We start from the raw sequence: 69,936 nt of genomic DNA on the forward strand, positions 1-69,936 counted from the left end.
AACTTCCAGTTAATGGGGTGGCAGGGGATAAGAGAATGGGATGGTCAGGCACCAGCTCTAGACACCTTCAGGCTGGAAGTCATGCATGTGGCTTCCACTCATAGTACATTGGTTATAATTCCAAGGGGGCTGGGAAATGAGGGGGAGAAGATGGATAGCCCATGAGCAGTAAGCATTCCTACCAATGTACAGTATCTCATCAAAGTCTCACAAACTTAGAAAATACATCATTATTCCTTTTTACAGAGAAGAAAACAGAAATAATAGGGAAGTTAAGGGACTTGTGCCAAGGTGTCACAGACAGTAAGTGGCAGAGTCAAGATATGAACCCAAACTTCAAAACACACTCAACCTGGAAAACTTCAAAACACGCTCAACCACAATGCTGCACACTCATCACAAAATTCTATGGAAATCCCTCAAATAGCAAAACACCACGCTAATTAATAGGAGAAGCCAAGTTATGCAAATACACAATGGAGCTCCTCCAACGCACCACCTCTTCACCCCAAAGATTCAACCTAAGCAAATACCTGGAACAGAATTCCAGGCAATTTCAGCAAGGGGGAAATGAGTCATTGATGTGGGGTCTGATATCCAGCCTTCAGTCCCCCATGTCAAGATAAAAATCTTCCAAAAACTTCCCCTAAATACCTGAGCAGACCTTCAACTCCTGTCACAGAAAAACCCATTGGTGACATCTTTACACAATGCAAAGATCTTTCTAAAAGAGCAAAGGTAAATGTCATCCATATACCTACAGGAAGAGGTCAGAAGCAGATGCTGTCACATCCAGAGGGATGGCTGAGCGATGGTTCTTCCAACAGGTTAATTCCACCTAGCCTGCAAAACTCAAATCTAGCACCACCTCCTCCAAGGAACCCTCCCCTACCCAGCTTCTCCAGGTTGGGACCCTCTATCTCTGCTCCCACATCACTTCCATGCACACCTCCAGCAGGGCCCTTCCATTGCATGTAATACTTTACTTGTCTGCCTGTCCCATGGACTCTGAGCCACCCACAGGCAACCTCTGCATCTATTTTTCTGTGTCTCTTACCCCGAGGATAGAATATGTGCTCAACAAATGTGGTGTGTGGGGCGCCTGGGTGGCTCAGTCGGTTAAGTGGCTGATTTCAGCTCAGGTCATGATCTCATGGTTCATGAGTTTGAGCCCCACATCAGGCTCTACGCTACAGCTCAGAACTTGGAGCCTGAAGCCTGCTTCTGATTCTGTCTCTTTCTTTGCCCCTCCCCACCCTTCAAAAATAAATAAAATAAACATTAAAAAATAGTATGCTTTAAAAAAAAAAAAGAATAGTATACAAAGCAATTTGTTCCCTTGGGAAATTTAATACACCCCTCCCATGCCCAGCAAACATGTAGCCAAGTATAAAAACTGAAGTTCCAGCCTCACATCTGCTGTAGTACCTTGAAGTGGTTCCATAGTCTCTCTGAACTATTTATGCAGCAGATAATAAGTAAAAACCACCTGATAGATATGTTGTAAAAATTTAGTGGAAAGCAGAGGGTATTCAAACAAATATTCATAGTAGCACTATTCACAATAGCCAAAAGGTGGAAACAACCCAAATGTCAATCAGCTGGTGAGTGGATGTATAAAAACTGGCATATCCATACAGTAGAACACTAATAAGCCATGAAAAGAATGAAATGTTGATGCATATAACAACATGGATGAACCTTGAAAACATCATGCTCAGTGAGAGAAGCCAAACACAAAAGGTCACATACTTTATGATTCCATGTATGAAATGTCCAGGCGAGGCAAATTCAGACAAAGAGCAGATTAGTGGTTGCCAAAGACTGAGCAAGGGAAGAATGAGGAGTGACTGCTAATGGGTATAGGATTTCCTTTTGATGGGATGAAAAAGTTCTGTAATTAGATAGAGATCTTTACAACATTGTGAATGCACCAAATGTCACTGAATTTGTACACTTTCAAATGGTTAAAATGGTGTTATCCTATGTGTATTTAGCCACAGTATTCTTTTTTTATTTCTTATGGGGCATTTCCAACTAATAACCTACCTAGGATTTTTTTTAGTTAAATGGAATAGATAAATTATATACAGTTCCTAGTCCTCACAAGCCCTCAATCCATGGTGGCTGCGTTTGTATTCATAATTCGCAATAATTTGTTCTCCCTATAAAAACAGAATATACTGAGCAAAGGAAAGCACCAATCTAATTTGTTCCCCAAATCTTTACAATAGCGGAATTGATATAAAAGTCCAAAATATTTCACATGGTTTGACTTATTTTTATCATGGTAACATATGCATGACATAAAATTTACCATTTTTACCATTTTACAGTGTACCGTTCAGTGGCATTGAATGCATTCACAAGGTTGTACCACCATCACCACCATCCATTTCCAGAACTTTCCATCACGTAAAGCATGACATCTTGTTACATTCCAGGTGTTTTGATCCACAGCAGAGCTCAGGCAGAATTATCAATTTGGACTTTGTTCAATCGCAGATAAAAAAGGGAGAAAATGGGAGCCGGCCCACAAACTCTGTGATGTTGGTGCTCGCAGCATGACAGGGTTTGGGGTCCTCACGCTGCTGCTGCCCGTCCTGCTGGGCTGGGCCAGCTGCCACCCTGTCCCTGGAAGGAAGAACTTCAACAAGCTGCTGCTGATCTCCTTCGATGGCTTCCGCTGGAACTATGACCAGGATGTGGACACCCCCAACATGGACCGCCTGGCCCAGGAGGGCGTGAAGGCCAAGTACCTCACACCACCCTTCGTGACAATGACGTCCCCGTCTCACTTCACCACCATCTCAGGTAAGCTCCACTCTGCAGCCAATTTGCCAATGCTAGTAGAAGCCCCAGTGTCTGTCATTCCCTGAGATACAGCCCATTCTCAACCAGCTCTTGGGAGACGGAGGCAGTTCATGCAAATGGAAGAAGCACTAGCTAAGAATATTCTGGTTTCTAGAACCCCACTGCTACAGAGCCCCAGTCTGCAGACAGAATCAGGACCACACAGCTGCAGCCTCCCTAGCCCCTGCTCCCTGTTCCCCAGACCCACCCACCCTGCACCTTGCCTTACACACAGTGGCTGGTGATCTTTTCCAAAAGTAAATTATTAGGGGCGCCTGGGTGACTCAGTCATTCAAGCATCTGACTTCAGCTCAAGTCATGATCTCGCAGTTCATGAGTTTGAGCCCCACATGGGTCTCTGTGCTGATGGCTCAGAGCCTAGAGCCTGCTTCAGATTCCCTGTGTGTGTGTGTGTGTGTGTGTGTGTGTGCGCGCCCCTCCCCCACTCATGCTCCGTCTCTCTCTCTCTTTCTCTCTAAGATAAACATTTAAAAAAATAATGATTTGAAAAAACAAAAGTAAATTATTAAAAGAACTTTATAAAAATAGTAAAACATTAAAGTTTAAAGAGCTCAATTAGATTAGAGGATTCCCTGGCTTATTACTGAAGAGTTGGAGGGACACCAATACTCTTTGAAGAGAATTCAAATTTTGTCTCTCTGTGGCCCAGAAAGTCCCCATGACCTGGCCCTTGATCCACTCTCTCCTATCTTCTCTTATTTCTCTTTCCCTTACACGGTTCTTTCCAGATCACAAAGGTCACCTGCCTGTGCCTCCACCCAGTCCCCACCTGTCTTAGTACCTTTGCCCTTGCCAGTCTCCCCAGCTTACCTAGAATGTGTAGCCCAAGAGGAGGACACAACATTAGACAAGAAAAGATACTAACAGATCTCATTACAACTAGGAAAGTCACTGAGAAGGAAGAGAAGAGTTTCTCCAGAAGAGAGCAAGGGCAAATTGACTTGAAATTGGAAACAGGAAAAGGCTCTCTGAGATGGAGCAGTTGAACTGAGAATTGAAAGAGGGTACAGGAGACAAGAGGAAGGAAAAGCATTCAGGCATAGGGAAGAGCATGTTCCAGGTGTCTGTGATAGGAAGGAATGTGGTCATTCCATAATCCCAAATACCAAAATGCAAAGGATTCCATGATAGTAAGAATAACATCAGCTTCCTTTTCTCCAACATGGGCCTGAAGCCAGGCATGTGCTAGATGCTTAGGCTTCAATGTCTCCAAAACAACAATACTGCAAAGCAAGTGTTGTCCTCATTCCACAGATGAGAAAATGAAGGCTCAGAGAGGCCAAATAACTCATCAGTCACTTGGCCAAGAAATGGGCAAGGAAGAAGCCAGGCCTGGAACCAGGGTGTCCCTGGCCACGTGGAACTGGTTCTGCCCAGCTCTGAGCCTGGAATCCACAGACCCCTCTTGTGGGGTATGGAATGGTGCCTGGCAGTATGAGCCTCACCCCTATCCAGAAAACCACTCCCTTGGGGTCCAAGGCAGCTCTGGGAGGCTCTGAAATGATACACAAACTGCTAGTACCTTTTTTGGGGAGAGGGTTTTATCGCTTCCATCAGACTCTCAAAGGGGCCCTTGAATCAGAAACTTAAAAAATAAAGCTGAACAACCACTCAGAGGGAGATTTTCCTACATGTAAACTCTTTGAGAGGCAAGTCATTTGGGAACTATTAGTGCCAGGAAGCAGGAACTAAATAGCCCTTTTCTGGAGAAAGAGAATGCTACTTCCCAGTGGCATTAACTTTGTAACACTTAAAAGACCTCCCATGGGCAGATTCTGGGTCCCTGAACACTGAGAATATGATGGGCACAAAATATTATAAGGCACGCCCACCTTTTATTTATTCCCAGAAGATTCTTGATGAGAAGATATAAACAGTGAGAGCAAATTTTAAAAATTATAAAATTACTGCACCTCCTCGTCTACATTCATTGCCAGTGGGAAATGGAATTGGGTACAGCTTCAACGGAGGGTAATTTGGCAACACCCAATACAATCAGAATTGCACAAATTTTCTTATTTGGCAATTCCACTTGTAGGACTTTATCCAACAGATATATATCTGCTGGGTGGAAAATGATGCATGATGTACATGCAAAGTTATTCATTGCATTGGCATTTGTAACCACAAGAAAACAGAAACAACCTTACTATTCACCCAGAGGGGAATAGCTAAATAAAATACCAGACACCCATTGAATGGCATAGTCTGTTACCTTCAAAAGAAAAATGAGGAAGTTCTTTGTGTCCTGATAGGAAGTTATCTCCAAAATGGATTCAGTGACAAAAGCAAGATGCAAAGAATGTGTGTAGCATGAATATATGTGTTCATATAATATGGATGTGTATATATATGGATACAATTACTTGTAGATGCATAGAGGAAATCTGGATAAATACACAAGAAACTGGTGATATTGGTTCCTCCGAGGGGGGCACAGGGTAGGAGACTGGACTGTACCCCCTGTATAATTTTTAGATCTTGGACCATGTGAAATGTATTGCCTATAAATAACAAAGCATTGTATACAAAATAATCTTTTTAATTCACCCACTGTGGAAAAAACATGTTCCTTTGAACCCTCTTATTTATAACTAGACCTGCCATTTATTGAGCAAGTGAACATTCACTCTGCTTCAACTATGAAACAGGTTTTTCAACATCAGCTCTATTGACATTTGGGACTAGATCATTCTCTGTGCTGGGGTTGGAGGGGCGATATCTGGTGCACTGTGGAATGCTGAGCAGCATCCCTGGTCTGTACACCCACCTGATGTCAGGAGCACCCCTCCTCCCGATATGACAACCTAAAATGTCTCCAGACATTGCCCAATGTCTGCTGTGGGAGCAAATTGGCCCCAGCTGAAAACCCCTGCCTTGAATGGTTGAACCTGCTTATGAATAGGCCAAGCAGGTACCATGATCATCAGATCTTTCAATAATTTTAACGGTGATATGAAGTCAGGACAGTTACCCTCTTTACAGGGCAGAGATATCTGAGGCTCAAACATGTACAAATCTTTTCGGGGGCAGAGGCAGGATTCAAACTCAGTCCTGGATGGTTCCAGACACTGGCTCCTCAATCCCTACCCTCCAGCATGACTACAGCCCATCAGTGTCTTTGATTCTAAGTAATCTTTCCAAACCCTTCTGAATGTTGTCCATCCCCAGAGCTTCCAGGAAACGAGTATATATCCTGAATATGTTGTATTAATGAAACAGAGACCACCCCAGACCCAGCAAAACCCCCAGCATTTGTCTTCATGAGCTGAGCTCAAGCCGACCTCTGTCTGACTCCAGTGTGCACAAGAATTATCCGTAATAGAAAAAATAATGGTTAAAATGTGTGCTGCCAGCACCCAAAGACCTCATCAGATTCTAGGGTACAGACCTGACACAAACTATGATAAAGGGGGCTCTCCTAGCTCAACGACTAATTAACTTGTGTTCTTACGAACACCTCTGGGCAATTTAACACAGAAGAGAGGTGATGAGGAAGAGCCTGTTGCACTGCTTCACATCCTAGCTCCAACACAGGCTCAGGTCCAAGAAGCCATGTGGCCATCTCCCTGAGCTTCCTAGACAGAGTTCAAGGAGCAGGGGCCAGGTGGTCCCAGGCCAGGAGAAGCCATGCCCCAAGCACAAGGACCCATGAGCAAGCTTCCCTAAGACAGCTGACTCAGCTGCCCAAGGTCAGAACCCTGGGCCCCCCAGAGAATCTGCTGCCCAGATATGGGCAGCAGGGCCTCCTCATACCTGGGGGCTGTCAGGTGTGTGGGTATCTCAGCCCTCACCCCAGAACCAGAGTCACATGACCTTCATCAGTTTTCCCTGCTGCTGGTAAAGAAAGTCCTCCTGGAGAGTTTTTAAGGGGGCTTCCAACGTATTCATTCTTCCACTCAACAATTATTTTAGCATCTCTGTTGGGCCTGGCAGTGAGAACAATGGCCAACTATACACATAAGTGACTCCAAGGTCTTGCCACTTCCTAGGACTTGTCCCAAGACACAGGCTCATGTCCCGTCTGTTTCCAGATCCCACAGATCTATTCAGGTGTTGTTTCCTTTTCTCTGAAGCTCTGCCAGGGAGAAAGATGAAGAGCCCCTTTCTTGTGGATCCTTCTGCCTCTGTGTTTCCTTTCACTGACAGCTCGGGGAATCAGACAGAGAGATGTGTTCTCACTTGGCTGTGTCCCCCCCATAAGCCTTTTTCTGCACCACAGCTCCTCTATGGCTACCATAAGGGGCAGAGCTTAAGAGGAATACCCACTTTCCATGCTTTCTCCAATAGCATCCTCTCCTTGAAGCAGGAAGGGCAGAAGTCCTGAGCAAAAGACTCAGGGAAAGAAGATTTCTTGAAAACTGGCTACTTAATTCAAAATATCCTACTTCATCACCTCTACACTCAAAAAAATCTTTACATCTTTACAAAGAATGTAAATTTTTCCTCCAAGTACAGGCTCCCCCAGCACCACCTACAAGATGGGGAAGTAGAGCCCCTGTCTAGGATTTAAGCTCCCAAATGCAAAGCAAGCCTTGGCTCTGGAGGAAACATTCTCCCTCCAGCTCCCCAAAGACGGGCACTGGGTAGGCCTGCACATTAATCAAGCTCATCCCCTCCCCCAGTGAATGGGCCATTACTTCCTCCAACATAGTTTCCTTCTTCCCACCTGGCTTCATAACCCCCACCCCCAAACTCCATGCCACACACACACACACACACACAAACACGCATGCACACACACAGGGGAACTTGGCCACAGGACCTGGAAGTTTCTTAAAATAGAATGATGTATTACTTTTCTGTGGCTGCAGAACAAATTACCACAAACTTAACAGTTTAGAACAACACCCATGTATTATCTCTCAGTATCCATGGGAAAGGAGTCAGCACCAGTGAGCTGGAGCCTCTGCTCAGTGTCTCACAAAGTCACAATCAAGGTGTCAGCTAGGATGGGGTCCCAAGCTCTCATGGCTGTTAGAAGAATCCATTTCCCTGCAACTGTAGAATTCATGGCAACTTGCTCCTTTGAGGCCACAGGAGAGGGTCTCTCTGCTCTAGATCCTATTTTAAGAGCTCACCTAATAAAGTCAGACCCATGCTGGATAATCTCCCTTTTGATTAACTCAAAATGAACTGATGAGGATTCAAAGGATCTGCAAAATCTCAACTTTTCCATGTTCTGTTGGTTAGAAGCAAGCCACAGGTCTTACCTATGTTCAAGGGAAAAGAATTATACCAGGCATATATATCAGGGGACAAGAACCTTGAGAACCATTTTCGAATTCTGCCTAGCACAAACAGGTCCCTGATGGGGCTTAGATAAACATGAGGTGAGCATCAGTCTTTGTGTAAAGGCAAAAGTTAACAGGATCATGCCCCAGAGTGAAGCTCCAGAAAGCCCGCAGAATTATGGCTAACCCCTGAACCCCAAGGGTTGATGTCAGAGGGGCAATAAATGTCCATGGAGGCTGGGCTGTCTAACCATAGTGTGTTACCACATCAGTATTAGACTTTCTGTTGCTTAGGCAAAAATGAGGAGGAGGAGGACAAAGAGGAGGAGGAGAAGAAGTTGGGGGAGAATTATTAATTGAAAGTATTTATAGTCATTTCCTAGGGCTGCCATAACAAAGTACCACAGTTTACTTAACAGTACTGGGCAGTTTAAAGCAACAGAAAATTATGAAGTGCCTGGTTGGCTCAGTTGGTACAACATGTGACTCTCCATCTCAGGATTGTGAGTTCAAGCCCCATGTTGGGTGTAGAGATTGCTTAAAGATTTTTTTTTAATCTTAGAAAAAAAAAACAGAAATTTATTGTTTTACACTTGTGGAGTCCAGAAGTTGGAAATCAAGGTGTTAATGGAGCTGTATGCCCTCTCAAATCCACAGGGAATCCTTCCTGTCTCTTCCTCACTTCTTGTAGTTTGTTGGCAATCTCTGGCATTCATTGGCTTGTAGATGCCACAGTCCCATCCTCCATCCAATCCACAGAATTTTCCCTGTGTCTCTGTTTTCACATAGTCATCTTCTTATAAGGGAACAAGTCATTTGGATTAGGGGCCCACCCCACTGCAGCATGACCTCATCTCTGTAGTGGACCTATTTCCAAATAAGGTCCCATTCTAAGCATCTAAGCTTAGGACTTCAACATCTTTTTTGAGAAACAGTTCAACCGATAACAGTACCGTAAGACATAATTAATTGATAACTACAGGCATTAGTAATCCAGATCCTCATATTATGTCATCACAATGATCTATCTCCCTCCTTTTCCCTCTCCCTCTCTTTTTCTCTGTCTCTCTAAGAGTGACCACAAAATTCCCAAGACTGGCTCTCAATGGACCAATTTACTTCTCAGAACCAATTGCTAAGGCCCGGGGGAGAGTGGAACAATGCTGAACACCCAAGCTGAGACTACGTGTCCACCCCCAGTTTGGGGTTAAGGGGGTGGCAAGCCTCACACAAACCAGGTGGACTGCAAATCAGGGGCTGGTGGGTTCCCAGGGGAAAGTCAAGGACTGTTATCAGAGAAAAGACCAACAGAGGAAGAACTGGCAGGAAGTGCTGAGGTCTACCACGCCAGCCTGGGGCTGACGATGTAGGGATGGGGGTGTACAGTCCAGTGGCCCAGTACTCAGTCCCAAGAAATCACAGCCTCAGCTATGGGGCACCCCGTGGATACAGTACCCACACCTGCAAACAGCCACATCCCAGCATGGTCCCCCCAGTCTCCCTGAACTGTCCCAATTCCCCTCAGATCTCACTGAAATGAAAAGCCATTCTCTGAGGGTTAGAAGCTCATTCTGCTAGTTTAAATCACCCAATTCCTTCTCCCTCTCCAGAAGCCTGTACTTACTGCTCCATCACTGGTAATGACAGTGAACATTTCTGCAATCTCAGTTTTTATTGCAAAGTGATTGAAGACCAGTGAGAATAAGTTATGCTGCTGAAACTAAGGAAATCCCGCCAAGCAAGTTGTGGGTGGATAGGAAGTCTTATGGCAGCAGCATATATTTTCTCCCCCAAGGAACCTACTGAAAATAAGAAGCTATCACCACCATGCTTCAGACAAAGGCTATAGAAAATGTAAGCTGTGATATTATAATTTAACAATTTTAAATCTAGTCAAATAGATATGGATCAGAGGTGAAAGGGGGATGCTCGTAAGGAGATGATGGTGGAGGATAATAACAGTGAGGTTCTCTCTGGTCTTCATTTCCTCCTTTCTTGGAAGGACACTCGATGGTAGGCTCAAGGTCCCTACCAGTCAGAAATTAAGCTTCTCCCAATTCCAGAACCCCACCAGAATAACTCCAAAATCAGAACCACCACTTGTAACCATGTAGACGGTGTACAGCACAATTCTGGGAAGAACTGTTTTCATGAATGCTATGTGGGTGGTGCCCCCTGGAGGTGGGCAGGGCACAATTTGCACAAATGATCAGTTACATTCTATCCCAAAATCAACCTATAAAAGGTAAAAAGTCCTCATAGATGTCGTAACCAGTCATGAATCCACTCTCCTTCTGCCTGAGACAAGAGCAAAAGAAGCATGGCCAAATGTATTTAGATGATCTTTAAGACTAGAGCAGGGTTCTCAATGTCCCACCACTGACATTTTAGGCCAAATCATTCTTTGTCTTTGGGGAGGCTGTCTTGTGTGTTGTAGAATGCTTAGAAGCATCCCTGGCTTCTACTCACTAGATGCTAGCAACATCCCTCCCCTCTCCCAGTTGTGACAACCAAAAATGTCTCCAGACATTGCCAAATGTTCCTTGGGGGGCAAAATCACCCCTACTTGAGAACCCTTGAACTAGAGGTATAATACACAAATCACATATAAATCAGAAGGCCAAAGGTCACCCATGTGACACTCTATCCAGTGAAAAAAAATAGAGTCTGAAAGAGGTAACAGAGGTAGGGAAAGGAAAAGGAAATTAAATCCCTGCTGCTGGTTAACAGTACAAGCCCAGCAGATGTTGTTGGAAACCTAGTTAGAAGATGTAAACCTTTTAATCAGCTCCCATCCTTCTCCCCCAGAAACCACTCTCCACTGAAAAAGTCCTGGAAGTCAACAAAGCCCCAAACACAGATGAAACAAAGCAAAGAAAACCACAGATAGAGACAGAAAAGACGTGTTTCCAACACTAATCATTTCCACAAGGAATGAAAAGTGGAGAAATAAGAAAATATTTCTTATTATTAAGAAAATAAATAAGAAAATAATTGAAAATAAGGAAGGCTGGAAAACCAGGGTATTCCCTAACTTTTCAGTACACTAATTTCTAAAATTATGTAGAAAAAGCAGAGAAAATTGCACAAGGAACCCCCTATACCCATCACCAAACTGTAAGAATTTTTCCACATTTTGCCAATCTTGTTCCATTGTCTCCACTCAGTGGACTTTTCTTTCTTCTTTTCTGCCTGCCTGCCTTTCTTTCTGGAAACTTTTTTTTTAATGTTTATTTTTTGAGAGAGAGAGAGAGAGAGAGAGAGAGAAAGAGAGAGAAAGAGAGAGCGTGCGCGCGCGCTCAAGTGGGGGAGGGGCAAAGGGAGAGGAGGACAAAGGATCTGAAGCGGGCTCTGCACTGACAGCAGTGAGCCCCATGCGGGGCTCAAACTCATAAACCATGAGATCATGACCTGAGCTGAAGTTCGATGCTCAAGGGACTGAGCCACCCAGGCACATCATGGAATCTTTTTTTTTTTAAGTTTATTTATTTATTTTGAGATGGAGCATGAACGATGGAGGGGGGCAGAGAGGGAGGGAGAGAAGAGAATCCCAAGCAGTTTCGGCACTGTCAGCACAGAGCCCAATGCAGGTTATGTGAGATCATGACCCAAGCTGAAGTCAGACACCTAACCGACTGAGCCACCCAGGTGTCCCCTTTCTGGAACCTTGTAAAGCAAATTCCAGACATTATGCCATGTCATCTATAACACATCAGTGTAAATTTCTAACCAAAGAATTTGATTTGGTTTTGTTTTTATATAACCTCCACACCATAATTAACATGAAGAAAGTAGGACTCTTCCAGATGGAGAAAAGATCTAATTGCCACCTTAGAGATTCTCCTATTAGTGCTTCTCAAATTTGAATATGTATATGAATCACCTGGGGATCTGGTTAAAATGCAGATTCCAGTTCAAAGGATCTGAGGTGGGGCCATTCCAAGAAGCTCCCAAGTAATGCTGATGCTTCAGGTCTATGGATTACACATGAGAACGTGTCAGCCCAAAACACCACAACAACTGAGAAAAAAAATCATGACTGCTCTGGATTCCAAGGTCTTGAGTGAGAAAAGCTGGAACCACTTGAGGGTAACAGCACAGGTGTATTAGTTTCCTATGGCTGCTGTAACAAAGTACCATAAGCTGGGTGGCTTAAAGCAACTGAAAGTCCAGAGACCAGAAGCCCAAAATAAAGTATCAGTGGGCCATGCTCCCTCCAGAGATTCAAGGGGAGAATCTTTCCTTCCCACTTTGTCTTCTAGTGGCTACCAGCATTCCTTGATTTGTAGCCACATCATTCCAATATCTGCCTCCATGATCATGTTGTCTCCTTTCTCCTTTTCCGTCTGCGTCCTCTCCTCTTCTGCCTCTTGTAAGGATATTTGTCTTTGGATTTAAAGTCAACATGGATAATCCAGGATCATCTCATGTCAAAATCCTTAATTACAACTATGAAGACCTAGTTTCCAAATAAGGCAACATTCACAGGTTCTGAGAATAAGAATATGGACATATAAATGGGGGGGGGGCGCGGGGGGTGCCAGTGGGCACCATTCAGTCCACTATAGTGGTAAGAGGAGAAAATAAAGTGAGAAAAAAAAATACAGCGGAGAGATCCCATTTCCGTGACAGTGGCTAGTAAGGCAGGTCAAGGGTAGAACTGTGTGTTAATAGAGTTTCCAGATGGAACTCAAGAAGCCGTCTGCTTCCAGCTACTCAAAGAGAGAACATTTCTGCTTTTGACAGCAGATTAAAGGAAGAGGTATAGAGTGTGAAAGACCATTCTCTGTTGGCCTAGTTCCTAAGGAATCGTGCCTCTGCCTTAGGGCCATTCTCAAGTCTTGTTCAAGGATAAAATGATTTATTGATGGCCATAATTAAAAAGCAATGTCAAAAAGAAGCAGCATCAGCATTTTTCATTCGCACTTACACATGAGCAAGAGTGGTTTAGTAAAATGGGCATGCTAGGGTTTTATATTCTCTGTCCAGACAAGGGCTGCCATCATGAGTGCTAGTGTTGGGGACAAGCCTCAGTTCTATAGCAGGAATTGATAAGGTTTTAAATTTTGATTGGTTCACCTGTTCTCATTTCAAGTACTTTAGTTATGGGTCCAGTGTATTATCAATGGGTGGTACCCTGGGTGTGTAAACTTGGGTGAGTGTGGTTTTCAGCATCAGTGGAGGCTGCTTTCCCATCAGTGTCTTGGCTCTGGTTCTGAATGAGCTTGCTAGCTTGAGAAAGGAATGTTGGGTGGATTTAAGGTGGTTAGTTGACCTGATTTGGCAACCATTCTTCCTGACCTCATACTAGCTGGTTAACAAGACATTTTCTTCTTTGGTTTTGGGAATGTGAACTTAATGAATCACAAATCGGGAGGAAAATGAAGATATGCTTATAGTTTATATGGTAGATTAGTTTAAAGGAATTAGTGAATAACACAAGCAGTTTCTCAGCATTAAAGTGTGTCTACACCCAGATGGACTATCTGTAAATATACACTGTTCCACCTGAAAATTAGTAGATAGGAACAGAGCAAATGTTTGGGGGGTGGGGGAGAGGAATGCCCTTATTGAGTTATTAAGTTATGGCATGGTTTATTTTAATCCCACTAAAATATCTTTTTTCCCAAATTGACTTTGGATTAAATCAGGTTCTGCTTCCTACTTGTTCAGAGCATACCTGGCCATCTGCAAATGGGGCAGAAGTAAGAGGGAGTTTTTTCAATAAAACTCAACAAACATTTGTTGAATGCCTACTAAGGGTAAAGCCCTATGCTTTGTGCCAGGATGATACCAAAATAAATGAGCACAGCCCTACTCTTAGGAAGCTTTTAAACTAATGGAGAAAACATATTTATAGATAATCACCTGAAATTCAAGAGGAAATGAGATGGATGCTGAATGCAAAGTATAAGCAGGATGGAATGGCATTAATGCCATGTGTGCCCAGTTCCAATGACACTCCCTGACAGCCAACGGCAATACTGCACAGATACCCATTTCTTGTATGATCTGAAGGCCCATGAAGGTTTGAGCCTTGGCAGATCTAATATAGGTCTAGAGTCTACATCTGGTCTAGTCCTAACCTTAGGAGTGGTTTTCATCCATCACAAGCCAAGGAATAGCCTAAAACACTGGCAAAAACTGAAAAAATTGCAGGTTCTAGGGCAGGGCTTCTGCTCTAGAACAATAAGCCAGTCACAACAATTTTGTTGTTTGTTATTGTTCACAACAATAAGCCTGTCGTGAACCATCTCGACCATTTTGTCATTATAATCAAAAAAGGAAAGATTTTCAGCAGTCTTATCGGGTAGACGCCTGACCCTATCTTAGTTCAAACTATGGAACTAAACTCTCAAGCCATCTAACAATGGCCAAAATAGTGATCTGTCCACAACAACAGAACAGAACAGTGCTCACTTCTTTCCCAAGGCATATCATGTAAGTTTAGGTCATTAACAAATAAGAACTAGGCAAACTTGAGCTACCTAATCCTTGAAGGGAGGTAACTGACAATGGTTACAACTCGAGCAGGGTATTATAAAACCACCACTATCTACTTCTGCCCAAGCAGTGAACTGCTTAGTTTTAATAGTTAAAAATCATGGCAAATACAGCTGACACTTGAACAACATGGGGGTTAGTAGTGGTGAACCCACACACAGTCAAAAGCCCACATAGAACTTTTGAATCCCCAAAAACTTAAAAATTAATAACCTAATATTTACCAGAAGCCTTACTGATAACTTAGTAAATTAACACATATTTTATATGTTATATGTATTATAATCTATATTCTCACAATAAAAGAAAATGTTGTTAAGAAGGTCATAAGGAGGGGCGCCTGGGTGGCTCAGTCGGTGAAACAGCCAACTTCGGCTCAGGTCATGATCTCGCGGTCCGTGAGTTCGAGCCCCGCGTCGGGCTCTGTGCTGACAGCTCAGAGCCTGGAGCCTGTTTCAGATTCTGTGTCTCCCTCTCTCTGACCCTCCCCTGTTCATGCTCTGTCTCTCCCTGTCTCAAAAATAAATAAAACGTTAAAAAAAAATTTTAGGAAGGTCATAAGGAAGAGAAAATACATTTATAGTACTGTACTGTATTTGTCAAAAACAATCTGGCATGTAAATGGACCTGCACAATGCAAGCCCATGTTGCTCAATGATGGACTGCATTTACTCTCACCTGCCACCAGGCTCCAGTGTCACCTCCTCTGTGCAGCCTTCCCTGATACCCTCTTTTCTGTGTTCCCACTGCACTTTGTTCAGCATCTATTGGAGCACTGATCTCCAGCTATGTCAGGGAACAACAGCTGTAAAATACAGAAATCCTTTCACACTAGCTCAAGGGAAAGGAACACCTTGCAAGACTCTAACAGGCAAACTTGGGCAAGGGAACCAAATGAGGGATAATTAGGAAAAATGGAAAATGGAGTTAGCGAAACCAGATCCCACTTTTCTGGCTCTCAGAAACCCAGTGGTCCCTATTTTTTTTATTTATTTTTTTCAACATAATTCATTGTCAAGTTGGCTAACATACAGTGTGTACAGTGTGCTCTTGGTTTTTGGGGATAGATTCTCATGATTCATTACTTACACACAACACCCAGTGCTCATCCCAACAAGTGCCCTCCTCAATGCCCATCCCCTATTTACCCCTCTCCCCTGCCCCCCCATCAACCCTATCCAAAATCTGTAAAGAACTTACCAAATTCAACACCCGAAAAACAAATCACCCAGTGAAGAAATGGGCAGAAGAAATGAATAGACACTTTTCCAAAGAAGACATCCAGAAACCCCGTGCTCCTTCTAATCAGCCCCAGGAACTCTCTTATCTCTACTTCTCTCACTCACAACCAGCTTTCTCTTTTTGCTCATGACCTATCATGGTAGGCTACTGGGAGTCCACCACCAGCTGATTAGTTACTGCATCTCTGCATTTAAGTCTTGAGAGAGAATTGGGTTTCTCGCCAGCCAACTGAATGTAGGGAGGAGACATCACATGGTACAAATATGGTACCTAGACCTGCCTCTCGGCAGGGCCTGTAAGTTGGGGAATCCTAAGAGTGAGTGACTGTGAGCATTGCAGGCACCCCCAGAACATGCTCTCTTATTAACTCTCTCCCCTGGTCCCTAGATTATGAACACCATGGGACAATGGAGGATAGTACTTGGGTCAAAATGTTTGAAGGGGAGGGTTTGGATCAAATGCTGGATTTGATGGTTCTCTAAATTCACCTTGCAAGTATTTGAGAAATAAATAAATGTCAGTTTCTGAGAATCAAGAGAAAGGAGTCGAATCTAGCTGGGTTCATTTCCACACCTGAAATGCTCGGCTGGGAGAATTTACCCGCATCTTGCCATAACTGGTATGGTGTGGGAGTATGCATTGTACCCTGATTAAAGCATAATTAGCAAGCAGCAGGAATCACGCTCTCTGAGAGAGCTCATCCTACTTCCTGTTTAACTTGCATAATTACCCACATCACAGACACTGAAACGACATAGATAATAGACTCTCAGAATGGATAAAGCCAGAGAGGACCTTGGAAATCATTAATCCTCTCATTTTATGAAGGTGGAAAATGAAGCCCAAGGGAAGAACAAGTGCTTTCAAGAGCCAAGACCAAACCCAGGTGTCCCACTCCTGAAAGCAGCCCTGCTTCTGTAGCATCATAGTGCAGTGAGGGCAGCATCACCCAACCCAAGTGAAGCCAGTTCCTTTGCAGCTACTGGAACTCCAGGCATGGCCAACACTGTTGTCTTCACGCAGCTTTCCCAGCCCAGTCCCTGATTGTCTCCAGAGTACAAAATGCAATTTTAGTAAAACTGATTGCTGCTCCCTACAGCTGTTCATTTCTTAGCTTTCCCCCCACCTCCCCATCTTGTTCTGCCCACATTCCAGAACAGGGCCTTAACCATGATAAAAGGCTTGAGCAGCAGGAAGGAGGAACCGAAGGGGCAATGGAAATTCCTGCTGGGTCATTAGTGGTTCCCAGCCACTGGCTGGATTTAGAACATACCTTTAAGTGTCAGGGTCGAAATAACACAAACACCATGAAGACAGTTCCCTTTTTGCAATTACTGGGACTAGCCATGCCACAAAATGGAAGGGTCATGCTCCCTGAACTCATTTTAGATTAGTTGTTTGAAACTTGGGTAACATCTCTTTGAGGGGAAAAGGGATTCTATGATGGGTTCCCAGGCTAGTCTATTTAACTGATACTATAATTGACCTCTTGGTCCCAGAGCCTGGAAACCAGAATCATTAAGGTCCAGGGAGGGGAAGTTTCCATGTCCATGGTGTCCTTTGCTTCCTCCTATCCCTCCTCCAAATCCTCCCAATGTCTCTGAGCCCCCAAGCTTCCCCAGATACTGGAATACTCCAGGTTTTGACAGCTGCCAGCCTTCCCTTTGGTCTTTCAGGGAAGCTGCTATCAACCCAGATTTTGGAGTAATGGGTAATCTGCTAGAACTAATCCACATACATGTGTGAATGACTAACAGTCCCTGAACCAGTGGCTCTGACATGTCAGTTGGCTTATGAAAATGCAAACTCGCAGACCCAACCCTAGATGTGTGGATTGAGCAAGGGCTAGATTGGAGAACAGAGAATTTGTGTTTTTTAACAGTAGTTCAACTGATTCTAATGTTGGTGGTATAGATACCATGGATAAATACTAGAACAGGTGAAGTGGCAGGCATTTATAATTCCATGGTGATTTGCTCTTTACTGGGCAGGAGGAGTCACACAGAACAGAATCCAGGATTTGCAGGTAAAAAAGATAAAGACAAAAGCAAGCTACTACCTGGGTGAATTATCTCTGTGCTTCCATTTCATCTGCTGTGATATGACATGGCTCAGCCATGAGAAAACTTGGACACTACAACAAGGAGAGGATTTGTTGTAGATTTCAAAAAAGGAAAAGTTCTTGTCCGTTTGGTCCCCACCTACCCATAACAAAGTACCCTCACTTGTGGTATTCAACCCCCCTCGTGACATACAGTATCACGGAGAGATTAAAAGCCCAGGTTGTAATGCTCAACACCATAAGTCATTCAGTAAATGCACAGCAAACCCAATGAGATACCCCTGCACATCCACTTGGTTGACCAAAATCAAAAAAAGGAAGAAACAAGTATTGGTGAGGATGCAGAGAATTCGGAACTCCTGGACATCGCTGGTGGAAATGTAAAATTGTACAGCCACTATGGAAAATGGTTTGGCAATTCCTCAAAAAGTTAAACATAGAGTCACCATATGACCCACCAATTCTACTCTGAAGTATATATCCAAAAGAATTGAAAGCAGGGACTCAAACAGATACTTGTACATGAATGTTCATAGCAGCATTATTCGCAGTAGCCAAACAACCTAGAAACAACCTAAATGTCCACTAACTAATAGATAGATAAACACATTATGGTCTATTAATACAACAGAATATTATTCAGCCATTAAAAGGAATGAAGTACAGATACATGCTACAACATGGATGAACCCGGAAAACATGAGACTAAGTAAAAGAAACCAGACACAAAAAGTCACGTATTGTGAGATTTCATTTCTATGAAATGTCCAGAATACCTAAATTTATAGAGACAGAAAGCAGATTAACGGCCAGTAGCAGGTAGGGGAATGGAGAACTGGGGAGTGACTGCTAATGGGTACAGTCTCCTTTTGCAGTGATGAAAACACCTTGGGACTAGAAAGAGGTGATTATTGCACAACATTGTGACTATAATAAGTGCCACTGAATTGTACACTTTAAAATGTTAATGGTTATTTTTATGTTTTGCAAATTTTACCTATTAAAAAAAAGCGGGTGTAACCAAACCTCCTGGGTTCAAAGCCCAGTACTGCTACATGATCTTGAGCAAACTCTGTGCCTGATTCCTGTAAAGGGGAAAATCTCTAAAGGCAGGACAATAAATATGTGCCATGATTTCATCACACAAACCCTACCCACTATTATTCAGGCAAACCAAGGCCAGGCAGGTTAGGGGCTTGTTCAAGTTCACATAACAGGTTCAGAAGTTAACTCAGAGTTGGTACCCAGCTCTTTTTGGACTCTAAGTCCATGCTCTTCCCCTGTTGACTATCCAATTTGATCCCTCACCAGGAACCTTGATACCAAGACCCCAGTCCCTGACAGCAGTGCAACTTTTTCCCAGTGATTCCAAGTATGGTGTACCTACAAGGCAGAAATGATAGAGCAACAACTATTTTTGCTTCTTCCCAGATGAAAGCCTTGGCCATCCTAAGAGGACTTTACCCACCAGCAGCTTGGCAACGACTGAGCCAGTGGAGAATTTTCCCCTCTCGATTCCCGTGACAATCAAGTTTTAGTCACAGAATGTCCTGTCTTGATTTACCTTGGAAATAGGAGAAATCATCACTCTCTTATTGCAATCAGTAGGGTCACCCAGAGGAATCTGTTCCAGAAGGTGGGGGAGTGGACACTCAGCTGTTCCCTGGGTCTTTTGGTTAAGTCTTTAGACTACTCCCCAGTATGCACTCTCCTTTTCCCCCAGTACAGTGTAAGATCACAGGTACTTTCTATATCTGGTTCAATTCTCATGTTTTCAAGAATAATCTAGCTTACTCACATTCCCCAAAATCCACTTTCCTTCTTTAAGTAGAGAGAAATAAGTCTATACCCATCTATGTCTAGAAATCTTTATTGATTCCATTGTTTTCCTCAAACAGCACAGCCAATGGGAGTCCTAGGAAAAAACCCTGGGATATTTGCCAAGAATTAGGCCCACTGGATATTCAATATTGAATCAGACCGTCACAAGCAGAAGATAAGGAATATCACCCCACAGGATATATCTAAATCCCAGGCTCTTGCCTTCTGGACACAGAATAACCTAAGTAACCTGGCCTCCCTAAGCCTTCCCTCCTCGCCCATCAGTTTCCACAGCCCACCCCAGCTTCCTCCAGGACTGTTCCAGGCAGCAGATCCAATCTGGCAGGTGTGAGATTCTATTAGCCCTTTCTTTATGGCTACCAATGTTTGCACCTCCAGAAAACCAAATCTGAAGCCCCAGGGTGGCCACCCAGAGTGACAGTCCCCCAGAAGAAGTAGGCCAACCAGAAGGATATTGGAGGAGGTCTTAAGATCACTTTGACACCATTGGCAGTATCCATTCATTGAACTTATCAGTACCTTCCCTCCTTCATTCCCAAGGTCGCTGGATTGAAGATCATGGAGTCATTCACAACATGATGTTTAACACAGAGACACACTGGAAGTACTCCTTCAAGACCACACAGAATAAGACTGAATGGTGGGACAATGGTGTTCTCCCCCTCTGGATCACAGCCCAGAGACAGGTACTTTCAGAAACCCTGGGTTGGCTTCCAGGGACATCGCATCTCATTCCTAAGCATGTGGGACAGGGGTTAGAAGCTATGACCTCGAGTAAGTGACTTAACTTCTCTAAGCATGTTTCCCTAAATGTGTAATGGGAATAATGATGATGTGCTTATTTAATAGATTTTACATAAGTATTAATTGAAATATGCATTTAGCCATTATTGATGGATAAGTCTCTACGAGGGCAGAGTCTGGCGTAATCACAATTGTACCTCCAGGGCTCACCATAGGGCTCTGTCACATTTTTTTAACCCAGCAGCACTTTCATAAATGTCTGTTTATACACTTGTCTCAGACTTAAGCATAAAAGCCCTTAGGAATGAAGTTGACCATTTAATGAATCTTCAGACCACGGAAAGTTCTTAAGAGAACATTCACTCGAAAGGATTCTGGTAGCCATTTATTATTGCTTCAAAAAGGCAGAAATCAGAGCTCTGTGTTTAAGTCCTAGCCCAAAACCTTTTGTCAGCTTTGTGTTTTCTTAATAAGCTTCCACAGTCATCACTTCAGAGTAGGACCTCCTCCTTGTCTTCCCCAAGACACCAATATTTGCTCCAAAGATCCCCTTGGCACTGGCGCTTCACCTCTATGCTCCAAGGTACACTGGGTGTGTCATGTTGCAAGATGGTGCCATTGCAGCTCAGAATGCAGGCTGCGGACTTGGACACCTGGAGCAGGATCCAGCCAGCTCCACCCTTCTCCAGCTGCATGACCTTGGGCAACAACCTCCTCTGGGTGTGTGATTTGCCCTACCCATAAAATGAAAACTGTCAGAGTCCCTGCTTCTTACGCCCATTGGGAGGGTGAACTGAGATAATGCACATGTCTTGAAAACTAAATGTTCAAAAACTATTAGTCATTAAAGGAAGTTGAATCATCTTAGCACTTCAGCTGGTCACTACAGCTCTAAACCAGAACTAACCAAAGGAACTTTCTTTGATTATGGACATGTTCTACTGTGTACTTTCCAAAATGGAAGCCACCAGCCATGTGTGCTTATTGAGCCCTTGAAATGTGGCTAGTGAGACTGAGGAACCAACTTTTTAACTGCATTTGATTTTAATTAATTTCAACTTAAATCTAAATACCACATGTGGCTAAGGGCTACCATATTGGACAATGTAGCTTCTAGATGAATCACAGGGAGTTGTCAATGACTCTACCTTAGCTTCATTTTTCCCCCTAACTGTTGGGCTCTAGATTCCTTCCTCTTCTGTCACATTTTTTAAACATTTTTTAACATTTATTTAGTATTCAGAAACAAGAGAGACAGCATGAGCATGGGAGGGGCAGAGAGAAGGGGAGACACAGAATCCGAAGCAGGCTCCAGGCTCTGAGCTACCAGCACAGAGCCCGACACAGGGCTTGAACTCACAAACTGCGAGATAATGACCTGAGCTGAAGTCAGACACTTAACCAACTGAGCCACCCAGGCGCCCCTCCTGTCACATTTTTTAACTTTGAGGCAGAGACCACCATGCAAATAAATTCTGTCCTCCCAAGAAAATAAGATTCATAACACTACATGTCTAATACTGATTTAAGTGCTTTACATTTATTAATTTATAACAGCTCTTAGGTGGGTGCTACAATTATGTCCACTTAACAGATAAGTAAACTGTTAAACAGAGCAGTGCCATAACTTCTCAAAGTCACAAAGCTTGCAAAAGGCAAAGCTGAGATTTGAATTCACTCAGGGTTCAGCAACTCTTAACTCTTAACCATAACAGAATATTATTTCCTTGGCCAAAACATTTAGCCATGGATCTGATAGTAAATCTTACTGCTAGGGAGATCTGGGCAGTCTTCATTAATTCACTATTCAACTTGCTATGATATTTGTTCATTGGCATGAGGGTTCTGGTAGCATTCTTTCCTGCAGTTTTTCTTATTCACAGTTCTTGTCTCATTGCCATTTATTTTCAGGACTTCGTTTCCTTCTGCTCAACTCATAATCAGAGTGTTCTTCCTCTTTGCTGAATTCATAAGTGGTTATGCAGAAAAAGGATCTGGTTCAGGGCCAGGCAACTGAAAACACACCATTCATTTAGCAAGTGAAAGTCATGTTGGTGCATCTCTCATTCTACCACTGATATCTCCTGCCATGGGACAGAGCCATTGCCCAGCAGCCTGAAGAGATAGCAGGAAAACCACTGCATTCAAGGCAGACCTGTGGCCCCAGGTCAGCTCCCCAGGAACAGGATTCCAACTGGCCCTAAATGTCATTCAGGAGCCCATATGTTTTGCCAGGCAGGGCTATGGGGGGGGTGGCCTGGCCTGTATCCATCACTGGGAAAATCCATCGTCCTCCTGAGTCTCTTCCAGGCAGGCTTTGTGGAGATTGATGCATTCACCTTTAATAGGACTAAAATGTTTTCCTTCCATGACACTAATGCTGCCAGAGTTCATCAAGATACACAAGCATTGACATGCCTTACACATGATGCCTAAAAGATGGGATTCCTGGCCACCTTTGCGTCCATTAGTCATGGTCCATGAGCATATCCACACTCCATTTAGAGCAAGCTCATATTTTAAATGAACATACCTGATAACTGAACATGATTAATGGCTGAGGTGGTTCACCATGTTCAGAAGTCCTAATCCTCAGAGAAAGGCAGACAGCCATGACTTTAAGATCCAAGAAAACCATAAAAACCTAGGGGCACATTTCACCTCTCTATGGAGGAGCTATAGAGTGTATTAAGGAGTGAAATGGCAGAGGATGATCCGAGTGAGATCCCCATGGCTGCCAAGAGTCTGTATCAGGACCATGGTAGGCTATTACCAGGAGGGGATTCAGAGAGACGGTGGGGAGTTTAGCTATGGTTTTCAATGTAAGCCAAGTCTCCTAGACAATAGCTTCCAAACTTGGAAGAGCTGTGAGCAAGATGGTGCCAGGTACTTCTGCCTAGAGTGTTAATAACAGAATAATTCATCCCAATATTGGCCCAAACCATGTTTTTATAATGCATCATAAAGGCTCAAAGAATAATAATCTGACCTCCAAAAGGGTGTGGGATGGGGAGAAAATAGAACCTTGGCCGTCTGGCTCCTTCTGTTCAGTGACTCCTCTGGAGCACAGAAAAGCAATGAAAACGCTCAGACTTCTGAATTTCACATACATACAGTCCATCTCTTTCCACCCAGTCACTCCCTAGAAGGAGGAACTAACTCCTTTCCCTAAACCGCACACACTTCCCACCAAAGCACAACCATGATAAAATGTTCAAGGGCCTTCCTAAAATATGTGCACCTTGTGACATTCACTCTGTCACCTAAAGGAAGAAATAAAACAAAATACAAAACCAAACTGAAACTTCTGCTCTAATGATTTGTTCTGAAGAGTTTGGTGAGATCTGTACAAGTATTTTTCCCATAGTAAGTACCAACTCTTGTTTTAAAAAAGCAACTTAAGAATAATAGCCACATTGATGCAAAACTACACTAAGGGAGAATAATGAACCTAATAAAACCAGCGATTTTCCAATTGCTATTGCTACTGGAAACACTGATTATGCTAATTAAAGGGTAGAATAGTAAATACCCACTCTTTTGCATCCAATTAAGTGCTCAGATTATTTCTCAGAAGTATTTGTTGAAAATAGCACTTTTGATTATCACGGGTCCCAAATAAACAGAGTCGTGTGTGTGTGTGTTTGTATGTGTGTGTGTGTGTACACACTCAAATACACATTTATCTCCGGAGCTCTTTTCATGGAGTAGTGTAACTCTTAAAATTCCTATGGGACCAAGTAAAAAAAAAAAATCATACAGCTTGGGATATCTTTAAAGAAAGTGTATGTTGAGAACACAGCACAAGAAAACAATTTCAAGTTGGGAACATGTGAGATTTAACACACAAACATCAAGAACACAAATGGATAGGCAAGGCTGCCTAAGTCCCTCATAAAGTCAATGTCAGCTTATTCTAGATAATAAAATAGCCAAACTATGTTGTACAAAACGTTGAAAGTTTTATCCTTCCAGCCAATTCCATACTTCAGAGCAAAGTCAATTTATATGTAAGTTAAACAAAGTACCATCGCTAAAAACTGAGAATTATGAGTAATGCCAATCAGAAATGCAATAAATAAATATTAGAGGATTTGCAAGTTAAAGCAACCATATAAATTCTATTATCAGAAATGAAAATGTGTTGCCTGAAGAGATTACAAATAAGATGCTAGAACCCAAAAAAGGAAGAGCTTCTGTAACTATTTCCATAAGTTAATCAGGAGTGAGACTAGGATGGGTTTTGCACCCACTAAAGGAGATGCAATTCATACATTCATTCAACATGCGTTTAACCAACAATTACCACCTACACTGAACCAGGCCTATTCTAGGTCCCAGGAAAAGAGTGGTCAACAAAATCAACATGGCCCCTCTCCTGGAACTCCCATTCTAAGGGAGGGAAATAGATAGTAAACAAGTAAACAAAGTAAGATAATTTCAGATTGAGTAAAGTGTTTTATAGAAAATAAAACTAGGGCGCCTGGGTGGCGCAGTCGGTTAAGCGTCCGACTTCAGCTCAGGTCATGATCTCGCGGTCCGTGAGTTCAAGCCCCGCGTCGGGCTCTGGGCTGATGGCTCAGAGCCTGGAGCCTGTTTCCGATTCTGTATCTCCCTCTCTCTCTGCCCCTCCCCCATTCATGCTCTGTCTCTCTCTGTCCCAAAAATAAATAAATGTTGAAAAAAAAAAAAAAAAAAAGAAAAGAAAACTAAATCACATAATAGAAAATGAATGCTGGAGGGCAGAGGGCACAATATTTCACCTATAACTATGGATAGCAGAGCTTCTGGAGCCTTGCAAAGAATTTAGTATTAAGAATTCTGCCTTTTTTTTTAAGTAGGCTGCACACCCAGCATGGAGGGAGTCCAATGCAGGCCTTGATCTTATGACCCTGAGATCAAGACCTGAGCTGAGATCAAGAGTCAGACACTTAACTGACTAAGCCACCCAGACACACCTTAAGACTTCTGTCTTACTTCAAATTTCCTAAAAGTAGAGCTTGAGGCAGAGGTTTAGTGCATGTGAGGCATTGAGGGAGAGTTCTCAGGAGATGGGAGTAAGGGAAACTGACAGGGCAGGGTTTGAAAGATAAATGGTCCCCAAAGTTGGATACCAGCTTCAGCGTGATCCCACAGGGAGCTCTGGCGCATGAATTACACCCCCATGTTATCCCAGCCTGAAGCAAGTAAGCCGGTCTTTTGTCCTCCCATTAGTCAATTCCTGGCCATAGGCAGCTGGGATTGAAGGCGCAGTATGGAACAACTTTCCAGGTGAGGCAAGATTTGGCCACTTGGCTAAAGGTAATTTTCCAGAACATGGAGCAGCTGAAGTGAATGTGAGTTCACTGGCCGAGTAAGGGGATCTGGGTAGAAAAACAACAGCATCTCCCACAACTTCCAAATTGCTTTCTTGTTTCTCTCTCTTAAACAGTATATAGGAAGTTTTCATTACTCTCTATTTATACTCTTCTGTTCATTTGTTAATCAAACAGCCACAACCCAGGTGCCATTATCCCCAAAGTCTTCCTGGTCATTTATTCTCCATACCAAATCAACATAGTTACACCAATCTTGGTTCTACTAAAACCAATAAATCTCTTGTGTTTTTCAGAATATTCAAACCTTGGGTGACACAGCAAGTGCCACAATACAGCCTTCAAGTTAATAGCTTTGCTGAGGCAAAGGAAAATACTTGCTCCCCAAATACACAAGTCATTCATTCATTGAACCAAAAATCTATTGAGCCCCTACTATGTGCCATGTCCTGGTTGAGTAGATGCTTTCCAACAACAGGACTTATTTAGTGAGATGTGTTCATCTTGTTGTGAACTCATTAAAGAGCATATATAATTTTTTTTTCCTAACAATTTTCCCAAACTTTGTCAACAGCCACCTTTCTACTGGGGAGATTACTTAAGAATATCTCATAACTTTGCAATCACATGTGTTGTTAAAACAATATATTGAATTATTTCTGGTTCAAAGCTTTCCTCAGCCCTTACTTCTCCTCCCCAGAAGTCCCAAGACTTATCGTTGTCCCAAGTCTCGTTGGCTCTGACTGGGACATGGGCCCACGTCTGAACCAACTGCTGTGGCCAATGGATGCAGTGTCCTCTAATTGGCCAGGCCACAGCCACATCCCACTTCTGGAGCCTGATGTGGAACCAATGCATCCCAAACCAGCCATGAAACAAGGGCAGAGAGGAGATCCTCTAGGGGAAGTCAGCGCTCTCTGAACCAGCAGAAGGATATTGGGTGGTAGGCAGGCAAACTGTCCACTGTACAATTCAGCAAAGCCTTTATGGTGATTTGCTATACTTGGAGGCAAAGAAAAGACTGCCTAGCACATGCCAAAACACAATACCCAACACTTTACCTTAAAGTTATCTGGCTTAATCCTCACAAAAATACCATCAACTTTTTGGCATTTTACATATAGAAACCCTGAAGCATAAGAGGTTAAAGAACACACTCACCATCAGCAACTTTTTCCTCCATTCCAAGGGACTTTTTTTTTTTCATTTTGCCATCTCTAAAGTTGGAGTGCATCTTAAAATCAGTGGAGTGTCATGGTTTAACTGGCAGCATTTTTCTCCCAGTAGCACATAAAATAATAACATGTCTTACAACTAACAGTGTTTTAGATTTGATGAGATCCTGGGGAAGCCAGGATGAATGAAATCCAACCCCATCTGACTCCAAAGCTCACATGTTCTCTATGCCTCTGGACTAGGGCAGAGATGTCAACAAGTCAGGCTTTGCTTATTTTATAAAAGATATAAGATACAGCCCTGATAGAATTTTCTTCTTGTACTTGCAGGGGAGGAAGACAGCATCATTCCACTATCCTGGGGGAGGTGCAAAGTACAAAGGGGAGGCTGTCCAGCGGTCCCTGGTGGAGTCTCACACTCACCCAGACAGCAATGAGACAGAGTGGAGGGAGAACATCGATATTGTCATGAACTGGTTCACTAAGGAAGACTTTGATTTTGTGACTCTGTACTATGGAGAGCCAGATAACGTGGGACACAAATTTGGGCCTGAGACGGAGAACAGAAGGGTGATGATTCAGCAAATTGACAGAACCATCGGGTACCTGGTGGAAGCCATTAAAAGGCACAGCTTGACCAAGCACCTCAATGTCATCATCACATCAGACCATGGCATGACCACAGTAAAAAAGAGCCCAAATGTCACTGAGATCCTCTTGACAAACTACATCAAGTTCAAGGACTTGGTCAAGTTTGATATCGTGGACTATGGTGGCTTTGGGATGATCCTGCCCAAACCAGGGAAAGAGGAAGCTGTTTACCAAGCACTGAAGAATGCACATCCTCACCTCAATGTGTACAAGAAGGAGGAATTCCCAGAACGCTTCCATTTTGCTAAACACAAGCGGGTGCTGCCAATTGTGATGTACGCTGACTCTGGTTATAACATCAATGGGGTGAGTCGATTCTAAAATGAATGAAGTCATCTTGGATCTGGGAGACAGCCTCTAGAGAGAAACGATTCTGAAAAAAAATTAAAACATAAGTTGTAAGCCACTGTTAGTTCTAAGTGTTCCCCACCCTCACCCCATGTCTCACCCAACCAACCCTGTCCCGTGTTACTGCTATGCAGTTATAATGACAAACATCCCTGACCAAAGCTCTGTCCAGCACTGTACTATAAATTTAACATGAGTTGTTTCATTTTTGTCTTCCCATCAACCCAAAGATAGATACTCTTATTTCCCTTGTTTTATTTAATAAGGAATAAGCCAAAGATAGAGAGAAGTGATTCAGGATTAGAAGTATAAGGTTAATGTTTGAATCCAAGCCTGTGTGCTTGCTTGATCATTATGCACAGATCACCAGTAGATTCACCAAAAATAACCATGTGCTGGTTCCCCTTTACACATATCAAGGAGAAGGAGGAGGAGAAGGGAAAGGAGAGGGACAGGGAGGTAGAGGGAGAGGGAGAAGGAGAGGGAGGGGGAGGGGAAGAAGGAGGGTGATGGGAAGGAGAAAGAGAAGGAGGAGGAGGAGGAAGAGGAGGAGGAGGAGGAGGAGGAGGGGAGGGAGAGGAGAAGGAGAAGCCCTGTTCATACACACACACACACACACACACAAATTATACACAAATGGTCACAACAGCATTATTCATAAAAATCAAAAAGTGAAAACAAACCAATTGCCCATCAACTGATGAATGAATAAACAAAATATGATATAACCATACCATGGAATATTATGTTGCCATTAAAAGGAACAAGGTACTGATACATGCTACAACTTGAATGAACCTTGAGAACACTATATTTACTGAAAGAAAGTAGATACGAAAGACTTTGTATGATTCTATTTAAATGAAATGTTCAGCACAAGCAAATCTATAGAAACAGAACACAGATTGGTGATTGTCGGATGGGGAAGGGGGAGAGATGTTGGGAAGAAATGGGGAGTGACTCCTGAAGGGTACAGGGTTTCTTTTTGGGGTGATGAAAATTGATGGTGGTGATAGTTGCACACCTCTGTGAAAAAAATTTAAAATCATTGAATTGTACACTTTAAATGGGCACATTATATGGTAATTATACAAATTATATCTCAAGAAAGCAGTTATGAAAAAATAAGCAAGCCTAAAGAAGAAAATACCAAAATCAATGCTAATTGTGAGATAGATTTAAGGGGGTCTGGTTTTTGTTAACTATCAACCAATAATTCATGGCAGAACAAAATGTAAGTGATGTTTAAACACTGCATGACAGAAGACCATCCCAGAAATAGTTTGAAGAACACTTGTCCTAGGCTATGGACATAAGCCAAACATTATATTTGCAATCTGTTCAGAGTATAATAGGTATAGGAAAATTCATAAGGTTATTGTTTAGCGTTGGTGGAAATAGTCACAGTAAAATGCAACAATTACTTGATATTTTGCAATCCCTCACATGACCCAGAACACTGAGGATGCATGCCCAAAGCTAAGTTCTTGCCAAGGAGAAATTCCATAGCCACTGGCCTCTTTCTAAACCTGGTTCATGATGTAACAAGTTGAGAGTGATGTGAAGGAATTTAACGCAATAGTCACATTCCCAACATAACCAACCAGGTTTGAGGGAATAGGGAAACTTCTGAACTGACCATTAGAAAATCCTTTTGGTCTCAGTGCCTCTCACTGAGTACACTTCTCAGATCCCCATCCACCTGCCTGAATTAATGTGAAGTGGGTGTTACTCTTCTCTCTTCAGGATTTAGGAACTTGCAAAGCACAGGAGGCTATCACCAGAGGCACTATGTTTCAGCTTATTATTGTCAGTATTATCTTCTTGCTGTGTCTAATGGGTATACTTTCTTTATTCTCTTTCTTAAAGATCTTTCATTCCTTGCTCTTCCCTTTGGCACTGCAGAGCAGTGCCCTTCCTTGTCATTTAAATTTTCAAAGGTTTCATGGATCTGACATGCATGACAATAACTAAGGGACAGTTTTCTTTCAGGGGATTGGAGTCTAAAATGGCTTTTTTATTATTATTATTTTTCAGCAACTAATAATATATTTCAACAAAGGAGATCATGGCTTTGATAATGTCTACATGGACATGAAGACCATATTCAGAGCCTTTGGGCCAGATTTCAAAAAGAATCACCTAGCTGAACCTTTTGACAGCATCCACATCTACCCACTCATGTGTAAGCTCCTGGGGGTTACCCCTGAACCCCATAACGGCTCCCTGGCAGTCACCCAGGAAATGCTTGTGCAACATGAGCACAATGAGCAGCAGCAGCCAGGTGAGATACAAGAGCAACCACCAGGAAACTGGCAGTCTGATCTATTCTGTCCTGAGATACAAAAGAATGAAAAAGAGGTTGGGCGGGGGAGTGAGGGGGCCACTGGTAGAATCGAGCAGAATAATCCTGTTTGTCCAACAGCTTCAGCATCTGCAGGCCAAGATAGCAGCAGCTCTTAAACAGGTAGCAAAGGAAACAGGGAATCCCTCCACGTGCTGGTGACATTTCATACAGTGCCTCTGGGGCCAAAGGAAGGCTAAGGCTCTCCGTAGACAGTCAAGCAATAATCCTTCTGATTCTTAGAAATCACATGCAATCTGCCCCCCTGATGTCCCTTGTAGTACAGAAAAGCGTCTTCCTTCAGCAACTCAGCCTTTGCTAGTGCCTGGAAGAAAGCTGCTCACAGTGGAAGAAACCTTACCATTCCACTCATTGCTGAAAAAAGAAGGAAGGAGGTGTTTCTGTAAATGGGGTTGCTAATTCTTAAGACTTCAAAACCTTAAACCTGGGTGATATAAAGGAAGGATGGTATAGTCTCTAAGAATGCAGTTGTTTGCAACCAGTGGCCAGCTTTTCTTCTGCCAGGAGAGACTTAGATGCTGTTCAGTGATTTATCATACTTAAAGCAACTACACTCAATCAAAACAGAGTATAAAGGACACGCTTTTCCCTTCTTCTAAGCCACTGCACACGATTTTCTTGTGAACTTACAGGATGCAGGCCATTTTGTAGGAAACTACTTAAATGAATGACCAACTCAGGAAATTATTGGGATTTTTTTTTTTAAGTTTTAGAGTTTTGCTATAACTATTTGGCCCCTACCCCGTCTCATAGCCCATTGGGAACCTGGGGTACGGTGTCTGACTGCTGTCAGTTATTGATAAGCAGGATGTCCCACCAACTGATTTTCAGCAAATTGGCTTTTAGCAAATTGGTCACTTGGCAAAGTGGTCATTAGGCAAATGGGTCATTTGGCGAATAGGTCATTTAGTAAATCGCCTTTCAACGACTTGCCCTATGAGGTTTCTCTACAGTGAACACTTTCTTGGGTTAAATGTACATTTCATTTCCATAATTAATATTCACCAGAGCTTGGATGAAAAACTTCCCAGAGACCCAGGAGCAGCGAGAACAGCCTCTTAATAATCAGACAATTAAAAAACCATCTTATATTTTATCAGGAGCAGAGACACAGAAGACATTCCCTCTCCAGAAGATAGCGTTTGGCCTCGGGATTGTGACAGGAGTTCTTGCAGTTCTGTGTGTTGCTAGTGTGACATACACGGTCATTCGTCGGAAACAGAAGTGAGTATTCTTTGGGTTTCCCAGGGTTTATCAGTGTACATTATAATAATCCACTTCAACCATTTCCTGCATGCCAGAGGGGATCCAGCACTTTGAGAACCCAGCAACCAGAGCCAGGTTCATGACTTGTAAAGTGAGCAGTCACTCAAGGCCCAGGGCTCAAAAGAGCCCTCAACTTGGTTTAATAATCTACTAGTCTGTCACCGTTTCAGAATTCTTGATTTTTTATTTATTTTATATGAGAGAGAGGGAGAGATAGACAGAGGGTCCCAAGCAGGCTCCATGCTCAGCGCAGAGCCCAATTCAGGGCTCATTCTCACAATCCTGGGATCATGACCTGAGCCAGAATCAAAAGTCAGAAGCTCAACCGACTAAACCACCCAGGCGCCCCAGAATTCTTGATTTTTTTTTAACAAAGACCCTGCATTTTCATTTTGTACTGGGCCTCCAAAATTAAATACCAGTTGCATTAGTTTTCCACAACTGCCATAAAAAAGTACAGCAACGTACCTGGCTTAAAAGAACAGGTACTTATTGTCTCACAGAACTGGAGGGAAAAGTCCAAAATCAAGATGTTAGAAGGTCAAAGGTGCCTCCGAAATTTGTATGGGAGAATCCTTCCTTGCCTCTCTAGCTTCTGGTAGTTGCTGGCAATCATTCGTATTCCTTGGTTTATAGATGCATCGTTCCAGTCTCTGCCTCCATCATCACATGGCCATCTTCGCCGTGTGCCTCTGCCTTTACATGGTGTTCTCTTCTCTGGTGTCCATGACACCACTCATGGGATTTAGGGCCCTCTGTACTCCAGGATGACCTCACCTTAATTATATCTGCAAAGAGTCTATTTCCAAATAAGGTCACCAATACCATAAGGTCCTAAGTACCAGGGGTCAGGACTTCCAACATATTCTCTGGAGGGACACAATCCAACCCATAACACTGGTTCTGCCAGTGTTACAGAGCCTTGGTGCACCTCTTTCTATATCTCAATAGTTATATCATTAGACTGAGCCTCCCATATTCCTTATTATACCCAACCCTGACCATTCTTCTGCTTTAACATAGCTCCTGTCTCAATAGAATGGAGGCCTCCTGAACACTATAAACAGCCTAAGGGAAGTCAGAACTTTACTTAACCTTAACTCCATTACAAAGCCCACATTTAATGTAATTTATATTTGAACTATAAAAATTTCCTATAAGTTGAAACATGACCTATAAAGGTCTCTATGCCCTGAAGCAACATTTTAAAAAGAAATCAATTGGTCCTTTTCTACAGAAACCATCAGCTATAGGAGAGCTAAAGGAAAAACTTCAATGTACTGATTGAACTGCCATGCCCACAGCATAATTTCTAAAAGGCAACTATTCTGTACGGTTAAAATATATTAGATGGTTGTTGTTGTTGACGTTGTTGCTGTTGTTGTTAAAAACCTCCAATCCAGAAGTTGAATCTTTAATATAGCGTGGGCACATACACATCCCCTCTCGCCACTGGCAGGACCATGGGATGGGTCCTAATGCTTCTCTCCATATCAACACTCCCCAGAAGTTTTACTTTTTGTGGTGCCTAATCTTCATTTACACCTGAACACACACCTGTGAGGCCCCTGGGATGTTAACAATCCCTTCACTGTCTTAATTCTTCCAGATTCAGATCTGAGATATGTGGCCTTATGAACTCTGTCCCTCCCTACAGCCCACACACCAAAGTAAAGGTTTCTTCTGTGTGCAAGTCAGTGTCATAGACCACTCGGGGTCCTTTCCGAAACTACATCCCATCTGGCATTAGGAAAGGCTAAAACAGCCTAGATTTATTAATATCTTAGTATAACGTCATACAGTATTACTTATTATGGCACTGACTGTACATGCCCTTTTGCTCCTCAGAAGAAACGCAATTAATAGCTACTTTGTGTGTTAACAAAATAAGCCTAGTATTTATAAGTTTGACCCTTTCCCATTGGTTTTCATTGTCTACTGCAGGCAGAGAGCTGATCAAATGAGCAGAAGTGGACCAATCGGCCTGGCCCAGTTCTGAAGCCTCATTCCCTTAAGACCAAGCCTTGGCCCTGGTTAAGGCTCATCATATCTCAGATGATTCTACCTCAGGAGACCGTGAGGAAGAGGATTTCTGCAACATCAGACCCAGAAACCATTAATTCCGTGTAAAAACACAGCAATAATCACGGCCCACCCTCTTGATTTAAATCAACAGTGTGGAGAGAATAAGACAAACCGTTCCTGTGTCAGATCCTGTGCTCACTTGGTACTGGTGGAAGAACAACAGATATGAGAATAAATGCATTCCATTAGAATTAATTCTTCTCTCTTATTCTCTTAGCTGAGCAGGGCTCAGTGTTTCTCATCTGAAAGGGGTAATAAGATTTAATCTGTCCCCTCATCTACCTTCTGCAAGTATATTTAGCAAATTAGCTCTCAAGACTCTTCCAAATGGAGTTTTATGAGAAATGTGCTAAAGTAAATGTGTTAGACTTTGAACACAGTTCAAACTCCAGAGGCAGCACCGGTGGGTTGCTGTCTATCCTGCCTCTCACTCAAGACATAATAACGTCTAATGGAAATAATAATTTTTTTTTCTTTTCTTCCCCCTCCTCAACCACCCCCAGGAACTTTCTTACTCTTCAGATTCCTTTCCCTACAAAGTCAAAACTCCTGCTGTAAGTCCTCCTAGTTCCGGGAGCTCGCCAGCACGCTTGCTTCCCCCTGAGCCCCTGAAGGGCAGGGACCACACCTGGGTTTCCCTCACCCGGCACACAGTAGGTGCTTAATAAGTGGTGAAAACAAGGCTGGTTGGATTAGGGACGGACCGAGGCCGGGAGAGTGGGGGTTGTGGCCTAGTATTAAAGAGGTCATGGAGAGGACGTGACCGCAGGCTGACCTCGCCAAGCTCCTCGCCCCTTCCCCGCCCTGAATCCACCTCAGCGCACGGGTGGGGCTTCCACCCGGGAGGCGGTTCAGGGTCACCACCCCAGAGCACCGCGCTGTGGAGAGGACGCGGACCACAAAGGGGACTAAACCCCGCCACGGCCTCCATGCGAACGTTTAAGATTCTGACACAGGGGCGCAGCTCATCTTGCAGCGCCCCGGTAGGTAAGGCCTGAGTGTCTAAGTTTCCTCGCCCATTGACTGAGCCACCTACCCTACCCGGAGCGGCGAACTCGCACCTCGACCCGAAGGGGCGGAAAAGGCCTGAGGCTCCTAACCCCGGTCTGGGGACGCGGTCCTGAAACGTGAGGGCCGTCAGGCTCACTCCCTCCCAGCTGTGCAACAGGGAGGGAGCTACGCGTCCGCCAAAAAGTGCCTCGTGAAGACGCGGGAACAGCGAGAATGATTACCTGACCCTTCGCCTGACTGGACGCTACCCACCACAAAGCCGTCGCCTCCCGCCTTGCCCTCACTTGGCGCCAAAGCCCTGACTCCGCCTCTACAGCCCCAGGCCACCCCCATCCGACCCTGGCCCCGCCTCCCACGCGCCCAGTGGCGCCTGGCCCGCCCCCGGCCCGGCCCCGGCCCGGCCCCGCCCCAGCCCCGCCCCAGCCCCGCCCCAAGTCCTCTGGGCCCCGCCCCACTGCCGCTCCGTCTCCCGGGCGACGCCGCGGCCCCGCCCCGCCCCGCCATGGCGCCGGAGGAGAGCACGGAGGCCGTACGCCTGCTGCCAAGTTTCGAGCGCCGCTTCCTGGCGGCGCGCGCGCTGCGCTCCTTCCCCTGGCAGGTGGGTGGTGGGGCGCGCGAAGGGCGGGCGGGGGGCGGCTGGGCAGGGTGGGGGCGGGGCGGGTTCCGGCGCCCACCTCCTTCTCTCCCCCCACGTGATGTTCTCGGCTCTCTCTCGTGTGCAGGGGCGGTACGTCTGGTCCTCGTCCCTGGGGCTTAGCCGGGGGCCACGCGGTCTGGCGGCGGGGAGCAGAAAGAATACCTGCGCGCGCTGGGGAGGCCCAGCCTGCGGTCTGCTCCCTCCACCCCTGGTCCTTCCCGCCCTCAAGTGCCTTTGCCGTCTGAGTCCACGAATTTAAGGAATGCGGCGTTTCTGACCAACTCCCTTTGTCACTTGGGGGTTAGGGTCAGGGACAATTCACGAAAAATTCTATTACTTTGTTTAGTCAGTTGTCATCCTGGCCATTGAGTAACAGTTGCTGCTTCCCATTTAAACAGTCAACGTCCGCAAGACCGCGGGAGACCACGTTGCAATGAGCGCAGTGACCAAGTCACAGACACCACACCTCCCCTCCCCCGCCAGGCCTCGGTGTTCTCATCTGTACCATGAGCATTGTACAAAATCCCCTCAGAAGCAGTTTAAGCCTCTTAGGCCTGTGATGGAAGAGACAGGGAAGTACAAAACAGGCCAGAAGAGAGACGAAAGAAGTCTCACCTCCCCTGCCCTGGAGACCTGCCCTTCTCGCACAGGCAAATGGCCATGGCGGCAGCTTCCTTCTGCCAAAGCAGGGTCTCTAATGATGCTGCCTCCTTCATAATTCATGCGCAGTGAGCTCACTGGGATGACTCAGATTGGGTACATATTCCCCCCCCCCAAGTTTGCCCCATCTTAAGGGGCAGTGGTTAGTCATTTGTGTCTCATTGACCTAACCCATTTAGCATTCTGAGTGGTCTTTCCCGTCAGAAAGGAATATGTACATTTTTTAACCCAAAACGTAAACCTTTGTAACAGCATCCATGGGTCCCAATTCAGTATCGACTATGATTGTTCACATGAAATAAGCACTTACTCTGTACCAGGCCCATGATAAATGCTTACTTAGGCTGGCTCACAACAGCCGTGCAGTGGGTACTATTACTGCCATTCACATTTGACCAGAAAGGTTTGATTAGAAAAAGAAGCAGCGTGCATCAGTGGAGAGACCAGGCCTGGGAGCAAGCATGCCTGCTTTGAATCCTGGCCCAACCCCATACAAGCTGTGTGACCTTGAGCAAGTGACTGCGTCTCTCTTACACCTTAGTTTTCTTATAAAGTGGGGGATATAATGATAGGGCTCTTGTCGGAATTACAGGAGTATGAAGCATCTGAGGCAGTGCCTAGCTCATGGTAGGTGAATGTGTTAGCTAGTATTTTTATTCCATCACCAAATATTTACTGAATGCCTTCCACGACCCAGGCCCCAGGAATCAGCACACATTACAAATGAGGGCCTGCTTGGATGCAGGAGCCAGAGAATAAACAGGTAAATGAATAAGCAACACACCAGGAGATGATAGTGGCTGTAAAGTCAGTAAAACAGGGAACTATATGTATCAAAGTAGAGGAGTCAGAAAGTCCTCCCCCAAGAGGTGATATTTGAGCCAGAACCTGAACGGGTAAAGCAGCCAGCTGTGGCAAGGCCCTGCCGGTGAGAACAAGCTGCTGCAATTGAGGAACGGCAAGGAGGCCAGGGGTGAGGGCACATAAGGTCAGAAAGAGAGGCAAGGGCCAGGCTTATAGGCCTTTTAGAGCATGATAAGTCACTCTGGAGAAATGAAATGGTTTGCCTGGTGTCACACATCAGCCAGGACCAATCTGCCTGCTTCTAAGAGCCTGAGCTCACTGCTGGGTTGGAGTTCCCTGTCAGAGAGGACAGCATAACCTGGCCTGGCCTGTATGTCCATTTTAACTCAGATGTCAAGTCTAAGGTGAGCCCGTCGGTGTTGATGTCATAGCTTCCCCTCATAATTCCTGGTTGACCATTTCAGCCACGGAGCTGGTCTGTGACCCAGGCCAGCCTAAGCATCCAGGGCTAATGCAAACCAACAGTCTGTCTTCTGATGTTCTCTCTTTGACTGATCCAGGTGTAACCCAGGACTTCTCAAGTTCAGGCTTTCAGCCCGCCTGTGGCTTCCACTTCCAATTGGCCCCAGGTCCCTGGGGAGAGATCACTTAGCACTTTGCTAACATGTCCTATTACATGTTTAATGTTCCTGTGAAAATGCCCTTGAGATTTCTCTCTTTCTCCCCCCACTGTCTCTCTCTGAATAGAGCCTAGAAGAGAAATTACGGGACTCATCAGGTCCTGAGCTGCTGCTGGATATTTTGCAGAAGGTGAGAATCAGAATAACCAGGTCGCGTCACCAGCCTCCTGACTTCCCCATGAAGACATGACAGAAGCACAGCAGACGCACTTGTATCCTTTAAAAAAAAAAAAAGACACTGCATTTGGGTGGCACTGCCTCAGACAGCTCTGGCTCTTTTGTTTTCTTAGATGAAGACATCAGAATATACAAAAATCTGCATGAGAGGAGGGAATCTGGGGGATGTTTTTGAAACCATCCACAATGAAAACCAAAGTGACAGCTGTGGGAACATCTTCTAGCATTTGGTAGCTGCTCAAAGACTTTCTTCTTTACATTTAAGGAAAAAATAAGGAGGCGAGTCTTACCCACTCGTGTCTCTTCTAGATGTAGATGTGTCCTGCTTTTCTGAGGTGGGGTTTGAATTCTAAGGTACATCTGGGCGAGAGTAGAGGTGAGGCCACCACACTGCCACGTGGATCAGGTGGAGATCACACTGCATCCTGCCTATCAACCCTCTTAAGGATCATGAACCCTTCTGAAAACCCAAAGCTATGCACCCCCCGCCCCTAGAAAAAACAACCAGAAGAATACATTTTTTGTACAAATTCAGGGAAGCCGTAGACACCCCTCCAACCACCAAGCCCATCCAAGAAGGCTAGGTTAAGAATTCCTCTGAGGTGAGTGAACCAAGATTGTCTGACCACCACTTGAAGAAAATGCAGCCATAGTTAGGGGAAGCTTGCAGGGCCATCCAGTGGTTCAGGACTGCGAGCTCAGAGATTCTGGGGTCCTTTTCAGGCAGCCGACTCTGATTTTCACCCTGAGGCTAAAACCTGACACCAGCCAACTAGAAACCCCCTGAAGGGTTGTGTGGGTATTTTACCTTGGGTAAAATTGTGTTCCTCGAGCCAGCAGATCCCGCGTGACCCAGCCTGGCCTCTCACTGCCTCTGTTGCCCCACTCCTTCCCAAAATGCCAGGCCATGGCCACCTTGGAGCCTGCACAAGCTATCCCCTCTGCCCATGATTTGCTCCCCCTGCTCTTTGCTTCTCTAGACTTCAGCTGAAGTGTCACCCCTTCCCCTCCACCACATCCCAGTCAGAGTCCCCATCTTCCTCTGTCCTGACCATCACAGTCCTCATTCTCAGCCTGGCATGTCATCTCCAGGAGAGCAAAAGCTCTCCCACTATGCATGCTCCCACTATTTAGGCTCTCACCTTTTCCATGGAGCCAGACAATCCCACAATTGTCCCCACTACAAACTAGTTCATGCTGCCTGCCCTGGGAAGGGGTAGCATAGCCCATTCCAGCTGCTATAACAAAATACCATAGTCTGGGTGACTTACAAACAACAGCAATTTATTTCTCACAGTTCTAGAGGCTGGAAAGGCCAAGATCAAGGTGCCTGCAGGTTTGGCGTCTGGTGGGGGCCCACTTCTTGGTTCATAGACAGCTGTGTCCTCACCGTGGAAGGGCCGAGGGAGCTCTCTGGGGTCTTTTTTATAATGACACTAATCTCATTCATAGGGCTTCACCTTCATGACCTAATCACTCCCAAAGGCCCTGCCCTCTGATACTATCACATTGGGGGTGAGGCTTCAACATATGAACTGAGTTTGGGGGGGTGCACACAAAAATTCAGTCTGTAACAGGGTGTTAGCTTGGGTTCATGTGCGCCATGTTCTGCCCAGAATGGTCTGTCAGTCTGTGCCACTGTAGTGGAGAGATTTTTTTTAGGAAAGGACTTAAACCTTATGACTTAACTTTTTCAGATGCATGAGGGTCACCTGAACCCAGAACCCTTGTGTCTGTACACATCTTTTCTGAGGGATCAGATAATGAGGAATGCCCTGTATTCACTTGAAGCTCGTGTGAGTGTTAAGACAGGGTCTTTCCAGCAACCCACTTTGTGTCCTTTGTCACAGACCGTGAAACATCCTCTGTGTGTGAAGCATCCGCCATCAGTGAAGTATGCCCGGTGCTTTCTCTCGGAGCTCATCAGAAAGGTCAGTAATCGGCACTGTCCGTCTGGTAGCCAGACAGCACCTGGGACTTGGCTGGCTCTCCAGAAGTGGACTCTGCTTGGCTTTGCCTGTTGGAGCTCAGATCTATCCCATACCCTTTGCCCGCTCTGCAAACCCCCATATGGCAGTGGACTCCCTGTGTAACTGTTCCCAGCTTGGTTCGGTCAGTGAGAGGCTATGGAAGGCAAGTGGAAGAGATGCCAGGGTATTTCTCTCTTCTGTGGTCCCAGCTCCACCCACCGCCATTCCCCTAGCCCACCAGCCCACAGGGTTTTGACCCGTTCCTACCATTGCCAGTCTCTGGATTACCGCACTGCCCTCTACTGGGGGTTTTAGGTCTTGCAGTACCTTTGTAACTAGTTCCCTTTATCATCTTCTCCTCAGTAACTACCGGATGTGGGCTCTTTTCCTGACTGATACAGGATGGATTTTAAGGATGAGCCCACACTTGCTGGGTTTCACATTAGACTGGACCTCAGAGAGGTGATTCCTTAGTGGTCAGCATCAGACCTCCTGTGTTTGGTCACCAATTGCAAGGGCTGTGTCTCACCCAGGCTTAGCATGTGAAACAATCCCAGCTTCTCCATTACCTCCCCACCTAGTTCTCCCCAACATGTGCATCTAGTCGTGGCCACAGGTCTCCCCAGAACCACCAGGAGAAGCATGCCCACTCTCTGCTGCCCCCATGAGTTGCACAACAGAGGCTTTCCCATTGAGGAAGCCACATCACGCTATGTAGAGTGCCCGTCCTTGTGGCTATTGCCTTAGCTCACTTAAAAGCATCAGTTGTTTGATCCATGTACAACATCATGATAGAAGGGCAGAGCTCTCTGTCACCATCACATGGCAGCTCACACAGTCCCGTTCCTGCTGCCCTAGACTGCCTCACCCTCACCCTCTCTGTACCTCTCTGAGATACCCTCTGCTCCCCTACCAAATGAATTTTTTTATAAGCCAGGTTGCCTATATTAAGTCAACCCATCCCAAATCTCCCATCAAAATTTGGTAAAAATCCTCCAGCCATTTTTTACAAGTCAGAGTAAAAGCAAATACATGGAACGTCTGTTTGGTTCATGAGGGTCAACTTAAACCTCTTGGCTGAAGCTCTTGCTCTGCCCACCCCCAGCACGAAGCTGTCCACACAGAGCCTTTGGACGAGCTGTACGAGGCGTTGGCAGAGGTCCTGATGACCACGGAGCCCACCCAGTGCCACCGGAGCTATCTGCTGGTAGGAGACGGGCACCCTCCCCACAAAGTCCAGACATCTGCCCCTGCACACAGAGTTGAAACTCAGGCTCCAGTCAGTCTCAGATGTGATCAAATCCTGACCCATCAGCTCCTGAGATCTTAGAGGAGGTCAGTTAACCACCCTGAGCCTCCATTTCCCCTTCAGTAAACCAAGCATTTCAACACATAACACTACCTATTTTATGCGCTTAGCTGAGGGTTAAATCAGACAATATACATTATCACATACCTGGTGCTCAGTCCTCAGTAAACACTTGATGGATGGGTGTTATAGGACACCAGTCTCTCTCTGCTGTCCACCGCCACCATCCTTACGGGCCTGGCAAATGCCACAGCTCTCAGACTGGCTTCCAGCTTCTTGGCCGACAAAAATACATTCTGCACAGAACAGTCAAGTCTTGGGTTTTTTTTTTTTTTTTTGGACCTTTTATTATAAAGTAAAACAAAGATATGGGAAGTCACACAAAATAAATGTACACGGACACCTAGGTGGCTCAGTCAGTTGAGGTCTGACATTGGCTCAGGTCATGATCTCACGGCCCATGGGTTTAAGCCCCATTCGGACTCCACTCTTAGCACAGAGCCTGCTTCAGATCCTGTGTCTCCTTCTCTCTGTCCCTCCTCTGCTCAACACTGCCTCTCTCTCTTCCAAAAAGAAATAAACATTTTTTTTTAAATAAAAAATAGGGGCACGTAGGTGCTCAGTCAGTGGGCGTCCGACTTCTTTAGTTCAGGTCATGATCTCACAGCTAATGAGTTCGAGCCCTGTGTTGAGCTCTCTGCTGACAGAGCTGCTTCAGATTCTGTCTTCCTCTCTCTGTGCCCCCCCCCAAATATAAATAAACATTTTTTAAATGTTTTAAATAAAATGAACAAATAAATAATAAAAAAATGAATGTACAGCTTACCAAATTGTTGCAAGGTACCTACCAAGGTAACCACCACTCCAGTCAAGGGACAGAGCCCAAAAGCCCTCCATCACACCTGTCCCCTCCCAGCAAAAGTAGCCACCATGCCTTTGGAGTAGTCACTCTCGTTTTCTCCCGCCATGTGCACCTCCAGACACCAGCATTTAGTCTTCTTGCCCATTAACTAGGTTTGGTTTCAAGTGTCTCTTCATCTGCAGGCCCCCCTGTAGCTCTTTCTTCTCTGGACCTGCCTGTGTCGAACAGGCTTAGAGAGCTTTCCACGGGTTAGCTTTGGTCACATATGCATGGTGCTGTTCAGCTCATTCTTCCATCCTCTGTTTCCCTCTAATTGCTGGCTGGATTCAGAGGCCAGCTCAGACTCGCATCCACTTAATCCCTTTGGCAGGAACACAACATGAGGTTCTAGGAGGCACATCACATCTATTATGATAGCGGTTATGGATGCTCAAAGCTTAGATTCTTTGATTCGTTGGAGGGTACAAAAGGGTGGTTTTCTAATTCTATCATTTTGTTTTCTTTCATTCATTAGTTGGAGAAATTTTATGAGCTATCTCCCATCATCTGCTGCTTGGTTACCCACTGATAGGGCCCACTGAGGACGGGGAGGATACTAGCTTGATTCCTTCCCTGTCAACAAGGTGAATTGGTTTCCTACCATCCCCAGAAGAGATACAATCCATTGAAAATTGTATCTTTATTGAGGCATGAAGTGTTACTGTGGAAAAGCCTGGTAATAATTGTCTTTCCTGTTTATGCCACACGCTCTTTACTCTTGGATGGCCAAAGGACTCTTCCCTTTAAAGTCCAGAATTTTAGTAGAATATATCTTGAAGCTGATTGTTTTGGGTGAGTGATCTCAGATGCATTGTGTACCCCTTCAGTGTTTGTTTCACATCTTTTTGTTTCTTCAGGAATGTTTTGTTGAATTATAGTTTTTTTTAACATTTATTTATTTTTGAGAAGAGAGAGACAAAGCATGAGCGGGGGAGGAGAGAGAAAGAGGGAGACACAGAATCCAAAACAGGCTCCAGGCTCTGAGCTCTCAGCACAGAGCCCAACGTGGGGCTCGAACTCACAGACCGCAGGATCATGATCTGAGCCGAAGTTGGACACTTAACCGACTGAGCCACCCAGGCACCCCTGTTGAATTATAATTTTTAAAGTTTGTTCTTTGCCTTCATTTTCTGTAACAAGTACCTAAAAATGGATGCCTTAAACAACAGAAATTTATCATCTCACAGTTGGAGAGGCCAGAAGTCCAAGATCAGGGCATTGGCCGGGCAGGTTCCTTCTGAGGGCAGAGAGGAAAGGATGTGCTTCCGGTCTGTTTGGTTTGCCAGCGGCTGCGATCTCCTTGTGTCTTCACATCATCTTCTCTCTACGCCTGTATGTGTCCTGATCTCTTCTTACAGAGACACCAGTCCTATTGGGTTAGGGCCCACCTAATGACCTCATCTTAACTTGAGTCTCTCTGTAAATAAGATCTCTTATTTACCCCCTCTTCAAATAAGATCACAGTCTGAGGTCCTAGGGGTTAGGAGTCCCAACACATGAGTTTGGGGGAAGGGTACAGTTCACCCCAAACAATCTCTTACTTTCTTTTTTTTTTTTTTAATGTTTATTTTTGAGAGAGAGAACGAGCAGGGGGGTGGCAGAGAGAGGGGGACAGAAGATCCCGAGAAGGCTCTGCAACGACAGCAGTGAGCCCAATGCAGGGTTCAAACTCACAAACCGTGAGATTACGGCCTAAGCTGAAGTCAGACACTCAACTGGCTGAGCCACCCAGGCACCCCTTAATTTCTTCTTGATATTTAAAATTTTACTTCCTTCACCTCCTATTTTTTGAAGGGGCTTATCTGTTTGTGTGTTTTGTTTCCATTCTCCTGTTCCTTGACGTCTGAAATGTTTTCTGTTGTCATCACACATTTCTGAGTGTTTCTAGTTGCCATGAGGCCTTGCCCCAGGTCCCTCACACCCCTGATGACTGAAGCAGCAAGGTCTCTCCTCCATGGGCCATGGTTTGCAGCTGGCACCCGCATTTCCAGCAAACACTTGTTGGCTCCTGGGGTTCTGTCCTCAGGCCTGTTGCACACCCCATTGCACACACACATGGAGTACATGAGTTTGTGTCTCTTGGTGGTTTGCCCCCCACTTATTGACATTTGGGGTTCACAGAGATGCCTTGTCACCTAGTTTTGTTAAATGTTGTCCATATCTTGCTGCTCTGTGTCCTCTTATGTGGGGATTCAGGAAGGTTCAGAACTACACTCCAGCATCTTCCCAGAATCCTCAGAGTGCTCCCCTAGATTTAAGAGGTAAATCAGAGTATGTCACTTGACCACCCAAACCTGGCAGTGCCTTTCCTTAGCACGCAGACTCAATTCCTAATTCCATGCGTGGCCTTCAAGGCCCTGCGTGCCCCGCCCCAGCCTTTCTCTCTCATTTAGTTCTTCCTGCTCTCCCTGTACTCCAGACCCCTGGCATTCTTTGTCTTCCTTGAACTCAGAAACTTACACGCTGCTGCCTCAGGGCCTTTGCACTCTCTATGCCTGGAATGCTCTCCCCCAGAACCTCACATGCCTCACCTTTCCTTTTTATTCACATCCCAGGTCACGTGATGCCTCAAAAAGGCTGTCCCTGACCAAACTATCTGAAATAGACCCCCAGTCTTCTGTTATTGTGTAATCCTTTTTATTTTCTTCATAGCACTGAAAAACTGTGAAATTACTTCATTTATTATGGTTTTATTCCCTATTGGCACATAAGTTCTGTAAGAACAGGGAACGAGTTTATCTTGTCACATCTGAATCCTCGGCACCATAGTAGATGGTCAGGAAAAATGTGTGGATGAATGAATGAACAAATGAATGCTCACAACACCCCCAGAGACCTGAGTCCCCTATGTGAGTTTTCTGAGCTCAGAGAAAGCCAGAAACCACCCCTGGGTGACTGCATGTTGGAAGCACCATTCTCAAAAGCCCCATATTAAAGAACACGTTTCAGAATTGCATGTTCCATGAAGCACTTACCAGCAAACCACCTGCTCTGGGGGCGATGGGAAAGTTCAAAGGCCAGAGAATTCCCAAGCCCTAAATGTCACACTAAATTGAGGAAGGCCCCACACCCTAAAATTTTTCACATCTAGCTCATGATGCCCAAGAGTTGTGACTCTTTTGTTGTTAATATTATAGATTCCTAGAAATGGCAAACATAGTACAGAGAGGTGCCCTTTCTCCATTTTCCCCCATTGGAAACAGGTGACCCAACTTGTGCAGCATCACAACCAGGACACTGATGTAGACACCATGCCTATGTAGTGGCCCTTGAACCCCCCCCCCCACCCTGGCAGACACTGATCTGTTCTCCCTTTCCATAATCTTGTCCTTTTGAGAACGTTAGGTGAATAGAATCACACCATGTGTGGCCTTCTGAGATTGACCTTCTGTTGTGCAGCGTCACGCCCTCTGGACCCGTCCAGGTTGGCGCAGACAGTGATTGCTCTGAGGCAGGATGTTCCATAGTCTATGTGGCCATCCACCTGTTGTGATGTTTTTCTTTTTACAATCAACTCCTTGTCTCCTGGTAGCTGGATTAATTCTCTCTCCCTCTCTTGGCTCAGCCTTCCGGAGACTCAGTCACGCTCTCGGAGAGCACAGCCATCATTTCCCATGGCACCACCGGCCTGGTCACATGGGATGCTGCACTCTACCTTGCAGAATGGGCCATGCAGAACCCAGCAGCCTTTGCTCACAGGTGCCCTTGGGGTGCGGGGCAGGGCGGCAGGGCAGGTTTTCCCCAGCACGGTCTCAGACACAGGCCCCCTTCTCCCCCCAACCCAGGACTGTCTTAGAGCTCGGCAGCGGAGCTGGCCTTACGGGCCTGGCCATTTGCAAGACATGCCATCCCAGTGCATACATCTTCAGTGACTGTCACAGCTGCGTCCTTGAGCAGCTCCGAGGGAACATCCTTCTCAACGGCCTCTCATTAGAGGCAGACGTCACTGACCCTGCAAGGCACCCAGAACACAACACCTGCAACTCAGAGAGCCCCAGGGTGACGGTGGCCCAGCTGGACTGGGACGTCGTGACGGCCCCTCAGCTCGCTGCCTTCCAGCCAGATGTCGTCATCGCAGCAGGTACTGCCCCCCATCCCCGGGCCACTGGAGCGGCTCCACCCAGCTCTCAGCTCTGGGAAGGGGACAGTGGGTGCTGCCAGGGCAGAGGAGTGATGAGATTTTTAGAAGGGCCATTGTGGGCCTCTAGGGTGACATCAAAGCATAGCTCATGCCCCTTAGGGGCCATAAAGCCACAGCCCTCCCATTTGACACAGTGGACACATGTACTCCTGTGCAAATGGTCCCATCAGATAAATGAGCCCAGCTTTTCTCAGCAAAGCCTGACATGGAAAGAACAGGCCCCAGGGCACCAAACCAGTCTGACCTATTAGCCCGGCTGCAGCCGAGGAGAGAGATTATTATGTCCATCTCTAGAACCAAAACGAAATGGCCAGAGCAGCTGAACACCAGCCCCACTTGTACCACCACCCCATCTTCAGATGTGGGGAAGACATAGCCATGGAAGCCCTGACTTTTCAGGGCTGCGAAGGACAGCGTGATTCTCCCAGGACCATGTCATGGGCATCCAGCCCCGGGCCAGGCCTAGGGTCAGGCCCCAGTGGTGTCTGAGTCAGGCAGAGAGCTCTGAGTGCCCCCCGCCCCTGGGAGCTTCTGTCTGCTCTGCGCACAGCTGTGTTGTCACATGTCTGCATGTCTGTATCCCAGGTCCATGCCCATGTCTTTGGACAGGGTCCTTGAGAGGAGTGTTTGGCCAACGGGCCCCTTGTCCTCCACCAAGCTCACCCAGTCCCCTGTCCAGCTGACAGTGCTGTGCCTCTGGTCCTGGGCTGCGACTCGGAGACCCACAGTGGGCAGAACACAGAGCCTGAGCAGCACCCTCCCATGTAAGCATGCCAACAGGGAGCGAGCTTGTCCCCCACCCCCCCCCCAATACAGCTAACAAAGCAGCAAGGTTTGAGATAAAGTCAAGGTGTGCTTCATTAAGCATCTTCTAAATAGACCACAGGCAGAGAATTGATTTTTTTTAATGTTTATTTTTGAGAGAGAGAGAGAGAGAGAGAGAGCAAGAGCACAAGTGGGGGAGGGGCAAAGAGAGGGGAGACACAGAATCAGGAGTAGGCTACAGCCTCTGAGCTGTCAGCACAGAGCCCAACACAGGGCTCAAACTCCCAAACCACAACATCATGACCTGAGCCGAAGTTGGACGCTCAACCAACTGAGCCGCCCATGCGCCCCTGATTTTTTTAAAAGGAACATCAGTAGATCCTAGGTATGTTCCATTTGTTGCATGGTCTTTCAGCAACTTTCTTTCTCTCCTAAGAGTTTTCCTTTTTACCCACATCATCTTCTTTGTATCCAATAGGGCGAGTCTAAAAAAAACTGCTGGTTTCCAGGCTCCCACCCTGCTGCTGAGGTTAGCACGACCAGGCAAGCTTTGTGGGCACTGAATCCTAGACCAAGCCCCTTTCTGTAACCTGAGGTTTTTCATTGCAGATGTGCTATATTGCCCAGAAACTGTCCTCTCCCTGGTCCGAGTCCTGCAGAGGCTCTCTGCTTGCCTGAAGAACCAGCAGGCTCCTGACGCCTACATTGCCTTCACCGTCCGCAACCCAGAGACATGCCAACTGTTCACTAGCGAGCTGGGTGAGCCCTGGGCCCTGGGAGGGGCTGCTATCTCTGAGAGGCCACCTGGGCCCCACACGGGACTCCGGTGAGGCAGAAATAAGCAAAGTAAAAGAATGAAGCCCTGGAAACAAACCAGAAAGCCCCAGAACACACAACGTGCTGGGCCATCCACCCACCACCCCCACCCCCCTGGGTGGTCTGCAGAGGAGGCAGGGCCGGGGAGCTGTGCTCTGGAAGGAGGCAACTTATGCAACAGTCCCAGAGGTCAGAGACTAGCAGCCCTAGAGCAGGCTTCAGGGACGTGCAGGCCTCTTTCCTGGTAAAATGGAGGGGATGGCGGATGCCAGTGGGTGTCAGGGTAGGGGAGTTCTGTCCACACAGCGGTGAGGTCAGGCTCTGGAGCAGATCCCACCACCTGCTCTGGTGAAGCCGGGCCACTACTCACATCCCTGTCCTCATCAGTATGGTGGGAACATCCCCCTGGGAGGTGACACAGGGACTGGCATGCAGGGAGCACGCGGGAACGTGGTAGCTGCTGCTGTCACTACAGCAAGCATCCAGTAAACGGAAGAAGAGGAGGGAGGCCTCTGCCATTTACACCCTGAACAAGCACTGCTGCGCCCAGGCACTGTCCTCAGACCTGACCTGTCAGGAGGGAGGGGTGTGCTGCCATCCTCTGCTCTCACCCATGGAAACTTTGGGGTGCAGGGGAGCTGTTTCCCCAAGCTCCAGGGTGGAGTCAGGCAGCCGAGTCTCGCTCTCCATTCTCCACCCCACAACCACCGAGCACCGCCCTGCAATCCCCGACACGAGCCAGGCCCAGCCAGGACTTTCCACATATGACCAGGCAGCAGTGCAGGACTGGGTTTGCCCTGATCCACGCCCCCAGGCGCAGCCCCACCGACAGCAGCCTCTGCTGTCACAGCAGACACAGAGACGACCCAAACGCCCACCACGTGTGCTCATGCCCCAGACGGTGCATGTAACCTTGAAAAAGAATGAAGTCCTTCTTCAGACACTATGTGAAAATTATCTACGCTGTAGTTTAAGGGAAGAAAGCAAACTACCAAACACCATATATGTATAAGCCCATTTGTATTTTTAAAAATAATGTTTGTGTTAATGTGCATCTAGGGGATAATCTGAAAAACACGCACCAAGTAACAGTAGTTACACTTGGTGGCAGGATTATAGATACACACACACACACACACACTTTTTGTAAATAACCACTAGGTCCAACATGGGGCTTGAACTCACGACCCCAAGATCAAGAGTCGCATGCTCCACCGACTGAGCCAGCCAGGTACCCTGACACTTCTGTACTTTTATGTCTAAGATTTCATTTTTATAAATAATTATTTTCATTTGTAAAAACCTGATGACAAAATGATTTTTGCCAAGGGCTTCTGAGATATCTGTGCTTATGAAGAGATGAACCCCTTCTGATGCACATCTAGTCTGTGTGAAGAGGCACCAGGCTGAGTGGGCAAGAAACCCAGACAGGTCTGTGACCTTCCAGGGATGCACATGGCCCAGAAGACAGGGGCAACAAACCTGGCTGCTGTGAGCCATTTAAAAACTCAGTTCTTGGTCCATCCCTGAAATGACTCTAGGTGTCTGGTTGGGGCCTGGAAGTCTGTGGTTTGTATATAACCCCTAGGCCTGTCCTGCAGCCCTAACCTGTATCGGGTGGTGTCATGTCCCCAGACCCCACCTTCCTGAGACACATATTCTGTTTCCAGGCATTGCTGGGATCCCATGGGAAGCAGTGCCTCATCACGACCAGAAGCTGTTTCCCTATGAAGAGCACTCAGAGATGGCAATTCTGAAACTAACTCTGTAGGTTTACAAATGGTTGTAAAGATTACCATTAAAATTAAATCACCATCCTGGAAAGAATTTTTATGTGGGAAAGCTGGTAAAATTTCCACTGGACTTGAATGCTTGAAGAATGTTAAATTCAGGGAGCGCCTGGGTGGCTCAGTCAGTTGAGCGTCCGACTTCGGCTCAGGTCATGATCTCACAGTTTGTGAGTTCGAGCCCCACATGAGGCTCTGTGCTAACAGCTCCGAGCCTGGAACCTACTTGGAATTCTGTGTCTCCCTCTCTCTGCTCCTTCCCCACTCCCGTTCTGTGTGTCTCTCTCTCAAAAATAATTAAACATTAAAGAAAAAAAATTTTTTAAGAATGTTAAATTCAGAATCAGGAACCACAAACTGTGTTCTAATAAAATACATTCAAGTGGGTGCCCCTTTCTATCACTAGTTCTGGCTCTTAAGTAAACAAACCTCCATAAATCAAAAATGAATTTTTGGCTCAGAAACAAGCATTTCATTTGGGCAAATAAAAACACAGATCAAGTATGTTTCCCCCCACCGGTGCCTGGACCCACGGTCCATCACGAAGCCAAGCCTGCTGTACATGTGGCACGTCTTATTAAACTCTTACAAGGCAGCCGACTGCAGTGCCTGTCTTCAAGGCAGGAAAGACAATACTAGGGACACAACAGGGCAGATGCTGGGAAAGGCAGACACCATAACAGGCCTAAGAGATGTTGACGATGCCACGTGCAAACAACAGGAAAGTAATAATACTGGGGGGAAAGAAAGACTCAGATCAGGAGGAGAGGAGTGATTGAGAGCCTTGAGGGAAGAAACCAGGGTTAACCAGTTTCTTGGGCCACAAACTGGGTCATAAAAACATTTCATTCCACAGCCGTCATTCCAGCTGCTGTCCACTGGGAGGCACTGCTCTAAAGCATTTGTCAAGGCCAGATAGGCTAGAAGAGGCTAAAAGGAATTGGGCGTCGCTCAGGAGCTCTCAGTATTTGGCCCAAAGGGTCATGTGTCCATAACCAAAGGCAGCACCGTCTGCTTCCAGCTCTCATCCCAACGAAGCTGCTCTGATTCCCGGAGGTTCTGCCGGAACTGGCTTAGTTTGCCAGTAGGATCAGGAAACGCTGAGAAAAGCATCTAGAAGAAAAATAAAGACCAGAACTTACCTCATCACTGCTTCCCACCCCTATCCCAGGTCCCACCAGAGCTGTCCCTCCTCCTTCCCAGCAGCCTGGATTCTGGTCCCACTCCAATCACAGGCAGCCAGGCCAGTGATGCTACTGAAACCCTCTGTCACTGCACTTCAAGAACCACTGTCAGTGTCCTGGAGCCCCCAGCAGGCCTCCTGCTCTGACCCAGCCTCCATGGCAGGCTTGGCTAATTAAATGTTCTCAAAACACAGCTCTGACCCGGAATATCCCCGACCCAGCAAGCCCCTTCCTCATGGGGCACAAGAAAACCCTCACACCCTGGCCCGTGCTCCTTCCCCTTCTCTGCTCCTACTTAACAGTGCAGCCAGGCTGCAGCATTTTCCACCCACTGTGCCCTGCTCAGCCACAGGCCACTCCAGCAATGTTCTGTCCACCAAGAGCACCCACCCTCAGCCTCTGCCCAGCACCGTCCAGCCCACATGCTGGAACTAGGCAGTCTTCAAGCTTTGCTAAACTTTATCAGGAGTCTCCAAACTAAGCCAGTGGACCAAATTTGGCCCCCAGCTGTCTTTGTAAGTACAGTTTTATTGGAACACAGCCACACCCCTTCATTCACAGGCTGTCCGTGGCTGGTTTCATGTTACAGCAGAGACTATGGCAAAGCCTAAAACTTTTTCTATCTGGGCCTTCCCAGAAAGTTTGCTGCCCCTGGTCTCAACTGCCAAGAATGATGATGTATTACTTTTGTAGTAAGTGCCCTTTGAAGACTCCCACCCACCCTCAGGGAAAGTTTGGGAAGCCCCCTTCACGCATCCCTCCTACTCAGAACCAGTCGCTCCCTAGACAGAGCACACGGTCTACCAGCTCTGGCATCATCTGTGTGGTGTAAGCTCCACAAACCCAGAGGGCAGTCAGAGCATGTCCAGACCCCCGAACCCACTGAGGCCCAGCCTCTGAGACCACTGCTCCCGGCCTTAGCTCTCGGATCCAGCCTGGCCGGCCACAGGAGCAAAGAATTGGGGGGCGTGGGTCGGTGCCCTGGCATGGGGGCAGACGTGATTACCTGCAGCTGAGCCGCCAGCTCCTCAGAGCCCTCAAAGACCAGGCCATTTTCATCATGTTTCACAAGCTCGTGTAAGCTGCAGAGGGAATCACAGAACCAAGAGGTGCCTAGAGAAACCCAAACCCTGCAGTGCCCACCCGGCCTCCCACACCACCCTCCCACAGGCCAGGCAGGGGTCAGAACAGTCTGCTTTCAGTGAGTCTCAGATTTAGCGTCTGAATAGAAAAAAGGCCTGCAGGGATACACATTAAAAATCCAAAATGATTCCAAAGAGGAGGTACAGTGAACACACATTTGACCTTTTCTGCTCTATGCTCTTTTCAGTGACTATGTGCTCAGCGAGTTCTCCATGTTTTTCTTAATTGCACAGCAGAGAAACAAGGTGAAAGGCAACCCCACTGGAGGTAGACTTGGCATATTAAGGATGACTTTGCTGGGTCACCAGGGAGTTGATGCCAATGTGCCCAGAGCTCAGGGTCTAACAGAGGCTATTTCCCATTCAGAGCCTGGCTCCTGAGCTGGTGGTGGAGCTACTATTTCTCTCATACTGAACCTCTTGTAACACCGCTCTCTCCAAACACACATCTTCACCAGGAAAAGTGGTGACAGAGAATTACACTCATTTAATGGATTCCAATTCAACTGTATGAGCTCAGAAAGAGAGAAATAAAACCAGGTCAACTGTGCGGTCAATACCAGCGACCCGTCTATCCATGAGCAAAGGCCCCCTAAGTAGAGAAGACACATGTTTTCTGTCAGACATCAGCGCTCCGTGGAAGCCAACCCCTTCAGTAGGGTGCAGCCCGCCCACAGAAACTCCAAGGGCCCTCCCCCCAGAGGACCACCTGGCAATGCTGCACAATCTTCCAGGGCCATTCCTTGAGCAATTTTGACCTCACTGGCAACACCCCCCCTCCACCCCCACAGCTGATTTGAGAACTGAACCCCGGGAAGATTCAGTTTCTGCTCCTACCACTGGAAGTTCACGGCACACACGGGCAGACAGCACCCGAACATGTCCACCACCTTCATGGGCAGGTCCAGGCCGCTGGAGGATTTGTGCAAGCACACACCCAGGTCTGCCGACCCTGCGAGGTGGGGGCAAAGGGAGTGGTCAGAGCACCACCCATGCACCCATGGAACACAAACCCTGAAAGGACTGTGGATCGACACCCCAAGTGGGGAATGGAACGTGGGTAATAATGCCACAGGCTGGAGAAGGCCAAGTACACAGCAGACCTCCCCAACTGCCACTCCCAGCCACTCGGCCCTGTTTGAAAACTACCTGCCTGTCACGAGTAGTTTTCTTTAGTCAGACCCCCTTTGTCTACTTAACCACAATTTCTTTAAAAAGAACCTGTAGCAATTATTGCTTTAAGGGGTTCAGAGTTTCCGCTTGGGATGATGAAAACAGTTTGGAAATAGGGCAATGAATGTACAACACTGAACATAATTAATGTCACCAAGTTGTACATATACTTTCAAATGGGAAAATCGTTAAAATAGCAAATTTTTATCGTATGTTTTATCACAGTAAGGAGAGGGGGAAAAACGTAACAGAAAACCAGCTGTCTCTATGAAAATAAAGCCAAATAAACAACCTGACACCACTAAACACTGGCTAGAAAACCCCTGCCAACCAAAGGCTTTCCGCTGGAGACTGCTCACTGGCTGCGGGAAGATGAGGCCTTGGAGATACATCAGCACTAGGCCAGCACGCCCCTCCCAGAGAAAGGAAGACAGAGGAAGCCAGGGAGACATAGGGGAGTCAATGCTATTTAACACATTATTTCTACACCTCCCAAGCCACTGCCCTCCCAGACCTGGGGAACGTGGACCCCAACCCAAGCCCAGGACCAGCCCTTCTGTCCAGATGGAAAAGCAGGACTAAATGGAGGGCTTGGAGAATAAGAGGACAGAACCCTCCCAGACCTGTGGAGAAGAGGTCCAGGCCCCAAAGGCAGGAGGAACCGGCACACCAGGAAACAGCCTGGATCTCCCCCCAAGTACAGCCAAGAGCTCCTCCAACAAGTTCCTGGCACATGGCATCCCCCTGCCCCACGTGGCCCTTGATCAGGACCCAATCCAGCCTCAGGCCTGTGTGTGTATGGCCCTTGGTCTAAAAATGACTTTTAATTTGTATAGGGTTATAAAAACAAAGAATATACAACAGAGGCAAATAAAACACTTACTATCTGGCCCTTTTCAGGAAAACTCTGTCCCCCGTACCGTAAGATACTCCTGTTTAACCCTCAGCTCTCTCCCTGCAGTCCCCCTAGTGAATGCCCTTACCTAGAAGCAGGGGGTAGTCCTCAGCCTCCAGCCACGGAGTACAGACTTGGATGTGCTGGAAATGCTTCTGGCCGATGAGGCCTCTGTAATACTCCTTCAGAGGCCCTTTGCCTTGCAGAGAAAATCTGAGTCACTGCACTGGGCCCATCTCTGGCTCCATCCCATGGCCTTGGGACTCAGAACCCCTGCACAGGTGTCAGGAGAAGGCCCACATTCTACAGCTGTGATCAGGTCCCCATGTGGCCCCTTCCAGACCCCTCAGGGGTATGCACCCTGACTAGTGAGGCCACGGCCCTTCCCCCAGCAACCTGCATCAGTGGGTCTCAGGCTGGGAAGGTGGCCAAGATAAACTCTGGTGAGGCACCAGAGTGCCAGCTGGATACAACTTCTCACCCAGACAGGCCTGTGTCTTGCTTGATGCCCCAGGTGGCATGGTGTGTGCAGTGGGCTCCTAGCCACCCCTGGGAGCTCTGGGGCCAGGAAGAGGGGAGTATGCAAGTTGGGGCAGCAGGCCCAGGACCCTGCTTCAACCACAGCTCTCTGCTTCTCTCTCCCATCCTGGGCTATTTTACATTGAACTCTTTAGTTTAATGTGGATTCTTTCATTTAAAAAAAAAAAAAAAAGATGCCTGGAAATTGCTGCAAGAGTGGAAAGCTCAGCATCTCTGAGGCCATGCTATCCAAGATTCAACTAGAAACCATGCCCTGCTGTCAGGCCCCTCTGAGCCTCAGTTTCCTTCTGTGTCAAGCTGGTATAGAAAATCCTGTTTCACAGAACTGTGGTCAGAATTAACAACACAACAACATCACATGCCTGGCATGGGGAAGGCACACAATAAAGGGAGATGCCTTCATCCCCCTCCACTGCCCCCCTTTAATATGGGAACATGGAAGATCCTTGGCAATACCTGTTATCACACAGACCAGAGAAGGAAGGCTCTCTCCATCCAGGATCAGCTGTTCAAACTCTGTGTATAAAAAAATAAATGATAACCAGGATTATCTTGTCAGGTGAGGAGCGGTTGGGGGAGCACTGGGGGGACGCCTCTCCCAACCACAAGATCAGTTTCCCAGAGGTGGCACTTCAGACCTAGGGTCTGGTCACTCAGTAACCCAAATGGGGATCAGAGGCACCATCTCCACCACTGTGTTCTTAGGCTGGCCTACCCAGTGGCCCTGGGGGCAGGAACATGCTGCCAAAGACACCATGCAAGGCCAGGTGAGCACCTCACAGCTCAAGAGCCAACAAGCCCAGCTCCTGATCAAAGCCACACACCTACTTTCTAATGCTGCCAGCAAGATGGAGAAGTCTTCATCTTCTGTAAGAAAAGAAACCTAAATGTCATGGGCTGGTTTCTAGATGCCTCCCTCCCAACTCAATACCTCCCCTTTCTCATCAGGGCCCAATGTCCTTAAATACATGTGGGGCACAGGCCTGGCAAGGGCAAGGATAATGCAGGCTTAGCCAGGTGCCCATACAAGCCCCAAGGGTCCAGAAGGGTCCTGAGACCTGTCCAGCTCGTGCTGCTGACCAACAGGGCCGGCCGCCCACGAAGATGTGTCACCACCCCACTCTGAGGATCCCGCTCTGTGAAGGCCGACCTCTCTGTGTCTGGGTCCAGGGGTTCTGAGCTGAGGGAACAGAAACAGATCCCATGAGATGGTGTCAAGCAGGCCCTCGGGCCCCAGGAGAGCTGTCTCCTACCAGAGTGAAGCCCACAGGCTCCCAAAGGTCAGGACGTGGCCATGTCAAAACCATCATCCAGCCTCTGTTGCAAACTCTCCTCTGTTGTTGCAGTGCAAAAGCAACAAGGGACAATGCAAAAACGGATGCATGTGCTGCACTGTAATGAAGCTTTATTTACCAAGACAGGTGGCAGGCCTGTGGTCATAGTTTGCCAACCCCTGGATTAGTGGATTCCCAGGTCTGCAGCCAGAAGATGAGAGAGGCCAGGCTAGCAGTGAGCAGACAGGGGACATGGGGCAGCAAGGACATGGGGGAGAGGACAGACAGTTGCAAACACAAGAGAAGGGAGATAAAAACTGGGGATGGGAGACCTACCAGGCCTTGAATGCAGAGTAGGTGCAGCTCAGCTTCATAAAGAGCTGGTGTTGCAGGCCCAAGGGCGTCTCTTTAAAGAAAGATGCTGGCTTGTCATAGACGGTCACGGCTCTGCAATGAGATCGTTGAGGGCTCTAGAGAGAGCCAGAGAAAAGCCTACGGAATACATGTTCCAAGAGGATCAAGAAAATAAGAGCACTCAGAAGATCCAAGTCTCAGACAAGGACAAGACCTGCTTGGGGAAGCACAGAGACATGTTCTAAGACCAAAAGTGCATGGGCCATCTGGCCTCTTCCTGCTCCCTCGGCTTCCCAAACCAGGAACCCTCTCCCAGACCCTTAGGGATTTCTAGACACCCTGCCAGTAGGACATAGTAGGCATTGCAGCTGGGACCCCTCGCCTCCCCAGGCACCTACTTGATGCCCCAGTTCTGTGCCAGATCTTCCCGCATCGAGTTGGTCACACACAAGTTCAGGTGTGACAGGCGCCCGCAGAGCTTCTCATACCTGAAAAGACGTATCACTGTCAGCCCAGAGCCTTGGGCCTTGGCCCTTGGGCCCCACCACCACCACCACCACCACCACCTCCACATGACTTGACACCTTCTGATGCAGAAGAACACAGAGCTGGGGTCTCCCAAATCGGGTTGCTGGTGAGGCACTTTCCCAGAGTTTGTGCTGAGTTCCATCTGTACTATTATTTCCTTTACCCCTTTCTTTAAGTCATATCGCTTTTCAGCTTAAGTACGGTTAGAAACCTTATCTCTAAAGAAGGGAAAATCTAGTCTCTCTTGCCACAAGAGAAAGAAATATAGTAAAGGCCTCGTTATTAATCTTAGCCACACTGTGCTCTTGCTGCAAAGGCTGTGGGGCTGAGGCTTGTGCGTTACCAAGGGATGGTTTTAAAAATGTTAGAGAGGCCTTAGTGACAGATTAACTCCCACCTGAGACTTGAGCCCTGATCTGAGGGCAGAACTGAAAGAGAACCAGAAAGGGAAGGAGCACACAAGGTTGTTCAATGCCACTGGTTTATCACAGCCGGCTCCTCACTCAGGACGCAGAGAAGGCGAGAGAGCTGGACACCCTGGGACTGAATTTTGATCCTCATGCAACAATATCAGCTGTGTGGCAAGCAGCAAAATGGTGCTCGACCTTGGTTTCCTGGCTTGTAAATGGAGAGTGACCACAGGACATTCTCACCAGGGGGAGTGTAGACTGAACAGGATAAAGGGCTTGGCCTGAAGCCTGACATGCAGCATGTACGCACTGATCGTTTGCTGCGGCAGCTGTTACCACCCTCAGTGAATGTCCCTCAGGGAGAGGCGGCAGATGTCGCCCACTCAGGCTGAGAACATGACTCTTCCTGCTCCATGTCCAACCTGCTCCCACAGGCCCTTCTTCCCTCTCCCTGTCTCACTGACTGCAGCAGGCTGTTGCCTGAGTCCCATTGTCTAACAGCAGCCTCAGTTTTTATTTGGGCATCTGGTCTGGGTTCACCTGGGACCCCAGGTCTCACAGAAGAGCATTTCCCCTAAGCCTGAGACATCGGGTTACTGCAGCCCCCCTACCTCAGTGGGGTGTCAGAGCCTGGCAGGGGAGCACAAGCCAATCAGAAAGGGTCCCTGTCTCCACTGAGCCTGTCAGTGGGGGTTTGAGTGCCGGGAGAGCTCCCAGCACCTAAGAAACACCTCCAGGACGGAGTGTGGAGAGAGAAATGAGAGGGGATCCTGACAATGCCCTTTTGAGCTTAAAGTCAGCCACATCTCTGGATTTTGCAGTTTTAGGGACCAACAAATGCCCTCCTTGCCTTAGGCTATTTCTGTCACTTGTAACCCAAGTCAGCCTAATTCCCCAGCCTTGCCCTCACCCCCAAAGAGCACACAGGGGACAGCTTCACCAGGTCTCTGCACTGGCCCTTCTTCCTACCAAGGTTCAGGGAAGGTGTCTGCACCCTCTTTCAAGACCCTTACCACTTGGCCAGCAGAACAAGCGGGTGGCTGGAACCATGCACCAAACCCATAATGGAGTAGCCATAGTTGTGCCAGTCAATGACGAGCTTGCTTGCACAGAGGCAGCCCACAAGCCAGCACACAGCAATGGCAGGCAGGCCTGGGGGGTTCTGGGAAAGAGACACTCAAATGAAGAGAAGGAAACCCATACCATGGTCAACAATAATAAACTGAGTGAAAACAGTTGCAACATACATAACAAAGAGTCAATTTATCTTTACAAACCTCCTGATAATTAATAAGACTCTCTTCTCACCAAAAAAGAAGTATAAAAGTCATAAAGGAAGGGGTGCCTGGGTGGCTCAGTTGGTTAAGTATCCGACTTCAGCTCAGGTCATGATCTCACAGTTTGTGAGTTCAAGCCCCGGGTCAGCCTCTGTGCTGACAGCTTGGAGCCTGGAGCCTGCTTCAGATTCTCTCTGCCCCTCCTCAACTCACACTTTGTCTCTCTCTCAAAATAAAGAGACATTAAAAAAATTTTTTAATAAATAAATAAAATAAAAGGCTGGACAGTAAAGGAAACTTAACAATGGTTCCGAGAGAGCAAGAGGAGACTGACATTTACCTGGAGAAAGATGTAGGCTGCTGGCTCCCTGCACATCAACTTCCACAACAGGTACACTGACTGAAAAACAACTTTGACTCCATACTGAAAAATGTGGGGCCCAACTGCAAGTCAAAAAACACCCGTTACTCCAAAAGGAATTCTTGGCAATGTGCGGGTCCTCCCCTCGCCCACACACACACACAGATTCAAAGGAATCTGGAGTTGACAGCATCCTACCTGCAAGTTTCGGAAGTTCTGTCAAACTCACAATCTGAATTCTGTTGTTCTGCAAGAGCTCATCATAGGGTCTGGAGTCTGAAAAGAATGTCCCCTTCAATGCACTAGACAGGGCAATATGAAGTCAGATGATCCCCCAGGTCAGGCTGAATAGTGAAGAGTGTTTTTTGGAAAATAAGACTTCTCTCTGTTCCTCCATAGCCAGAACAGAGCATGAGGACACTTCTTGTCCAGAGTCTCCCCCAGACAGGGAGGGCCTCAATGGTGTCCACCTTTATTTAGTTAACACAATGTCTGGCACATAGTAGGCACTCAAAATAATCTAGAGTCCCTGAATGATGGATTTATCCCACCATAGGGAGACCCCTAGGAAGTCTCACCCCACTCCTGCACCCTCCCACAGCAGAATCTAAACAGGGACCAAAGGCAACCAGTGCTACTCCCCCTTTTCCCTGATAACACGGTTGAGCTACCCTCTAAAGATGTCATCCTGAAGGAGGATGAAGAAGGCACCCCTGCTTTTGCACACTGAGAGTAAAAGGTGGAAATGCAGCACAATGAAACCTCTCCTGCCTGCACAGCTCTGCACCGAGGGTGTGGGATGGAGAGGAGACAAGTTGTCCCCTGAGACACAGCCTGACAAAAGTAGCCACAAGGAGCTATGGTTAGCGGCACTGGCCCCGGAGTCACACACACACTAGATTCCAGTCCGTCTTTGCACTCACTAGGAGGATTAAGTGAGACTATATGATGAGTTCACTTAATTTAGCACACTCTTGGCATACGACAGGCACTCCATTAACGCCAGGTGTTCCTAGAGACCCACCCAGCAGAAGCTGGGCAGAAACCTGGCCAGAACTAGATAAACCCAATCTCGGAGAGCTGTCCGAGGGAGGAGGGAGAAAAGGGACGTCCCCGTCCCGGGCCCCCTGGGCAGGTCAAAGCCGCGGGTTAAAGGCTGAGAGCTCAGCCTCCCTCCCAGACCCCGAGCACTCACTGCAGAAGCCCATAAGGGTCACGGAGAAGCCGCTCTTGACAAACGACAGTGCGTGGTACTGCATGCGGGGGCTGCGGCCCACGTCGCCCAGCACCACAATGATCACGTGCCAATCCGCTCGCCCCCGCCGCCAGCGCTTCCACAGGACCAGCAGCAGCAGCAGCAGGGATGCGGCCATCACCAACACGGCCACGCAGGAGGCCGCCATCTTGGCCGAGCCGGATCGCAGTCACGTGACGGCCCTCTGTGGGCCGGGTGCTCAACGCGCAAAGACCCAGCCTCCGAAGTGGGCGGAGAGAAGGAAGGTGGGGAAGTGGTTCCCTAAGTGGCGGCCCATTGAAACTCCCAGGAGCCTCTGGGGGCCAAAAATTAGTGATATTAAGGTAAAGCTTCTTCCATGTAAGGATCTAGGAACAATTTTTTTCAAAATTCTAAGATAACTTCAAAATACAGTGAAGCAACAATTTGTATGACTCTCATCAGCATAACGTTAAGAGGCCAAATGCCAGAGTACACACTGGCTGGTTCCACATATATATAATCAAAACCACACTTTAACTGTTAGAAGTCAGGAGAGTGACCTGCCTTCGAGGGTCGGGGAGTGAGTGGGAGGAAGCCAATGTGAAGCTGGTGGGTTCTCTCTACTGACCTGGGTGCTGATAAGGTGGGGGTGATCCTTTCGACACAATTCATCAAGCAACAAACTTGTTCATTTTTCAGGATGTTATGTTGTACTTGAATGAAACACTTAAAATATAAAGGAAAAGGACAGAGAAGGAAGTAAAAAATATGATTTTAAGTCTATGTCGTAAGAAGGGAAATTTTGCCACTGACCTTTTCATTTTACCTTCGAAAGTAGTCACACTGAAGAGTTCAGTGTGTGTCCACGTGATAGCCTTTTCACTTTGAAATGGGTCCCCTTGCTAAGAAACATCGACAGCATGGTGGTGAAGCCACCCTCACTGCCCTGGGTGGGAGCTGCCCTAGAACCTGCAGAGCACCACCCGCCCGCCAGCTGTCTAACGCACTCATGCATTGGACAAGGAAACAAAACAGCTTCTCCTCCTTCAATAAGAGCCTAGACAGGCAGCACCTTGCAGATGTGTTTCCCGAGTCCCTAGAGCCCAGGTCAAGACTTGGCATATGCTTCCCACCATGTCTTGTGACTCCTTTTTTATGGATAAGGACATTAAAGGTCACACCATTAGTCAGTATGTGACAGAGGCAGGGCTTGAAATTTTAGCTAAAGAGGGAAAGGAAAGATGAGTACATATGTACAGATGGGAGAGAGAAGCAAATAGACACTGAGGGCAGCCTCCTTAATCCCTCAGATGCAGGTGCAGGGTGTGAGAGGCTGGAGCATATGCCCTGCCCACTCTCTCCACCCTTTTGTGGTGAGATGGGGCTGGGGTCTGAGACCTCAGCTTCATGGATTCCATGATCTGGAATAAGCCACTCTCAATCAGTTGGCTTTTCTGACGTGTAATTAAAGGAGGGGACTTTTCAGCTCAGCCCCTCCTGCTCTGATGATCTATGAGGATAAGGACCAGGTGCCATGGATATGACAAACCAAGAGTAAATGTCACATTCTGGAAGCTGAATTCCCAGTTGGAAAACGAGTGAGGATTGTTTCTCTAGGGAGAAAGGGACAAGATGCATCACCAGCTTGGGGTGCTTTGGAGCGCAGCCAGCCCTGGCTTGTTCTACTTGCCCACTTGGCATACATCACATGGAAATTTCAGTCCTTCCAGAGGTCAGGAGGGGGTTGTTTCCCCTTCCAGAGATGGGAGGTTGAACCCTAGCAGGATCACCTCATGGTTAAGCTGTGGATTCAAGGATCGAAATTCCTGCACACCTCATACTAGCTGTGAGGCAACATGTCACAAGAAGTCACTTACCCCGTCCCCTAGAGCCTCAGATTTTAAGTTATAAAAGGGAATAGCAAAAGTACCCACTTCAGGGTTGTTTTAAGGATTAACTAAAGTGGTGATAGTGACAAGTCTTACCTGGAACATTCATTCTCAATGGTATACCCAAAGGAATAAAAAATAGTTGTGGGGGGGGCACGAAATCTAGCTCTATTTATGTATAAGGCACAATATAGATACAGTACACACAAAAATATACAGTATAACTGCAGTATCATGGGGTTACCACACAAAAACATATGCATGAGGAACTCTCATACATCATCACTAGTAGGAATGTAAAATGATGCGACCCCTGTGGAAAATCCTTTGGTGGTTCCTCAATAAATTAAGCATAGAGTTACCACAGGACCCAGCAACTGCATCCTAAGTATGTGCCCAAGAAAATTGAAGACAGGTTTTGAAACAAAAACTTGTAAATGAATGTTTACTCACAATAGCACAAAGGTGGAAATAACTCAAATGTCCATCAGCTTATGAATGGATAGGACATAATGTGATCTAGACACGGAAGGGAATGTTATTCAGCCATAAAAAGGAATGATGTCCTGATTCATGCCACCACATAGATGAACCTTGAAAACGTTATGCTGAATGAAGGCAGTCAGACACAAAACATCATATATTGAATAACTCTCCATTTCTATGAAATGTCCAGAATAAGCAAATCCATAGAAATGGAAAGTAGATTAGTGGTTGCCAGGGGCTGGAGAGTTGAGGAGGCTGGGGCAGGGGTGGTGGGCAATGGGGAGTGACCACTAATGGTTACAGGTTTCTTTGGGGGAGGGGGTGGAAGGAAAATATTTCAGAATCAGACAGAATCAGACAGTGGTTGAGCAACCTTGTGAATATACTTTAAAAGACACTGCTGAATTGTACACTTTAAAAGGGCGAATTTTATGGTATGTGAATTATATCTCAATAAAGCTGTCGTTTTTAAATGTTCAGGAAAAAATGTATAAAAAGGCTGGTGGGGGTGGGGGGAAGGAAGGACAAGAATGAAATTAAATGGTTGGCCTACAGCATGCCCACGGAGACCATCAAGATGCACATTTTGGTGATGGTATTTTTATTATTTTTACAGATCTGTAATCTGTTAACTGCAGCCCTTGGGGCCAGATATGTTTCTAACTTCAGAATTTTTTGGACTTTAACATTATTACGGTGCACATCACGTAACCATCCAGCAAGGTTCAGGATAGCACCTAGTAAATGAACATTAAAATTCCCACAGGAAAACAGATGTGCTTTCACACTGAATGAGCTAATAAGGGCTGAGGGTCTTCACTGTCCAATACAGAAGCCACATGTGATTGCTTGGCTCTTGAAATGAAGCTAGCCTGAGTTGAAATGTGCCTCGAGTGTAAAATGCCAGATTTCAAAGACTTAATTTGAGAAAACTGATATTTTTAAAAATGTTACAAGGTTGATCATGTTTATATTGATTATAAGTTGAAATGATGTTTTGGCTCCATTGGCTCAAATTAAATAGATCATTAAAATTCATTTCACCTGCTTTTCTTTACCTTTTTTTTTTTTTTAAGTTTATTTATTAATCTTGAGAGAGAGAACATGAGGGCGGGGCATAGAGAGAGAGAGGGAGACAGAGAATCCCAAGCAGGCTCCACGCTGTCAATGCAGAGCCTGATGTGGGGCTCAAACTCATGAACCATGACCTGAGCCAAAACCAAGAGTCTGACGCTCAGCTGGCTGAGCCACCCAGGTACACATTCTCTCTTTTTTTTTTAATTTTTTAACGTTTATTTATTATTGACAGACAGAGATAGACAGAGCATGAGCATGGGAGGGGCAGAGAGAGAAGGAGGGAGACAGAATCTGAAGCAGGCTCCAGGCTCCAAGCTGTCAGCAGTCAGCACAGAGCCCGACACGGAGCTTGAACTCACAAACCGTGAGATCATGATGTGAGCTGAAGTCTGATGCTTTACCGACTGAACCACCCAGGCACCCCCTCTATTTTTCTTTAAATGTGATTATCTAGGAAATTTTTTCAGTACCCATGTGCTCTGTCTTTGCAGCTCATATTCTGTTTCTAGTGGCCAGGCAGGCAGGCACTGCCCTAAGGAGGCTTCTCCTGGCAGATGTGCAGTCAAACAAGCTTATTCCAAACCTATTTTAAAAAAAGAAAAAAAGTGGAGTACCTGGGTGGCTGAGTCGGTTAAGCATCCAACTTCAGCTCAGGTCATGATCTCCGTGTTTGTGCGTTTGAGCCCCGTGTCAGGCTCTGTGCTGACTGCTGACAGCTCGGAGCCTGGAGCCTGCTTCAGATTCTGTCTCCCTCCCTCTCTCTGCCCCTCCCCCCCCCCCCCCCACGCTCTGTCTTTCACTCTCACAAATAAAATAAACACTAAAAAAAAAAAAATCCTTTGCGTTTCAGTGCTTTTTGATATCTAGAGTGTAAGTTCAATTGGGGGATCCAAAATGTAGACCACAAGCTGGGGGAATCAGGACTGAGAAGGAAAGGGTGGGAAGTTACAGCTCTAGCTGGCTCCATTCCAGGGCTGGCCTGCACCCCACTGCCCCATCCCCCACCCCCTGGCAATCAGACCCCTGCAGCTGCCCCTCCCAGACACCTCTGCCAGGCCAGCCCAGCCTGCTGGGTCAGCCCTGCCTGCCACTCGTCTGCAGCCTTGCAGGGGAGGGGCAAGGAGGAAGGGGCTGGAGGAGGGTACGTGGGGGCGGGCCGCCCCACGGCTGAAGCACTGCACCAGACTCAGGCAGAAGGCCAGCCATGTCCAGCCCAGGGCTCCTGCTCCTGCTCTTGCTGCTGTCAGCGTCACCACCGCTGCGACCCTCCTCGCTGGCACGGCCGGAAACCCCAGAAGGCAAAGCCACCATCACAGGCCTCATCCTCTCCGCGCTGGAGAGAGCCATTTCCTTCCTGGAGAAGAGGCTGCCTGAAATCAACCTGGATGGCGTGGTGGGGTTCCGGGTGCTGGAAGGTAGGTGCACTCTTGTTATCCTAGACTGACCCCTGGAATACCAGCCTGTCACCTCTCTGCTCTGTACCCCTGGGACCTGACCACTTCCTGGCCACTGAAATATCCTGCTCTAACTATAAGGAAAGAAGGGCTGGGCAGCTTGCTCCTTTTGGGTGTCTTGGGGCCCTGTTCTACTCAATTATTTTGGAAGCAAGAAGGATTCAGAGGCCACATGAGAAAAGATTGGGAACTTATTGTTTTCCCAGGAGGAAATGATTCATGTGACAACCCCTCTCCTGATACACCATGAACCAGGTGGCCAGAGGGAGGGTGCCCTTTCAAGAGGCATGTATGGGAGGGTGCCTGTGAACAAAGCCAGGAACTCTCAAGATCAGGTTCCAACTCCACTCCCCCTACTTCTAGCCAAAGCCATCTGAAGCCTCCACAAAAAAAGCCAAGTGTTTGTTCAGCTTTCAGGGATGTAAGATCCTTGTGGAGGGAGCTGGTGACAGGCCAATGCAAGCAAGGAGCCATTCCACACTCACTTCGAGTTGCAGGAAGCCCCTCTAAGAAGGCCACCTTGACCTAAGTGACAGAGCTGACTTGGAATCAGCGTGGGGCTCTGGCTGGCCCCCCTTTCACACCACCCTCCTCTGGGTGGCCAGTGCAACTTGCCACCCACCACCCACCCAGCCTCCAAGTCCCAGTGGAAGGAGGGGCTCCCAGACAGGTCTGCTTCCATGCCTGGCGCCCCAGTGTCCTCCCCACACCCTTGACCCCCCATGTGGCATCCTGGAGACCCCTAAGATCCAAGATCCTCTCAGGCTAGGACCAGGGTCTCCATTTAATCCCAGGCACACCCTGTAACACCTCTAGAAATGAATTATAGTAATAAACCACAGAGCTGGCTACCGCATTAGGCACAGAATACTTTCAGGGATCCAGGAAAATGTTTTCGTTTCTCTTTTAGTCAGAAGGAATAAAAATGAACTTTTAGGTCAAAAAGAACGCTGTAATATATAACATAAACATATCTGTCTTTATACTAATGCAGTTGCAAGACATAACCTTTTTTTTTTAATGTTTTATTTATTTTTGAGAGAGACAGAGATAGAGACAGAGTGCGAGTAGGGGAGGGGCAGAGAGAATGGGAGACACAGAATCTGAAGCAGGCTCCAGGCTCTGAGCTGTCAGCACAGAGCCTGATGCAGAGCTTGAACTCATGAACAATGAGATCATGACCCGAGCCAAAGTTGGACGCTTAACCGACTGAGTCAGCCAGGTGCCCCGTAAGAGATAACATTTAATCTATTTTTTAAATCTTTTTTAATGTTTATTTTTTAGAGAGCATGAGCAGGGGTGGGGCAGAGAGCAAAGGGGACAGAGGATCCGAAGTGGGCTCCAGGCTCTGCACTAACAGCAGAGAGCCCAATGTGGGGCTTGAACTCACGAACCACAAGACCATGACCTGAGCTGAAGTCCGACATTCAATCGATTGAGCACTCAGGTGCCGCCAATCTATTTTTTTAATAAAGGAAGGAACCCACAAAGCCATAGCATGTGGCCCGGCAAACATGCCTTGGATGTTACCTGGGTACCCGCTGTAATCCCCAAACGCCCAGAGCTGGCAGTGCTTTGTTTTGTTCTTTCAGCAAGTGGGGACTCTGAGGCACAGAGAGGTTCAGTAGACTCCTTATTCCTCACAGCTGATAGGCAGGGGGTCTAGTATTCAAATCTAACTGCTCTAACAGCCCTTGAGGGCAGGGTGGGCACACATTGACTTTCCCGACCACCCTGAAGGTGAAACACAGCACTGGGCTCCCTCTGAGCAGCGGTTGAATAAACATTCCTGAAACAAGGCAACAGACCTTTGTCAATAATAGTCCCATGGGTCTGTCAGTTCCTTATGAAGAGAGAAGGGAGGGACAGGTGATTCCCTTGATGGAGTGCTTTCTGGGGTCCGTGAGCTAATAAAAGATAAGGTTCACTAAGTACCCACCAAGCCCTGGCATAATGTAAATGTTTGCATGGGGTAATTCACTGACCCCACATAACCCTTGAAGTAAGTTCATTATGATTATCCTCTTTTTCCAAATGAGGGGACAGACTTTAGAGAAGGGGTCCTTGGGTGGCTCAGTTGGTTGAGCATCTGACTCTTGATTTTGGCTCAGGGCATGATGTCAGGGTCATGGATCAAACCCCACGTTGGGCTCTGCACTGGCCATGGTGCCTGCTTAGGATTTTCTCTCTCTCTCTCTCTCTCTCTCTCTCTCTCTCTCTCTCTCTCTCTCTCCCCCCTCCCATGCTCACTTGCTCTCTCTCAAAAGAGAGAGAGAGAGAATGTCCAAGTTCACATAGCGAGTAAGGTCACATAGTGAATAAGTGTAGGAGGCAGGCTTAGAACCCTGCTCTGGGGCGCCTGGGTGGCGCAGTCGGTTAAGCGTACGACTTCAGCCAGGTCACAATCTTGCGGTCCGTGAGTTCGAGCCCCGCATCAGGCTCTGGGCTGATGGCTCGGAGCCTGGAGCCTGTTTCCGATTCTGTGTCTCCCTCTCTCTCTGCCCCTCCCCTGTTCATGCTCTGTCTCTCTCTGTCCCAAAAATAAATAAACGTTGAAAAAAAAAATTAAAAAAAAAAAAAAAGAACCCTGCTCTGACTGAGCTCCAATTCTCTGAACCATTACAGGGTAGAGGTGGCTGGGAAGGAGGGAGGTGATGGCCCACACCAACACCACACAACAGCCTCAGACCAGGGCCACCCCCTCCTCCTTTCTCTCCTCTCCACAACTTTGCCCTTTCCTTTTACAGTAACCTACTGATGCCTAACAAATTATCCCCGAACTTAACTGCATAAAGCAACATAACAGTTACCATGTCACCATTTCTGTCAGGAATCTGCAAACAGTTTGGGTGGTTCTGGCTCAGGTGTCACATGAAGTTGGAGTCAAGATGTCAGCCAGGGCTGTGATTATCTGAAGGCTTGAGTGGGACAGGAGGAACCACCCCTGTTCACTCCCAGGCTTGGCAAGTTAGTGCTGGCAGGTGTCTGGAGGTCTCAGTTCCTCACCACGTGGACCTTCCCATAAGGCTGCTTGGGTGCCCTCACAACATGGCAGCCGGCTTCCCTGAGAACAAGTGGCCTCACAGAGAGCAAGACAGAAGCCTCAATATCTTTACAACCAAGCCTTGGAGGTCACACACCATTTCCCCAATTTCTTATTGGTTTCAAGGGTCAGCCCATACAATGCAGGAAGGGCTTGAAAGGGCATGAAAACCACTGGCTGCCACAGAACTCACGGTCCTACCTTCGTTCTCAGCCTCCTGGGAGAGTGAGAAGGATTTCACATTCTGGGGGGCCCAATAGTAATGGGATATCCATTGGTTTTCTGAATCCTTCTTCTCAGAGGTAGACAGGTGGACATTGACCTTCAAAGAGAAAAGGGTCCCTCCAACTACCTCCACCTGCCAAGAGCGTGATCCAGAAGGTGGCAGCAGCAGCCACACAGGCAGGGAGGAATAGGAGAGATAGAAACACGACTCAGGACCCAGCACCACCATAAGGCCAGGTTGGGTTCATCTCATTGATGACTTGGCTACCCCTTCTGGGTGCCAGCACAGTACCCTCCTTCTGCTGTAGAGCCAAGCAATCTGGAACAAGGCTTCAGGAGCAGATGGCCTAGGTTCAAGGGCAGGGAAAGAGCCAAGCCTGGAGAAGAGTGCTACAGAGCCCATCACCCCGAAAGGTTTGCTTAGCACCCTCCTAAATCTCGCCCAACCTCCCCATCAAAGCTCTCTTCCTGGAGCAGAGAACAATTCAGGCCACCTCTTACCCTCTCAGCCCTGTGCTGAGGCTCTCCCTCCCATTTCCTCTCTTGACCACCTCTTACCTTCCCCCCACCACCATTTTCTCCGATCCCTGTAGGGCCACTAGTAATCCATAAGGCACCTTTGTGAAAATTAGAAAAAGATGTCTCTTTCCTCAAGTCATTTGCCTGCCATCTGCTGGAAACTTGGCTTAATACATACACAAACCCATGATAGGATTGTGTGCAGTTCTTGTGCAATGTACAACCTATTCAACTGTATACAGCAGCTCTCCACACTGCATCTGAATCCCTCCCTCATTTTTTTTTCTCCTGGACAGCAAGCCTTAAATGATTAATTGATACTTATATGTAAACTTTATTGAGTGCTTACTCTGTACTATGGACAATGGTAAGTCCTCTCTATGCATTAGTCCAAGAAGTAAGGGCCATCATTACCCCCATTTTATAGATGAAGAATGTAAAATGGAGAGAAATTAAATATCTTTCTCTGGTCACCCAACAAGAAAGTATCAGAGTCAGGATCTGAATGAAGGCTCACCTCCAGAAATCAAGCTCTTGGCTGCCAATTTCCAGCACTCTAGTGCCCCCACCGCCATCACCCAGCTGAGCCCCACAGGTCTAATTTCCAATAAGCTCAGTGAATTCCTTCTCCTCAGGAGCTGGAGGAGGCAGAGAGGCTCAGTAAGCATTATAGCTTAGGATAATTTTTCCTGTCCAAATGATTTGCCAAATGATGGAATGAATGATCTCTTTTCCTTTCCAGTGCAGCTAAAAGGTGTTCAGGAAAAATGGGCTCGGGACCCCCAGCTGCAGCCGCTGAGCCTGAGTGTGGGGAAGCTGGTGGAAAAACTAGCACCTCTCCTTCACAGATCCATTTTCTACCTCGAGCTGAGTGACCCCAAGTACCTAAGAGGTAATAGCAGGGGTGGGGGGGGCGGGGATCTCATTTCTTCCAGAACACAGCAGCTGGGGGTGCTCCTCCCAGTGTAAGGGATGGTCTGGGACAACCTGTAACCAATTGGGTCCTGTGGGCGAAGCACACCACAGGCTGCCCCTGAGGAATGTTTGGGCATCCTTGACTGGGTTGAGATGACCTCTCCCACCCACACAGGGAGTGGCGCAGTGAGGGCTGAGAGTAGGGAACATGTCCCCCCTCATTTGTTTAGCTCCCCCCAGGCTTGGGACCCTTCATCCTAGACTGGAGGGGAGGGTCTGGTCTGTCCCAGAGAGTGGGATACCTCAAAGGTAATTCAGCCCTTTGTGCTGCCAATATTAGCCTCTCGCTAGTATCTCTCTTGTGCCTTATAATGCTGAGTCTCTGACCCACCCTATAAACCTGGAGTGAATCATTGCTGGGGGTGGTGGAGGGGGGCAGCCCCTCATACTTGTCCAGTGCTGCCTCCCAGGCTCCCAGCTCCCAGTCAGAGGTGGGAGTGAGTGGGGGATAATTGGCCAGTCCTCCCTTCCTTCTCAAAGTCCTGTTGCATGTGACCATACCCAGCCCTCTCTACCTCCAACATCCAGGTTCCCCACCCTCTCCCAGGC

General features: G+C 46.9%; 5 protein-coding genes across 12 annotated transcripts in view; 4 read left to right on the forward strand and 1 right to left on the reverse strand.

Annotated features, from left to right (window-relative positions):
* The first annotated feature begins 2,564 nt into the window (after positions 1–2,564).
* LOC101091244 (ectonucleotide pyrophosphatase/phosphodiesterase family member 7-like) lies at positions 2,565–27,964 on the forward strand. The gene is made up of 4 exons (XM_045048298.1): positions 2,565–2,814; positions 19,640–19,657; positions 21,086–21,222; positions 27,323–27,964. The coding sequence occupies exons 1-4, from the start codon at positions 2,565–2,567 to the stop codon at positions 27,962–27,964; spliced, it is 1,047 nt and encodes a 348-aa protein (XP_044904233.1).
* Positions 27,965–29,662: 1,698 nt separating this feature from the next.
* LOC123382603 (ectonucleotide pyrophosphatase/phosphodiesterase family member 7-like) lies at positions 29,663–30,757 on the forward strand. The gene is made up of 2 exons (XM_045047972.1): positions 29,663–29,800; positions 30,029–30,757. The coding sequence occupies exons 1-2, from the start codon at positions 29,783–29,785 to the stop codon at positions 30,452–30,454; spliced, it is 444 nt and encodes a 147-aa protein (XP_044903907.1). The 5' UTR covers positions 29,663–29,782; the 3' UTR covers positions 30,455–30,757.
* Positions 30,758–35,192: 4,435 nt separating this feature from the next.
* EEF2KMT (eukaryotic elongation factor 2 lysine methyltransferase) lies at positions 35,193–49,762 on the forward strand. Of its 4 annotated transcripts, none has more exons than XM_023246604.2 (8): positions 35,193–35,316; positions 37,567–37,629; positions 39,527–39,607; positions 40,752–40,853; positions 45,422–45,555; positions 45,642–45,937; positions 47,372–47,521; positions 49,249–49,762. In XM_023246604.2, exons 1-8 carry the CDS (start codon positions 35,221–35,223, stop codon positions 49,347–49,349), a joined length of 1,023 nt encoding a protein of 340 aa, XP_023102372.2. In that variant the 5' UTR covers positions 35,193–35,220; the 3' UTR covers positions 49,350–49,762. The 4 variants fall into 4 exon arrangements, 3 of the variants coding, with proteins under 3 accessions (XP_023102372.2, XP_044903590.1, XP_044903591.1); XR_002738878.2 differs by lacking the exon at positions 49,249–49,762 and adding an exon at positions 46,583–46,761 and having other exon boundaries at positions 35,194–35,316; positions 47,372–47,508; XM_045047655.1 differs by lacking the exon at positions 35,193–35,316 and adding an exon at positions 35,446–36,778.
* Positions 49,763–49,799: 37 nt separating this feature from the next.
* On the reverse strand, positions 49,800–59,943 carry ALG1 (ALG1 chitobiosyldiphosphodolichol beta-mannosyltransferase). Its single transcript, XM_003998892.6, has 13 exons — positions 59,699–59,943; positions 58,702–58,779; positions 58,483–58,586; positions 57,879–58,027; positions 56,326–56,415; positions 55,910–56,020; positions 55,358–55,479; positions 55,128–55,166; positions 54,756–54,815; positions 53,848–53,958; positions 52,529–52,643; positions 51,556–51,631; positions 49,800–50,478 (listed from the first exon to the last, which is right to left on the reverse strand). The coding sequence occupies exons 1-13, from the start codon at positions 59,904–59,906 to the stop codon at positions 50,347–50,349; spliced, it is 1,395 nt and encodes a 464-aa protein (XP_003998941.1). The 5' UTR covers positions 59,907–59,943; the 3' UTR covers positions 49,800–50,346.
* Positions 59,944–64,275: 4,332 nt separating this feature from the next.
* Positions 64,276–69,936, forward strand: part of CE3H16orf89 (chromosome E3 C16orf89 homolog) — a 21,453-nt gene continuing 15,792 nt past the window's right edge. For 2 of the 5 annotated variants that reach the window (XM_045047735.1, XR_002150680.3), the window contains exons 1-2: positions 64,276–64,586; positions 69,155–69,304. In XM_045047735.1, coding sequence (XP_044903670.1) covers positions 64,376–64,586; positions 69,155–69,304 — 361 coding nt within the window. In that variant the 5' untranslated portion in view covers positions 64,276–64,375. The remainder of the gene's footprint in view (positions 64,587–69,154; positions 69,305–69,936) is intronic. The other 3 variants (XM_006942357.5, XM_045047736.1, XM_003998978.6) reach the window with 3 other exon arrangements.

This window comes from Felis catus, chromosome E3 (assembly GCF_018350175.1).
Source record: "Felis catus isolate Fca126 chromosome E3, F.catus_Fca126_mat1.0, whole genome shotgun sequence".
Classification (NCBI taxonomy): Eukaryota; Metazoa; Chordata; class Mammalia; order Carnivora; family Felidae; genus Felis; species Felis catus.

Coding starts and splice junctions, on each gene's coding strand:
- EEF2KMT (XM_023246604.2), top strand. CDS start 35,221: ATGGCGCCGGAGGAGAGCACGGAGGCCGTACGCCTGCTGCCAAGTTTC. Junction 45,938..47,371: donor AGATGTCGTCATCGCAGCAG/GTACTGCCCCCC, acceptor TTTTCATTGCAG/ATGTGCTATATTGCCCAGAA. Junction 47,522..49,248: donor ACTGTTCACTAGCGAGCTGG/GTGAGCCCTGGG, acceptor TTCTGTTTCCAG/GCATTGCTGGGATCCCATGG.
- LOC101091244 (XM_045048298.1), top strand. CDS start 2,565: ATGACAGGGTTTGGGGTCCTCACGCTGCTGCTGCCCGTCCTGCTGGGC. Junction 21,223..27,322: donor TGGGCAACAACCTCCTCTGG/GTGTGTGATTTG, acceptor TTGTACTTGCAG/GGGAGGAAGACAGCATCATT.
- ALG1 (XM_003998892.6), bottom strand. CDS start 59,906: ATGGCGGCCTCCTGCGTGGCCGTGTTGGTGATGGCCGCATCCCTGCTG. Junction 55,167..55,357: donor CAGCAGCACGAGCTGGACAG/GTCTCAGGACCC, acceptor CTTTTCTTACAG/AAGATGAAGACTTCTCCATC. Junction 52,644..53,847: donor GGACTACCCCCTGCTTCTAG/GTAAGGGCATTC, acceptor CCCACCTCGCAG/GGTCGGCAGACCTGGGTGTG.